Here is a 72,089-nt window from a genome sequence, read left to right on the forward strand (position 1 = left end):
AGATGCCACCAGAAAACTACTAGAGCTAATCAATGAATATGGTAAAGTTGCAGGATACAAAATTAATGCACAGAAATCTTTCTCATTCCTATACACCAACAATGAAAAATCTGAAAGAGAAATTAAGGAACACTCCCATTTACCATTGCAACAAAAAAAATAAAATACCTAGGAATATACCTACCTAAGGAGACAAAAGACCTGTATGCAGAAAACTATAAGACACTGATGAAAAAGTTAAAGATGATACCAACAGATGGAGAGATATACTATGTACTCGGATAGGAAGAAGCAATATTGTGAAAATGACTATACTACCCAAAGCAATCTACAGAGTCAATGCAATCCCTATCAAATTACCAATGGCATTTTTTACAGAACTAAAACAAAAAATCTTAAAATTTGTATGGAGACACAAACGACCCCAAATAGCCAAAGGAGTCTTGAGGGAAAAAAACAGACCTGGAGGAATCAGACTCCCTGACTTCAGACTATACTACAAAGCTACAGTAATCAAGATAATATGGTACTGGCACAAAAACAGAAACATAGATCAATGGAACAAGATAGAAAGCCCAGAGATAAACCCACACACCTATGGTCAATAAACTATGACAAAGGAGGCAAGGATATACAATTGAGAAAAGACTGTCTCTTTAATAAGTGGTGCTGAGAAAACTGGACAGCTACATGTAAAAGAATGAAATTAGATCACTCCCTAACAGCATACACAAAAATAAACTCAAAATGGATTAGAGACCTAAATGTAAGACCAGGCACTATAAAACTCTTAGAGGAAAACATAGGCAGAACACTCTTTGACATAAATCACAGCAATATCTTTTTTGATCCACCTCCTAGAGTAATGGAAATAAAAACAAAAAATAAACAAATGGGACCTAATGAAACTTAAAAGCTTTTGCACAGCAAAGGAATCCATAAACAAGACGAAAAGGCAACCCTCAGAATGGGAGAAAATATTTGCAAATGAATCAACGGACAAAGGATTAATCTCCAAAATATATAAACAGCTCATGCAGCTCAATATTAACAAAACAAACAGCCCAATCCAAAAATGGGCAGAAGACCTAAATAGACATTTCTCCAAAGAAGACATACAGATTGCCAAGAAACACATGAAAAGCTGCTCAACATCACTAATTATTAGAGAAATGCAAATCAAAGCTACAATGAGGTATCACCTCATACCAGTTAGAATGGGCATCATTGGAAAATCCAAACAACAAAAGCTGGAGAGGGTGTGAAGAAAAGGGAACCCTCTTGCACTGTTGGTGGGAATGTAAATTGATACAGCCACTATGGAGAATAGTATGGAGGTTCCTTAAAAAACAAAAAAATAGAATTATCATATGATCCAGCAATCCCACTACTGGGCATATACCCAGAGAAAACCATAATTCCAAAAGACACATGCCCCCCAGTGTTCATTGCAGCACTCTTTAGAATAGCCAGGTCATGGAAGCAACCTAAATGCCCGTCAACTGATGAATGGATAAAGAAGAAGTGGTACATATATACAATGGAATATTACTCTGCCATAAAAAGGAATGAAATTGGGTCATTTGTAGAGACATGGATGGACGTAGAGACTGTCATACAGAGTGAAGTAAGTCAGAAAGAGAAAAACAAATATCGTATATTAACGCATATATGTGGAACCTAGAAAAATGGTACAGATGAACCAGTTTGCAGGGCAGAAATTGAGACACAGATGTAGAGAGCAAATGTGTGGACACCAAGGGGGGAAAGCAGCAGTGGGGTGGGCGTGGTGATGTGATGAATTGGAAGATTGGGATTGACAAATGTACACTGATGTGTATAAAATTGATGACTAGTAAGGACCTGCTGTATAAAAAAATAAATTAAAAAATTAAAAAAAGAAAGAAGGGGCTTCCCTGGTGGCGCAGTGGTTGAGAGTCCGCCTGCCGATGCAGGGGACGTGCGTTCGTGCCCCGGTCTGGGAGGATCCCACATGCCGCGGAGCGGCTGGGCCCGTGAGCCATGGCCGCTGAGCCTGCGCGTCCGGAGCCTGTGCTCCACAGCGGGAGACGCCACAACAGTGAGAGGCCCACGTACAGCAACAAAAAAAAAAAAAAAAAAAAGAAAGAAGAAAGTATAGAGTGAAAATGAAACATACAATGAAACTACCTGTGCTGAAATTTGGGGGATTTTTAGGTCCTTAAAAAAAAAAAGTATTAATAATCACTGACTACATCTATGATAAAAGTGCTTATTTTGGTTTACTTAGATAATGCTGCAGCTGGTGGAAATGATAAACGTTTAAAGTGTTAACACTGTGAATGTATTGGATTTAAGATAATGAACATTTTACAAAAATAAAAAAAAGAAAGTATATAGTGAATAAACTTCTAATTGATTTATTTAGCAGAGAGATTGGGCCATCCAGATCTCCTCTTGCTCAGAGAAAATATCTTGTTTGTTCAGTCCTACCAGATATTGATATAACTGGTCTCAAATGATCCCCTATTGGTCCTTTTAATATTTACTCAGATTCAAGCAAAGCTTTAAAATGAAGGGGAAAACACGCATATTCCTGACAGCAGAGACAGAGAGTATTCTGGGGGAATGAATATAAGCCAGGCATCTGCATCTTTGAATTCTGCTGACCTCATCAATAATGTGGGTAAATGCCAGTGATGACCAGATCAAATGAATGCCACATTGCTACCATGCTTGAAAATTTCAAGGTTTATTCAATCTTTTCAGATTGGAGTACAGTGCTGTACAGTGTTCTGCTTTTTTTGCTTTTTATAAGCATTCCTTTAAAGAACAGTGAAATGACTATTGTTGCAACTCTTTTAATGGCTTTTTCCTGAGCAAATTATATTCTCAGAAATGTAAATATCAATCTCTTCTAAAGAACCTTTATCTTCCTTACTATGCAGTTGACTATCCCCTGAAAAGTTAATAAATAGAAAAGGAATAGCAGATGAGATATCATCATTAATCTACAAGGCATGGTTTCTTTTATTTACATGGCACCAAATATAGTATTGCATAGGCACCACAGGGCATGTTTCTTTTGCTATTCATATACATCAAGTGTTTTTGTTTTTTGTTGTTGTTGTTGTGGTGGTGGTGGTGGTGGTGATGTGTGTGTGTGTGTGTGTGTTGATGGTGGTGCTGGGAATGACTGTGATGTTTTAAAGTAATAGTAGAATCCAAAGAGCTTTGGATTTAGGACAAGATACTGTCCCAGTTTCTTTTCTCTTTTTAACACCATGTGATAGACATTCTTAAGGCAATGTTTTAGATGAGAATTATATTAGTACAACTAGAAGATCAGCCATTTTACAGTCAGTCATTTGAGGCAAAATAACAAATGAAATATCTTACATCAGTCCTAATTTATGAAGGTAAAAATGTTCTATACTCAGTAATGGATAGCTTAGAGGAAATGTTATTTTTAATAGTTCCAATATTTACCTAGAGTTTTTTCCCTTTTTGTCAAAACTTTTTGTCTCAAAAAACCTACAACTAAAATTTATGGAAAAATCTATGTACTGGCTATAATTGATATTGATTTTATTAATATTCAGTTGACATAGATATGTATCTCTTTTGGAAGTGTTCAGAAAACACAGTGACCAGAAAAAATGTCAAAGGGATAAAGATATTTTACTTTTCAAGGAATTTTTTAAAAATTATGAATTCCAAATTCTATCTACCCAAATTATTTTCCTCCCTAGATATCACAGATACTGAACTTTAGTTTTTATTCTGTTTGATTAAAGACAACTAGAATTCATATTTTACTTGATTTCCTCTTAATCTCCTTCATACTCATGGTTCCTAACCAAGAATGCACATTAGAATAAGTTTTAAAGGAAATACTCATGTCCTGCTTCCAATCCTAAAAGGATTCAGATTCATTAAGTTAGAAATAAGGTCACAAGTGACTCAAATTCATAATTATTGTTAAGAAGCACTGTCTTGATTTTAAACATTCTGGAATCACATACCCATTTGAAGAGCCAATGAAAAAAATAACTTCTTCCTAAAATAATGCACATAAACACAAACATATGGAAATGAAAATATACTTTCATAACATATACCCTAAGACGTTGTTTCACCAAGATATTAGACTTCCTCATTATGACTCTAACACCTAAAAGTGAGTACATTTTCTCCCTCTTCCTTTTATTCCACTCTGAACACTTTACTAGCCCTCCTGTCACACTCCCCAGACTGCTTTCCACTTGAAGATAGACAGTCTTTGGTTATGTTACATCTAGGTGCAAGTTTAGGCCAGAGTTTACAGAAATACTGGAAAGTAATACAAAAGCAAATAGCCTCAAATTTTGGAGTATAGAGAAGGATACTTCATACTACTGTTTATTGATTAAACACTACAGTGCCTGGGAAAAAGCAGGTAAGGGCACTCCCAGACAAATGTGAGAAAGTTGGGAAAAGATGAATAGTTAACGCCTTAATTACAGTAGTGTCTGGGATAAGTGCTAAGAATAAGGCAGATTCTTGGTGAATAGATGCTGAAAGAATGGGTGAATAAATGAATGAACAGCTGAAGAACTGACTGAAAAAAGCAGAAAGGAGAGACTGTTCATTCCCTTTCACTTCTGTGGCCTTAGTTTCCTCCTTTGCTACATGGGCGCATTAGAAGCTGTTCAGATTCTCTACCATCTCAGACAATTCCTGTATTCTTCGTATTACTCTGTGAGTGGAAGGGAGAAGACCTATTCCCTAGTGCAAGGCAGGTATCCAGACTGTAAATTAACGGCCCTCATGGCAAGAGAGGGAGTGTAGAGGGATGGTGCTATTTGGCAATGTATTATCATGTTAAGCTAAAAGCTGGCAGGTAAAGTAAGTAAGTATTTGCTACAAACTTTCTAACGTTGAGTAGCTTATGGAAGAAAATACTGCTTCAATGTGAAAATAAACAAAATTTATATTACCTCAACTTCTGGAATAAAGAGGCAGATTTATGTGCCTTCATGTGAAACACGGTCCAAAATCAATTATTTCTCGAAATAAGTAAGATTGAGGAGAGAATACCAAATGCTGTCATTATGTAATGTGTATACATGGAACATCTTTATAAAGACACATAAACTGGTAATCGTGGTTGCCTTCGAGGATGGGAAATGGGTGGCTAGTAGAAATTTTGAAAGGAAAATTTAATTTGCACTGAATTGGGATAATTTTTGAGTTTGTATAATGTGCATATATTGCCTATCTATAAAATATTCTTAAACTTTAAAGTACTACAAAATATAATATTAGTGAAGTTGCAAAAAAAAAAAAAAAAGCCTGAAAGTTTTAGTCACCAGTGGAATTATATTTTAAATGCTGTGATGCAGTCTGTTTAAATGTCCATAGCAGATGAAGAATATTTGGCCAAAAAAAATCAGTGGATACAGAGTGTATACTACCTCTCCTATTTTTCTGCTTTATCCACCATTATTTTTAAAATGTGACCAATAGGGCTTCCCTGGTGGCGCAGTGGTTGAGAGTCCGCCTGCCGATGCAGGGGACGCGGGTTCGTGCCCCGGTCTGGGAGGATCCCACATGCCGCGGAGCGGCTAGGCCCGTGAGCCATGGCTACTGGGCCTGCGCGTCCAGAGCCTGTGCTCCGCAACGGGAGAGGCCACAGCAGTGAGAAGCCCACGTAATGCAAAAAAAAAAAAAAAAAAAATGTGACCAATATAGTGGTAGGACAGTTAAATAAAAGCTTTTTAACTAGATGGCACTCAGTGGAGTTCTGCTTCATCCAACGTCATATATAGAACAGTTTCATAGAAATCATAATTTTTTACACTTCAGAGACAGTACCGACCCAGCAAGCAGTCATATGTACACACGGTTTCCTGGGAGACTATAAGTATTTTTCCAAGAATTCTGGGACTACATTAGAACACCATTTAACCATAATGCTATCTTTTTCCTTTGTCTCTAAAGTGGTAATAACTCTATTAATCAGTTTATTAATCCCTCTTGGAATGTGACGATTAATTATCATGAAATGCCTAAGTGCTGACAGAAGTGCAAGATGATCTAGTTCAGGTGGCACAAGAAAAGTCAATGAGAAAAACAAACATCATTTTTTAACTTTGTTTATTTGTAGCTTAAAATGTAATGCCATACAATTTTAACAATCACTTAAAAAAGGATTTATATTTGCAGAAAACAGAAGCAAAACAGAAAGATATGAAATAAAATGCCATCTTGCTTCAAGTTTTCAAATCAGTACTTAGAGTACTAATATACATCTATATACATTGCAAGTATATTTTACAAATATACCATGAGTAATCTTGAAACCGCAATCAATATCAAGTAGGTTTTTAGGCACACGCATAAAAAAATGCAGAATCTGCATAATTCTTGAGAGTGCTGAGTGACTCATTCTTAGATCATTTTCACACAATATTGTACACAAAATATACAGCCAGCACACACATGGTCCCCAGTCACCTCAGAACCTCACCTTTCATCCCAGCATTAGTGCCTTCTTATTCTTTGATACTATTGCTCTATACAGCTATTACATAAGAAAATATTTTGCAGTTTTCTTCAACTAATTGCCTAAGAAGGTATCAATGCTACCAAAATAAGTACAGCCTATCTACACAATATATTCATGGAAGTGTGCTGAGCGGCACCAACTTACAGAACTGGTCATTGGAACCCTGGGGGTTACCCTGAAGGCAAACTTATAAATTTTGAAGTATACCATTTTTGAGTTGCCCATACCATGACATCCAGAAATTATTAGAAACTGAGGTAACACCTGTGGTTTTTAGAGATAGGAATCCTTGAAAAAACCACCAAAGGTATTTTTGAAAATTCTGACCAACATGGACCTCAGTTATTGTACACTGTGTCTGTGGCTCTTTCTGTGCAAATGTAAACCAGAGAATCCAAAGGAATGCTCATGTTGAATTTACATACACTGCTAGGATTAAAGATCACAGCCATGGAGCACCTGAGATCGCCCTCTGATAAGCGAAGTCTGACGCTTCTCTTAGTAGAGCCAATGTTCATTGACAAAAATGAACCAAATAAAATCCCACTGATTTTTGCCCCCCAGCTACAAGTCAGATTCTGGCATATCTGGCATATCTGCCATCAAGTACCCTATTCCATATCGTCCATTGGGAGCAGTATCCAGAGTTGGTGATCCACTCTGTTTTCTATAAATATTTTTACCAAAATTTGGAGAGGACATCTCACTTGATATCTTTCCATGAATGAGGCTTGCATCATCTCCCTCTAAGTTTATAGGCTCCTTCAGAACCCTTCCTCTCTTATAGGTCACAGATGCTAAATTACCAGAACTATCGTCTATAAGGTTGCAGCGACGAATGATGAAGACAGTTGGGACGGGCAGTATTGCCAGGACCATCAGAGAGATACAGACAAACATTCCCCATGTTGGGTAGCTCAGAAATTCCTCTGATGCCTGTTAAAGCCAAAAAATAATTATTAATAATCTCTTTCTCTGCAGGGACATGACAATATATATATTTGTCTCAGGTTTATAAGAAAAGAATCTGGGCTAGTCTTATGATTTTGACTAATGAATTGCTGCAGAAGTGACAGTAAGCAACTTCCAGGGCAAAGCCTTAAAGGCCTTGCTATTTCTGCCTTTGTGTCTTAGAATGCTGCCCTGAGTCCATAATGCCTGTAAGAAACCAAGAATGAAAGCTCACATAGAGCCCAGCTCTCCAAGTTTAATCAACTGTATGAGTTAGCTCACACAAGACCCAAAGAAGAATCATCCAGCTCATCCACAGAACCGTACGAAATAATAAATCATCACTGCTTTCAGTCATTAAGTTTGGGGTCATGTGTTACTAAGCAATAGTTACCTGTTACATGTGCCACATTATCTTTCTAAAACCTGAAATTAAATTTTGAACTACATCTGGCCCCAAGGGTTTTGGTAAGGGATAACAGACTTATTTGCTTAGAATAGTCTTGAGTTTAGTTGTTATTATGTAGAATTACTGACCATAGAATAAAGGTCAGAGGTATCTGAAAAATAAGCATTCTGATTTTCTAACTGCTAATATGTACTTTAAGATTGCATTACTATGTAGCTAAAGCAACATGAGAATAGAAATTGAAATAGTCATGGCTAATATAAAACAGTTATAGCAAAACTTTACTTCAGTATTTACTTAAATTATGTATACATGGCTAATGCATAGTTTCATTGTTAGAGTATCTCAGATATAAGTTAGTAAATTTATACAGGAAAAAATATTTCTGGTGGTTTGATCAATATGTTTTCTAAAGTCAAAGGCCCAGTTGGTTCATCTATGGTGACATGAATAAAATTACTTTAATGAGGACCAAGTCAGTACTTCTCATGTACTAAAAAAGTCCACAACATATAAAAAAATCATACATATTTGGGGCCAAAAAAACATAAAAATCTCAAGATCCTCACATAAAAGCAACACCATTCATTTAACCGCAAACTATACTGTGAAAAAAGCAAAAACCTCTAAAATGACATTTTATGTATATTTTTATCTACCTTCCTTATTTTGCATTTTACCTTATCTTCAATCCATGCATTATAGCCAGGAGGACTTAATCCCATATTCACAATGCTAGCGATTAGCAGTGATAATAGCATTAGAGGAGAAATATATTTCCACATATAGTAGTAATATCTGTTGGGAGCAAAGCCCAGCATATCCTTTAGGTCTTCCATAAACCTAAATAGAACGAAGGAATCTAATTATTCCTCAAGTTAATATAGCTATATTAAAACATGGTAAATTAAATGTCCTTTAAAATATGCATTATATCCATGGTTTGACGGGGGTTAACCATGATACCCTATGACATTTTACACTGAGTCTAAAAGTCATATTGGAAGATGACTTATAAATTAAGAACATTTATAAAGTAAAATGGAACCAGCTTACTGTAATTTTCATTTGGAGAAAGTCCCTGTAAGTCAATTACTGGAAAGTCTCCTCCAACTGATGATTTCTACTCTATGAACACAATATTTGCAATACATTAAAATTTCCTTGTTTCTTTTTTTTAATTAGCCATATGTAGTATCATCCAATCCAGTTGGTGTTTATATTATCTGACCTCTCATTTCTTTTTGTAGTCTGTTTATTTCAACTGAAAGAAGGTCCATACATTGCAGTTTATGTATGTGTTTCTCAGACCATTTTTCATCTCTAAGTTCCTCATACATCTCTTCATCGTTTCCTCTGACTTTTTGTTGAATCAGCTGGTCACTCTGTCCCACAGTCTGTATTTGGCTGATTGCATTCCCACAGTTTTGCTTCACAAGAGCATTTGATCCTCCTATTTCCCATGAATTAACACGTAGACCTAGTAATGATTAGACTTACATGTTTTTTTTTTTTTTGAGTCAGGTTATTGAGGTACTTTTTACCTGAAGTAAAATTCAGCCTTTTTAATTGTATGATGTTAACACTGTCAGGAACATGTAGCCATTTCATACTAGTCTACATCCCTTAATGTTTATCTCGAGATAAATATTTACTGCCCAACCACCAGCCCTTGTATTAATGTTTCTACAGACTTCTTGGTTGTCTAAACCTAGTTCTCTCGTAGATTCTTCAAAAGGAGATTGTAGTAACTATATTTCCTAATTTCTTGCATGTTTCTAATTGTTTGTCTGTGGTCACTATACCTGAATGTCAGTTCAGCTGAATTTAAAATCTGTGGCTTACGTTTTTTCCTTGAGAATCATACATATATCTAACTACATAATATTGTTACAAAAATTTTGTTGACTATTAGATTTTTCTCTTATAAATAATCTTCTTTGCTTTGTTTTGTTTTGTATTACTTTTGCCTGGATGCCCTTTTTCTTTGTCTTGTAGTAACATCCTAGGCTATGTCCTCATGTTGGCCTTTATGTCTATTTCTCCAAGTATATTGTTTGCCCTTTCAACATTCAAATTATTTATTTCAGGCAAATTTCTTCAATTATAGTTTTTAGCATTTGCTCTGGCTACTGTTTTTAGAGGCCTTCATTGTACATATGCTGAATCATCTTTGCTTAACTACTGTGTTTATTTATTTCTCTTAAATCCTTTGTTATTTCTCCTTGATTTTCAAAAGCATCCCTCCTTTCTAGCTTCTAATTCTTCTGAAATTAGGCACTGTGCTTATCATTTTTGTTTTCTTTTTAATTTGATCTTCATTTCTTAAGTGTTTTTCTTTTATTTACAATTATTTCCTGAGTTCTATCACCTCTGTTTTCAAATCTTCCTTTTCTCTAATTATTATAATTCTCAATTTTAAAATAACTGATTTTTGCTCTTCTTTTGTGGCTTCTGTCATTTTTAAACATTTATTTCAACTCATTTTGAAGTATTGTTAGTTTTCCATCTATTTTGCATGTGTGCTTTTGTTGTCTGCAGAGATTTTACTCTGCTCCTTTCCTCTTTAAAAAAAAGAAAAAGAAAAACTTTTCTTAAGATTTGGCCACAGTTAAGTGAATTGAATTCTCCTGTGTGTTTTAGGAGGGAGGGATGGGCCTTTCTTCTCTATTTTTGCCAAGTAATCAAAAAAGACGGCCTCAGAATTTCTCAGTTCTGTTTTCCTCTGCTCTCCTCCTCATACTGACCTGGACTTTCTTTTCCACGGCCCCTACTACCTCTCTCCTACTCAACTCAGGTTTTGCTCCCACCACTTTTTCTTCAGTGAAGAGCTTTATCTTGGAAGAGAACTTTGGGTTATTCATTTCAAGAGTTTTTAGAGACCAGATTGCTCCAGCACTGATGATCTTATTGTATTTTGGTCCCTCTGCACTCCGAAAAACGTGGGCAAAGATTCTATAGAATTTCTCCCAGTTTAGCTCACTGTCTTCCGATTAGCCTGCTACACATTGCAGGGAGGACCTGGGGGTGACTGGAAAGCTGTCAGAAGCCCAGCTGCATATCCTCTTCCATCTCCCACACGGAAGTGATATCACACAGGTCCTGTGGCTGCCAGTGGTTTGCCCCAATCTTCCATATTTGAGGGTTCACAGGAATATCTTCTTGCCCGTGTTTATGGGTATTTAGTTCTGCTTTCTAGTCATTCTTTTTCTCTTTCATTTTTAAAAGGAGACTCAGGAAAATACAATCTATGCAGCCATCACTTTCAGCTTTACAGGATCCTCCTTCTCGTTTCCTCTCATTCATATTTCTTCCTAATCCCTAACTTGCTGTGCTCCAATATTTCTTTTTCTGGTTTTGAATTTACTGTCTCAAAAGTTTAGGTTTTGAAAGGCTTCTTTCTCTCAACTCTGTGTCTGGAAATGTAGGTAAACGTGGCAGAAGGCAGAGGAGAACTGAGCTCATGACACTGTTGAAGGTGAACAGGAAGAATATAAGGTTGCTACGACATTTAAAGGAGGGGAAAGTAAATAAATGAGAGCGTTTTAGACAGGAGAATTCTAATTCTGCTCGTAGGACAAAATATGAGCTTTAGAAACCAACAGACCTGGTTGCAAATCATAGCTCCATCATCTTTTAATGTATATCTTAGTCCTTCTGAGCTTAATTTCTGGCATTTTCAAAAAAGATAATACCTATCTTGGAGGATTATTGTTAGACTCATAGACAACATATGCAGAGCACACTACCTCACATACAGCAGAAATTTATAGATGCAAGTATTATTAGTAGTATTCTTCTTCCTGTTGTTATAATGATTATTATTTAGGAACTACTAAAAAGAAATATTTACTACTATGCGTATTGTAAATGATGAACTGTCTAAATGGAAATCTATATTATGGTCTTATTGATCCATAGATCAGTCCAATAACAATGTCAAATTCCAACACAGTGCAGGTTAGGAGTTGGGGGTAGCTTGGTAGAGTGTAGAAATACCTGGTTTTGAAATTAAAGTCCTGGCTCTGCAACTAACCTACTGTGTCCTCCTGTACAAGTAGGGCCAATTTTCCATCTAGGAAATATTAGTGGTGATATTAGTTACCACAGATTGTTATAATGACTAACATTAAATGCATGTCATACAGCTATTACTACTATTGCTATATAGTACATGATCATTAAATGTAAGTTCCCCTATCTTTCCTTGCCTGGAGCTTTTGCCAGTAATAAAAACATTCTTTAAGTTTTGTCGCAAAGCTCACTCAATACCAATAATGTTCTTTATGTTGTTTAAGAGGACTCTGGTCCTCAATGAACTTATTCCTGCTTCACAGAGACCTCTAATAAGCTTGATGGTCTTATTACCTTTAGTTAATCCATATATGTTAACTAAAGACAACAACTTTAAAAAATATTGGACAAGGCCTCCAGAAACTTTTTTTATTCTGAGACTACTCTAATGCTTCATTTCACGCCCAAGTATATATACTTTTCAAACCGAGCAGGTATATAATTCAGAGGTTTAAGCATCTCATGGAGTCATGACTCCACATAAATATGAAGTTTATGTACAGCAAATGCCATATATATCTTGGAGCGTCATATGTATATACCACTTCCCAAAATTGGCCTGCTACATAAAACATTGTGTAACATGACAAAATAAGGCATTTTATAGCATAACAAAATAAAATTCCTCTTGTAAAACAGGTTAGCAATGTAATTAGAAGTATAGTCTTTAGAGTTAAGCAAAAATGGCTATGAATCCCAGGTCTGCCTCTGTTCACGTGTCTGATGAGCAAGTCACTTAGTGTCTCACTAAACCTGCATTTTCTTATCTGTAACAATAGCTCAAAACAACTTAATAAGGTTCTTGGAACTTAGCCAATATGCTCTAAACCTTGGAAGTTCCTATCTGATAGCCAGAATTAAATCAAAGCTCCAAAATCCTAAACTACATTACCATCTACACTATTCTATCTAATCACCTAATAAGGGGATATACTTAGTTAAAATTATTGAATGAAGAGGAGCCTGCAAAAGATTTGATTTTTGTGGCAAGGAATTTTTCCCTCTAGTCACTTCCCTCCTCTTCTAAATGAGATGTGTATTAACAATTGGTCTTTCCAAAATAGAGATGAAAAATGAATGCATAAGAGAGAATATACTTACTTATCTATGCCATAAACAAAGGATACAGCAATATTCTCCAAAATGACTACAATTAGCAGAGGCAGGGTAGCAGAATAATCATCAAACATTGTAACAAAGTAATTTCCAGAGCGCTGCACAAACATCAGGCCAATACAAAATGCCAGAAGACAACAGATAACTGGACAAAAGGAATAAATAACAAAATTAAGCCCTACTCAGAGTCAAGTCTTTTAAACTTCATTATAAGTTATTATATGCAAACAATGATTTTGTTTCCACTTTTATAAGTTGTCAATGATACAAATAGGATACCTTTCCTGATACCATGGAATATAACATATTGGGAATTAGTTACCTGGATTTAGCCCCATATTTAATATGAATTCATTGTAAGACAGTAACTCAACTCATCTCCTCGAGTCTGTGGAAACGTGTTTACTAAACACAGATAACAAATGAGGCAAAACTGAGGATATATTAAAAGTATAAATCTCCATACCCTTCTTCTCATTATTAATAGCAAAGTGACCTTTCCAGGCAGCAAATGTTCGTGGATCATTTCTACTTTTAAGAATGTTTTATAGTTTTGGAAGCAATACTGAATTTTGAAACTAATAATGAGGTTAATGTAGCTTATAATAAGACTATGATAACATGTATTTTTCTATCTGATTGAAATATGGTTATTGTTAAAGCATAACTGAAAAAACTCTGATGAGACCTTGCCTGAGCAGCAATCCACGTCTCCGTCCTGATATTGCCCAAACAGATTAGTTTGGAATACAACTATGACAGGGTTGGGCAACCTGATTCTCCAGGTAACTAAGAAGGACCATAAAAGGAGTTTCTGCAGCAGTACTGAAGAAAGATGCAGAAACTTCTAACCAGCTACCCTTAATATAGAAACTTAGAATTCTGGAATCCATATAATATTCCCATATTTTTGTTAGACTCTTTATTCTCTCTTGCACGTTGGTAGAGAAACCCTCAAAAATAAAAGATGACTGTGTTCTCTTTCTCAAACAGCTTTTAGCAGAGGTGAGTAAAAGTGAAAGAAGTGGAGCAGGTAAGGGCAGTTCACAAGGGGAGAAAAGACATCCCGGGGGTTCCATCTGATGGGGGTTCCCTAAAAATCTCAATAAGTATGGGATAAATTAAGCCATTTCCTCCATCTCGTAAGCGCTATGCTAGTGGTATGAGTTACATCGTACATAAGTGAATATTATATATAAACATATCCTATAGAAAAGGAAAAGTAGCATTCACTTGGAGTCTAATGCATATTGAAATATTTGAATGCTTGTCACAGCAAATTGTACTCAAAGTCTCAGGATCCAAGTAACAGAGCTTGGATTTGAACCACAACCTGTGTCACTCTCACTCTCTCCTAATTACATTATAGTATAAGGTAGATAGGAAGAAAGTGTATTCCAAGTGGTAAAGACACTGAGAGTTTTGCTGACGATGTGAGAGGAACAGACAATTATTGCATCACTTAGCAACACTGTGGCTGCACTCTGGTCTGGCTGGCTTCCTCGCTGCTTCCTTTGTCTCTACTTGGCTATGTTTATGAACTCTATCCTCTGACCCTTGAGAAGACCCCTCCCCTTTCTAATTCAATTTCCATGCCTTTCGCTGACAGTTCCCTCATATATTTAGATGACCTCTGCTGCATCTTAATTCATAGAACAGGTAAAGTCCCTATCATGCTATCAGTATATTACATGGTACAAGTCTTATCTACCCACCTTGATTTTAATGATCAGTCCTATTCTTTTTAGAGGAGAGGCTCTCCTGTATCTCTGTATCTCTGTTGTAATTTCTCTTATATCCTTGATATCCCTCAAATGTGAGGACCATGCAACACACAACCAGTACTTTAATAACTACTTGTAGATTGGACTTTTAACAACCATCAATATTGATAAATTGTGTTATTGTCTTTTCTACCTAGATATATTAACTTCTATCAAGCTACAATTGCTCTTTTATATGAGAACTCAATTTAGGTTTATCAATTTCAGCTCTGCACTTTTGGAAAATCCAATGACCTGAACTACTATTTTTATAATTATCTGAGTTGAATACAAAATTATACATGAACATTCTGTGACTTTGTTCTAGAGCCAGTAATTCATGATAATGACATTATTACTAATAAAGAGTAATAGAATACATGATCACTAATAATTAATAGAATCTGTATTAAATATGTCATTTACATATTATATAAATAAATCCCTAAATAACATATACTAGTATTATTAATAAGTAGACATTAATAATAAACACTTTTCCTATTTCCATCTCCGATCTCTCACCAAGGGTAAAACAGCCCGCCACATCTGTTCAATGAAAAGTCAAATACATAAAAACTAACCAGTGAGAATTTCTTTCCTCACTTTGAATGTGTCCACAATGGGTGTGATGATCCCTTCAATGGTTCCGAACATGCTGCCAAGCCCTAGATTTACCAGCATGAGGAAGAACATCACTGACCAGAAGGGAGATGCAGGGAAATGTGTCATTGCTTCTGTAAAGGCAATAAAAGCTAAACCAGTCCCCTGAACAGCCTGTAAGATATACAAAACAGCCACGTTAATACAGAGCAATATGAAGTGCTGGCTATATACATCAGTTGCAAAGGGCAGGAGGACTCTGAATAATGCAGGGGAGTTACTGGAGATAAACATGCTGATACCATGTTGTCTCCTAAGAAACTGTGCCTCTAAACAAAATTCAAGGTGATCGTGTTATCTCATAAAAACAGCAGATAGACCAAAATTTTAAAAGAACTTTAAGAGTAAGTTAGTAATTAAATCTTTCCTTACAGAATTCAAGATTTTTATGTTAATGATGGCTTCATCCATAATTTCCTGCATGTGATTCTTTATGTTTAGTCTCAAGTACAGTTAGCTATCTTAAAGCAAGTGATTAACAGCCAATTTCTCCATTATATTTTCCTTTTTGCCAATGTAAAGAGAGGCAAGGCTATTGATTCATGTTCACCTATGTCGTGTTTATTAAAATGTATGACAGTGGCTAGAAAAAGGACTTAATCATGACTTATTGAACACAATTATTAAGATGGGCTAATATCATTCATGTGTCCAAACAACCATACAATATGTAAATGATAATTGTAATTCAAGTTTTGTATTAAATATTATACCAGGAAAGGTATCAGGCTAATTTCATTTTCTGGGATGAAAATCACCTAATTTATATCCATATTTTAAATTATTGTGGCTTAATCAGTGAAGCTGCTTTTCAAAGTAAAACAAACGTTTTTGATTTAAGAAAATGTGTTCTCTGAATTAAAGAATGTGAATTTTGAAACAGCATGATCTTCCACAGGCATTTTAAAGATCATTTTCCTAAAAGAAGTCTTCTGGATAATGCATATTTTAAGTTAATAAGAATTATTTTATCGCATAAACATAGCCTACTAACTTTATTTAGCTCATCTTCAATTTGACAGGAATTGAGATGAAGAGCAGGAAACTCTTCTTCTTTCACTTTTTGAATGATGTCATAAACTAAATGATAATCTTCTGCAGTAACAGCTGAAAAGTTGATATGATGGGGAATAATATCTTGACTAATGTTGCCCGTTTTCACAAGTTTGATGATCATTTCCAAATTTCTGAAAAGTAAAACAACATTAATGAACACATGGGTTTGGGAAGGAGATTTTTTAAATATAATTATGCCATCAAAAGCTAAAGGAAATTAACAACCATACTCTGCAATGCATTTCTCATTTATGACATTTGCTTTGAAGCCCAGAACTGCAAACACCACCAATGTTGCCAGGATAGAAGTAAAAAAATTGATGAAGGACACCAGGACGGCATCAAAGTGGCAGTTGTTGTCTCTCTTGTTGTAGCTTGAAAAGGCAATGACGCCACCAAATCCCAGACCTAAGGCAAAGAACACCTGAGCTGCAGCTTCTCTCCAGACCTTGGGCTCCAGCATTATTTCAAGCTGTTTAAAATTAAACAGAATATAAGTCAGCTGCAAGAAAATATTTCAGAATAATCTACAAGGAATCAGTTCTATTGTTTAAATATATCATAATGACACTTATGCACCAAAAGATTACTTAAAACAGGGGGATAGTCTGTTCTTAAGTAGAAAGAACAAATTTTTCATTTAGGAATAATATAAGGAATATGAATAAGAAAGGCTATAGACTATTGAAACTTTAGACAGATATGTTACTTAAATACACGGAGAAAATACTTATATTGGAATTTTTAAATATCTTTAAGACAAATCATCAAAGGAGTATTTGAGAGAGAAATGAACTATCTTCAGTTATTCTTATTTATATCTTTGTTTTCTTTCCAAAGCAAAATAAATCAGTTAGCCATAAAAGTTAAATAATTATTTAACAAATACCCTAAGTTTTGTGTTTTCTGGTGAAGTCTAACAGCCAAGCAGATAATAATTATAAGCTGGGTAGAGCTGAACTATTTGTACTTTGCATATTCAGATAGGTATTATTCATTCATTGAGTAGTTTCCTGAAAGCCTTTTCTTTGAAAACAGAAGAAATTCAACCATATCATCGCTAAGACCTTTTCAGATCCAAAGTTCTAAAGTTTGGAATCTGTGCTGAACATGTATTTCAAGAAACTGTGCTTCACTTCTTAAACAGTTATCACTGTATATAACCAAACCTTTTAAATGGAACTATTAATATTAGCCATACCTGGCACGGACCTCAATAAACAGTTAAGTCTGATTTCAGTAGCAGTAGTGTTTAAATTGGTATTTTATCTCTTTTCACCATTGCAGTGAAATTGCCTTTATTGGGAACAATGCCAAATATGGTTAAGAACATGAGTTACATAGACACTTTCAGAGCCTGATTCTGCCACTTAATAATCTAAAAATAGTGCAACCTAAGGCAGGTGGCCTGTCCACTCTGAGTTCAAGCTTTCTCAACTGAAAGATGAGAGTAACAAGACATGTACTACTGGGGCTTCCCTGGTGGCGCAGTGGTTGAGAGTCCGCCTGCCGATGCAGGGCACACGGGTTCGTGCCCCAGTCTGGGAAGATCCCACATGCCGCGGAGCGGCTGGGCCCGTGAGCCATGGCCGCTGAGCCTGCGCGTCCGGAGCCTGTGCTCCGCAACGGGAGAGGCCACAGCAGTGAGAGGCTCGCGTACCGCAAAAAAAAAAAAAAAAAAAAAAAAAAAAAAAAAAAAGACATGTACTACTTATCACATTGCCTGCCGCCCTCGAAGTCCTCAATAATTGCTAACACATGGACTATAGTGGCAGGCACACTGATAAGCACTTCATATGGATGATCTCATCTAATATTCACAACTCTCGATGAAATTGTGGCTAATATTATCTTCATCTTAGAAAAGTTAAGTAACCTGCCTCAGGTTACACAGTACTCCTGGGGTAGAGCTGACATATGAACACAGGTAGATTTCAAAATGCATAAGCTCTCAAACATTAGGATATGTTGTTCAATTAATTTTAGTGATTATTACTGAAACTTATGCAATGTTATCGTTAAACATAATCATGATTATATTTGTAATTTATTTTCAATTAACTAAAATATGCATACTCTTTATTGACTATCGCTGCTACATTACCGTTCTACGGTTGATACCCATCTAGTAAAATACACTCATTCAACTGTCTACCTCTACTTTGCCCACTAGATGGCAGACAACACCTAGGTAATAAAGACATTCTGATTATTTCCAATTCAGGAACTAAATCTCCATTCACTGGGAATATTTCGTGTGCTTAGGTACTTTCTCCCTTACATAAATAATGTAAATTAAAAAGTTATTGACAACTTTTTATCGTTATTAACTATCATCCTACAGTGGCCTAATACAGAATCTTATCAACAGTCCATGAAAAGTGAGCAGAAGAAATAATTAACTATATTTTAATAGTTATCTCCAGTTCTGGTTTAAAATATTAACAGTGCTGCAGTTTTAAATACGGGGACCATGTAAAAGCATCGTATCAAAGTATTTAGAGTCTAAAGTATCTATTTAAATTAAATATTTAGAATTATGTCACAAATAATTGCCAACACAGAGAGAGGTGATATTCCAGGAATTCACATCAAAGCTAGTTGTTCTTAACTCAGAGAACTTTTTTTTTGATATTGCAAATATAAATATGTTGGTCACTAAGTATGGCCCATCTGAGGCTGATTTAAATTATAATGTAGCTGAAATTCATAAATCTGAACTAATTATTCACTGAGGAGTTCCAACAACTCTAAATGATAAACAGAACTTTTGAACTATTCGAGAAAACCAGATCACAGTGTCAACATTTTTGCTACTCGAGAATGAACACCACGTTGGAAACAGATACACAAAGAACACAGCCTCTGTGACACAGTATCAAGGCAGCTGCCAGGAGTGACAATTCCAAGGATGCTAAAATCTTCTGCCCACATCTCTCAGCACCATGCTTGGCTGCACAGTCATCATTCAGACAACTTCCAATTTCTGAGCTAATTTTGAAATTGTGTTTTTATAACTCGTTGTCTGCCTATGATAGAGTTAGCAAACTAATGTGAAGTGTAAGTGTATAACCAAAATATATGTACACCTCAAACTTGATTTTTCCTGTCAAATCAGTATAACAAGTCCACAAGGATTGATTAATCAAGTCAGCTCTAAGTTAAACAACGGAGTCTAAGTTCCAAGCCTTTTAGGAAACCTAATGAGAATTTTCCTAAAATGCATACCCATTTATAAAGGTTACGGAACTTCCCAAATGCACTAATGTTAAGTACTATTCTAGAAAATACAAAAACCACAAAACGAAACAAAGTAAGAAACCTTGAATTTCTCTGAGACAGGATTTAGAGGGCAATAGGGTTCTTAACCTGGGTCCATGGATTTTAGGTGATCTGTCAACCTCCTGAGACACTAAGCAAATTAATATGTTCATTATTTGCTCTGGTAAGAAAATTCCATTATCAATTTTTTTTCAAAGGGGTCCATGTCAAAAGGTTAAGAACCACTGAAATAGAGGAGGAAGAGTAAAGACTGAAAAGTTCTAAAATGTACCAGTGTAAAAATGGGAAGTTAATTAATTATAATATAGGAATTTTTGAAGTTTAAATAGTGAAGCTCACTAATGGGGCCTTTAAAATCGGAGAGAGATGGATATAATTATAGATGCCCAAAAGCTCTGGTTTTACTAGGCTGGTTAACATAACAGCTGTAATTTAATAGTCTAGTGCACATAGGTTAGAACAATTATCCCTTAAATCTAACTGTGGGAACATTTTAACAATAAACATAAGGCTTTTGTGATCATAAGCCTTAACTAGAAATACAGTACATACCTCAGGGGTAAACATGTGACGGATGCCATCAATTGAACCATTTAAAAGGAGTGCTCTGATTAGGAAGCATATAAGTACCACATACGGAAACAGAGAACTAAAATACATGATCTGCAAAGTAAGAAAGATTAAAAAAAGGTGAGACATACTAACGACTACTTTCTTTTTCATAGTTAAGATTATGTGTTCTCTTCTATACCGTGAAAGTGACACTTTTTATAATATGATAGTACTTTTAATACCTTGCATAGCCGTCACATCAGAGTGGCTTAATAGCCTTGATTCAATGTGACTAGTTAAGATTCTATCTGAGATATAAAAAAAAAATAAGAAAATTTTCCTTATTTAACCCCCCTTTAAATAGTCCATAGGTATGGTGTAATTTGAATAGTGTTGATTCCTTACAGTTCACAAAACAAGCAATATTTAAGAGAAATGAATAGACCCTAACTCATTAACAAATTTCTACTTTATTGTTTGAGGTAGCAAAAAAAAAAAAAGTCCTTTTTTTTGTTTGTTTGTTTTTAATTAAGCAAAGTTCCATTATAATTCTATAAAGCTCCTGGAGTAGAGAGTGGTCCTGTTAAGGCTCCTACAGAACTTGAATAATAATGTGGAGATTTTACATTCTACTTCAGGAGTTTCATCATTAAAGTTGAGCAAATGTTTATCATAGAAAAGCAGTTGTCCTAACCAGACATGTACTGCCTCCTTGACATCTCCATGTGGCATCCAAAACTTTCCCGATTTTCCCCCAAAGCTGTCCCCACCCAACTCCATCTCCCACCACCCATCCATTTGCTAAAGTCAAACATCCAGAAGTAGTTCTGCATTATTTGTAATATTCTAGTTTCCAAGCTACCACTCAGGTTATCTCATTCCCTGCTTAACCCACTCCAGGGATCTCTAATGCAGTTGGAGTAAAAGGTGAATTTCTCCCTCTGTCCTGCAAAGCCTTAGACTAGGCTGCCTACCTGCCTGCCCCGCCACTCTTCCCCCAGCTGAGCTTCAGCGCCGAGGGAAACCAAGCTCTTTAGCTTCAGGGCCAGAGCAGGCTGTGCCCTCAGTCTGAGGTATTCATCTCCCTCATCTGTCCAAGACTCGCTCCTGTTTGTTATTTTACGTCTCATCTTCATTTTCTCAAGACTACCTAGAACACCCAGAATAAGGCGATGCCTTTTTCCCATCCAATATACCCCCATCTGCCCTCCTCTATGCCCCATGAACCTTCAATAATATTATTTTGTTTTGTCTTGACAGCATTTAACACTGTTGAAATTATCTTGTTTATTTGTTAATTTTCAGTCTCCCCTACTGGAATATAAGCTCTGTGAGGGCAAGGAGTTTTTCTCTCCTGTTCACTACCAAATCCCAAATACCTAACAGAGTTCCTAACACATAGTACGTATATAATACTTATCTGTGGAGGAAGGAATGAAGGAAGGGTAGGAAGAATGGAGAAAAAAACTGCCATAGCAGAGGATGACTCAGGCAGGTTAGAGATACTGAATCCTATAGTAACTGTAGACAAACAATAGGCAAGTCAACACAATAATTTGCCCCTCTTCTACCGTTCTGTATACCTTAAAATTATACTAAGCATTCTAAGAAAAAAATTAATATTACAAATAAAATCTCAGCATAATTAGAAACCCATATTTTTCTAAAAATAATTATATTTTAATTTAATTAGTTGTAAAGAAATATAATTTGATCATTTCAAAATGGTATATTTTTTTAATTTTTATTTGTAAAAATGGTATAATTTTTAAATTGCATCCATTCATCCACATTTCTTGATTTCTTTTTATCAGATCAGAATGCTTTTACATGGAGTACATTTTTTTCATTCTTTCTGCCTACTTTTAGCATTCTTTAAATTTGTGGGTCTACTATATATCTATTCAAGTAGCCTTGATCTCACTTGATTACAGCTATTCCTTTTATGATTCTTCACAAATCTTGGGGCTAACCAGAAGCATGGATTCACCTTTGCACAATTGCTTTTTCGTGTTTTGTTTTTTTTAACAGAACTCAAATCTGCTGCCTTATAAATGACTTAAAGGACTTCCATTAATGCATTTATTTTAAAAGTGAAAATGAAGGCTGCACACTAAAATAGTCTGGATAGTTTGATTATGATTTTTTCCAATAAATACAGTATACCCTCAGTATATTTTTAATATAATTTCAAATTAGAAGCTCAAGGAAGAAATGATTCTTCCTGTATGTGTGTTTGCCCAGGCTAAACAACTCTAACACACCTGAATATGGTTCTCTTCCCCACGTCCCATAACAACTGACCGAGTCCAATTGACTCCAAATGTCATCTGTCCCTTCGTTTTCATCCTCAGTGATGTGTCACTTTTCACTATTAGCTTCCTTCTCATTTTGCCTCTCGATTTTCCCTGCCAGCTCTCCTCTTCATCCCTGAAATTCATCACCCACACTGCTACCAGAAAGATCTTTCTAAGGATCTGATGATGTAATGAACTGCTAAAAATCTTCAAATATTTCACACTGTTTGTTAAGTAACAGCCAGTCATTTTACCAGTGTCCAGATACTTTAATACCTGCAATCAACTTACATTTCCAGCCTCATTTCCCACAAACTGCACAAATTGTATGTAAAAGTCACATGGGGTTACTCAGCAAATTTTGGGCTTTGCACATGCTGTTTTCCATGCCTCCAGTGTCCTCTCTCTGAAGATTCTGGTGAACTCTTCTTCAACTGTCAAACTCTAGCCCAAAAGTTACCTGCTTTGTGAAGCCTCCCCCAATTCCAGGTTAATTTCAGTGGCTGCCTCTTTGCTCTATACTCTCATGCACTTTTTATTTATACATCTTACTGCATTTATTCTGCTGTCATTATTTGTCTCACCCATTAAATTATGGGTTCCATGAAGATAAAGATGGTGGCCTATTAACCTTTGCACATTCTTATATACTCAAAAATATTGTACATTAAGAGAGAATTCATAGGAGGTTTTCCTTTCTGTACACATTCCCCCCCCCAAAAAAAAAACCTCACCTTTATTTTACAGTATTTTAAAAATTAGGTACTAATTATTTGATGAGACATTTCAAATTTCATTTATTAATTCAACACATATTTGAGTTCTTAATACTCATCTCGCTTCAGTGATAAGACTCTGATAATATAAGGATAGCTTCCTCCAAAAAGGAACAGGAAAATTTCATATTGGATGTAACATGGAGAAAAGTAACAGTCAAGATTTTAAACACTTAAAAACTTAAGTAGTAATAGGTAAGGTTCACACCTGAGTTTTTTTCTTTGAGCAGGTAAAGGACAAATATTTAATCATTAAATTCTGAGATTTAAAGATGTGTCTTAGGTCAGCATTTTACAGAGTTATCCATGTTGTGCTTTTAAACACAAATTCATTTTATTTAATCATATGGGTCTCATAATAATAAAATTGTCAGTTGAATAATATTATTGAAAATAGTTTAAATTCTACCTGACTATATGTATAATGCTACCTCAAATACTTTCTCCTTATTTTATTTTTTGCATTGCTACCTGATATTATTTTATGATTTGTTTTATTGTCTGCCTCTGACACTAGAATGGACATTCCATGAAGACAGGTATTTTGTCTGCTTTGTTCACCACTGTACCTCCTGAGTTAGATCAGTGCCTGGCACATAGTAGGTGCTCAATAAATACGTGTTCAGTGAGTAGATGAATGACCCTTAAGTATTTTTCTTAAGAACTTGGAAGTGAAACAATGAAATATGTTTCTTTGGCTGATTTGAAGACTCCCTGGGCCTTAAAAACTGACATACCTTTCACAGTAAGTACATTCAGTAAGAGACATAAGTTTATCAATCAAAATGTTGCATGAATATATTTTCATTCTACTCAACTATTAAAAAACAGAAAATATATGAAATCATTTAGTTGTTTTTCTCTCTTACATATTAAAATGTTTATTTTAAATGTACCTTCAGAAAGAGTCATTCTCTTTGAGGATTTCATAGCCTAGTTCTAACTCTGCCACTTATCAGTTGTTTAATTCTGGCCAATTATTTATTTTCCCTAAGCTTAACTTTGCAGTAAAATGGGGATAAGAACATGCAGATCATCTTGCTGCTAGAAAGATTAAACAAGCTAATGTATGCAGAGTACTTACTTAGCACAATAGTAGTACTAATGGCAAAGTAGTACTAGTAGAAAATATTAGAAGAAAGCCTAGAGCTTCTCATTTCTATCCTTCCCCTGGGGGCAGGCATCCCTTGCATAGAGGCTCTAACAAAGGGACATGCAACCATACCACCTCTGTTGGACCACCTCCAGTAGTGCTGAGCTCTCTACCACTGTGCAACTGATTTCATTGTTGCCAGGCTTGATTCCTGAGAGGTCTTCCTTTCCTTGAAGATTTACCACCATCCTGCCACTCTGCATAATTCCAAATATTTGATCATGGTCCTGTTCTCTGTGACCACACAGAATAAGGCTTATTCCTCTTTTTATTCAACTATTGGAAGACTGTGATCACAAAGCTGAGATGTCTATTTTCCATAACAAAGTAGAAAATAAAGATTTCAGTAAAATCCAGTATTACAAGTGTGGTTCAACTGGCATGTGCCTACCTGACCTAAAGGAGAATGACACTGTCATACTCCTGTCTTAATTCATGCAGTTTCAAATTAGCATTGTGTGTGTGTGTGTGTGTGTGTGTGTGTGTGTGTGTGTGTGTGTTTTGGCTAGGGATATCACAAGTTGACTTTTCTTTCAGCTGCTAAATTCTCTAAGTTTTTTTTTTCACATACTACCCTTAAACTTCATTAACCTTAAACCATATATCTCTATACTGCATTTGTGTGATCGTTTATTTGGAAGCTTTTTTGTTTGGCAGGCAAACAGAGCTTTACATTTATTCCTAATAAATTTCTTATATTTAGCTCATTGTCTCAGAATGAGGAATTGCCACAATTTAGACTTTCATAACTTTGTTGATATTACTTACAGCTTTCTCCCCATCTGTGCCTACTAAATTTTTTCTTCAAAGTCTGCTGAAAAGCTACCCTCTCCCTGAAGCCTTCTCGTTGAAATAATAAACTACATGTATTCTATAAATTGTATTAAATTTTTCCAGATAGTTATATTACACAACATAAGACAAACATCCCCAATGTTGTGATAAGAAAAGGATGAGTATTTCTTTAAATGATAAGACACATACTCAGACAAAGAAGAAATAAAATGTGGTGGTAAGACTTGACCGGAGGGATTTTTGGACTTCTCTGGCTGACCATAGTTGGTTCTCATTCTATCAAATGACATCACCTTAGGAAGCATATAAATGTGGTTAGATTTGACTTAGGAATCTAGTCCTTTATTTATAACTTGACTGTAATGGGGCTCTGACATAGTAGAAGACACACCAAACAGAACCAATTAATTGAACTTACTTAATCACAGACTACACTAACATTCACAGAATATGGTGTTATCTACCACATTCATTTCTACAAAGGAAAAATGGTATAGAAGTTCCATCAGGAAGGTAAATGTAAAATCAGCTGTGATTAACAAGTTTAAAAAAATTGTCAAACATTTCTAATTAAATATGAAGTAACAGGAAGCAAAGATGAATTAGAAAGACTTCTCCTAAAAGAGTTCACTTTTGGGTGGGAAAAAATATACCACAGTGAGAGATGTTATAGTGTTGCAATTTAAAAACATGGGCTTTAGATTTAGACAGAGCTGGGTTTGATCCAGATACTAGCATTTACTAACTGTGATTCTTTGGGCAAGTTACCTGTTTTCTCAAACTTGTTCTTTTATCTGTAAAGCAGGTCTAAGAGTAGCAATTACTTCTTAGAGTTTTTTTTTTTCTTTTTTTTAAGATTTAATTGAGATAAAGTATATATAACACTTATCACAGTGCCTAGAACTAAGTAAACAGGTAATAAATTTTGCCTTCTGTTATTGTTCTTGTTCTCATCATTATCAGAATCATCTCCATCATCATCATTCATTACCACTACTACTGCTGCTGCTACTACTACTGCTATTCCCACTCTTACTATATATGATGGTAAGTGGCAATATGTTAGCCTGGAAAGATATATGATCAGATCTATGCTTTGGAAAGAAAAAACAGTAGAGATGGGTTGTGAAAGGGCAGAGAGAAGATGAACCAAAATTAGTTCTTGCTATGGTCCAAACAAAAGAAGTAAAGAGCTTTAAAACAATGACAGTGATAATGGGGGAAAATGTAATATGCAAGCAAAATAGTGAATAATAATTACTTTCCTAATGCATCCTTTTAAAAAATTATCTGATTGACTTCCTGGGGTATCTAGAATTCGCTTACTGTCTTTCTCAAGCACAGCCTTATAAAATTTTCCATTTGCCCTGGCAGGCATGCCCTTTAGTCTTTTATATTACTCTGAGTTCCTTGTTGAGATATATCACAACTACCTAATGTTCATATCTTTAAGAAACACTCCACACTAGACTATTTTAAAATATTTTATGCAACTTTTCCCTAGAGCACCTATAGTAGAGAAAAATGAATGATATAACACAAATAAAATAAACAAATTCTTTATTCTACCACTTTTCCCAATTTCCATGATTGGAACTAATCAGAGAACTAAAAACATTAAGGTCAGCTGAATACCAGCAATAAGAAAGGACTTTTAAGTATTGACAAAAAAGCTCAAAACAGATCTTGATAAAATATGGAAAGATTATAAACCACTTTAGATTTCATTATAAAACACTTATATCTTTATTTATGTCCTTTCCTTGATTTAAATACATTTTTTAAAGCACCACTTTTTACCAATCTTTGATTAACTGCCGAGAGTAAAGTGCTACTTGCAGTTTGCCCACACAGATTTATAGTGGGTGGGGGAGATAGTTCCCAGGAATGGTGACAGGTGATTAGCAGAAGCAGGAGGGGCTCTAACATACTAACTTTTCCAGAAGACTGAATGCCTTTGATCATAGCCAAGCACACCACAACCCAGGCAGCCAGCAAGCAGACGGTCATCTTCCAGTTTAAGCCCCCACTTTCAGAAATGGAACTGGAAATATTCAGTGCTTCTCTGTACCAATAATAGGTAGTGGCAGAACTTTTTTCGCATTCTGGCTCTACGACTGTAGAAAGAAAGGTAACACAATCATTTCAGACTATAAAGAATCATGAGGCCATTTTCCCCCCAGTAAGCCTGTAAATCAATTCTTAACTTTTCCTAGAAAAGTACTACTATTCTACAGAAGCATTTAAATCCACAGTGAAACCTCAACTGTGCAAAAATATGATAAAGTCAACAGGCATGAATCCTCTTTGACATTTCTTATTACACATTTCTAAAATAGGAACATGTGAGATTTTTGTCAAGGTGATTTAAATGTATCAGGTTTATAGCCCCTTCTGCCCCCAGAATTATCTGATTGACTTCCTGGGGGCAGAGCTGTCAAAAATGCTAGCTTCTAGCCACGTGTGGCTTTTGAAATGGAGCTGGTTTAGAGTGACTGGTGCTGTAAATGTAAAGTACAAAGGGCTTTTAGAGACTTAGTATGAGAAAAACAGTGTAAATTATTACATAACTAATTTTTATATTAATTATATGTTGGAATGTTAATATTTTGGATATATTGGATTAACTAAAATATTTCACCTGTCCCTTTTTACTTTTTGTAAATATGGCTACTAGGACATCTTAGACTACATATGTGAGTTGCATTTTATAATTACTGGACAGCGCTAGGGAACTGTTCTTTATATTTCTAGGATATAAAAATAAATGATAAGAAAACCATAGAAAAACAACCCAAGACATAAAAACAATTCCTTCAATCTAAATTCTTTTTGTCCTCTTTTTTATTTTAATGAAAATGTAAGGCATCAATAAAGATGTACAGAATAAAATATTGTCAAAATTTACAATTGAAGGCTTATAATTGTTTACCCTAACATCATGGGGCACAGTAAAATTACTTGGAAAGAGCTAGATAAATTAAATGATGCCAAACATCTATCTTTCTGCATATGTCAAGGAAAGTTTGTTATAGTAGCAGTTTGAAAGATTTTTCCACATTATTTAAAAAAAAATCTTTAAAGCTCCTGCCTTTACCAACTGTATGATCTTTAGATACAAAAACACTACATGGTACATGTCTTACAAGTGTGTGAAGCATTTTTCACCAAAGGACACTGATCCCAGGGTAGAGGTTGCTGAAAAGACTGAGAAAAATAAAACAAACTCCAGCCAATGATGACATTGTAGTAGAGAGCCACAAAAAAGCATACCTGCAAAATAAAATAGTGTGATTACATTAAACCTCTCATGCCCCTTCCTTTGAAACGAGATGAAATGCATAAAACCCATTTAATACTTTAAAAAAAACCTCCTCATTTTATTTTTATTTGAAACACATTATCTTTTCTAAAATGATGACTCTCATAGACCTTAAGAACATGCATTAACAAGATTGAACTACATTTAAATTTACAGCTTGTTTTGTGTATTAGTGCAAGCTCCAGTAGTGTTTTTTTAAAACATGATTAAAGAGTAAAGAAATACACACTCAAAGGTTTCATTTAAATTCAAACTATATAATTACAAACCCTGTAAAAATTATAAGGCATATACCATACCAGGAAACTTACTACACAACTTGCAAATCCAATCCCTCCCAGTTTAGGGCTTATGTAATTCCACACACCAATGCTTCCTCGCCGAATTCTTTGACCCACAGAAAGTTCCAGGAAAAAAAGGGGAATACCTATTACCAGAAGCAGTATTAAATATGGCAAAAGATAGGCACCTACAGAAACAAGAACAAATAAAATAGATTATATTTTCAACAGTCACAGGAGAGAATACACTAATTCTGATTATCTCATGAAAGATGATATTTAAACTCCCATATAGTATAACTACAAAGGACTTTAAAGAAAATGCAATTTCATTACTTTAAGCTTTCTGGTATTTGAAACTTGAATTTGACTGCTATAAAGAGTTTCTGATAAAAAATAATTATGAAAAAAGTAAGGATATCAATGAATAGTTTTAGTTTCATCTTATTGAAACGGTAAACCAACTTTATTTTTTGTAAAAATAATTGCCTCCTTAAAATTAATTATTTTCTCAAATAGGTTTCACAAACTCCTGGAAATCTTATTCATATGACATTAATGAAGTCATTTATTAAATTTTATTCAAACTCATCTAAATCATGCATTTCAAATCTGATAAATCAAAATGAATGAGATGTTATGGTATTAAAACTGATTCTTCCTAACTAACAACAGGGAAGACGAAATGGCTGCTTAGACTGAAAGAGAAAAAAAAAAGGAAAAAGAACTTCTACCACAGACAAATGTCATTTTTCCTATATATATATATATATGTCATATAAAAAGTTCACTTCAGGAAACAAGTAATTTTTTGCTTTCCAAAATTCTGTTAAGGGGTAGGGAGGACTGACTAAACTAATAGCTATTGTAAAATATATGTGCTATTTACCTTGTAGTAAAGTTTTCATACTTAAAATATATATATATTATTTTACAGCTAAATTTCAATTTAAGACATATGATTAGTGACTTTAAAATATACTGAACAGTTTGACAATGTTAATATTAGACTCTGTTAATTGATAAAGTCAAATGTGAAACCTGTACTCATTTCTACATGAGAATTCATATGCAAATTATCCATTAAATGACTTCTAAAATGGACTTGCTACATTCAGATTTCCTGTCTGGAGTTTTGTCCAACCAGATACTGCCAAGTGGGTCATGTAATCGATGGTACTAATTCCCTTTTTAAAGTGGAGGCCATTTATTATATTTTCTCATTTTAAAAAAGTGTTTAATGGTATTGAATAGATTTTGGAAACTATTCAAATTGTTATGGTACCTATTCTGCTGAAGAACTAAATATTAATGATTTTATTTTCAAATCATTTCTCTCAGTATCTATATATCTCTGAAATAATTATTATATACAGGAATTTCTCAGGACTTCCCTGGTGGTCCAGTGGCTAAGACTCCACACTCCCAGTGCAGGGGGCCCTTATTTAATCCCTGGCCAGGGAACTAGATCCCATATGCCGCAATTAAGAGATTGAATGACAACTAAAGATCCCGCATGCCGCAACTAAGACCCAGCGCAGACAAATAAATAAATAAATAAATGTTTTTCTAAAAAAGAAATTGAAGTAAAAAAAAATTTCCCTTAACATGGTAGTTGGTAGAAAATCTCTACTCTCTTACAGCTGATTTTCAGTCTTTGAGACATGAGTTGATCTACAAAGAGGTATGCAATGTAAAGCATTGATGCATGAGATTATAAAACAGAATTATCAAAATTCAAATTCTAGAATGATTAATAACATTCAGGCACTAATGACCTGAACATGTTTCCTTAAGGACCGAAAGTGCATTTTATTTTATTTTTTATTTTTTTTTATTTATTTTTTTTTTTTGCGGTATGCGGGCCTCTCACTGTTGTGGCCACTCCCGTTGCAGAGCACAGGCTCCGGACGCGCAGGCTCAGCGGCCATGGCTCACGGGCCCAGCCGCTCCGCGGCATGTGGGATCTTCCCAGACCGGGGCACGAACCCGTGTCCCCTGCATCGGCAGGCGGACTCTCAACCACTGCGCCACCAGGGAAGCCCCGAAAGTGCATTTTAACACGTCTCAAATCCTGGGGTGTGAATTGGTTTATGTGTGTGTGAATGACTAGGAGAAAAAGAAAGAATGAATTAAGACTGGACTCACTGGGAGCGTTTCCTCAGTTATGTGTACATGACATACTATTAGATACCTGGCCTTTTCTTCTAACTCAAATTTCTCTAACACGAGCCTCCATAACAAAAGTAGTCATAGCTAAACTACAACTGGGAATTTACTATTTGCCAGGCACATTTCTATTCGTGTTACATGTAGTTACTCATTTATTCCTCACAAGAATCCAATGGGGCAAGTACCATTGTTTTCCTCATTGTACAGGTGTGGGAATTCAGCCAGAAGAAATAAGTTAACCTGTGAATGGTCACCTGGATAATGTGGGAAAGAGCCAGCCAGGCTTTATAGTCAAACTGACTTCAAAATTTGAGCTGGTAGCTTCTACATTGTAACACTTATTAAGCTTAACCATTGTGCTTTCAGTAATATCTTCAGACAAATCAACTTATATTGGTCTATTACTTTTTATCCTGTTATTCATAAAGTGCCTCAAATGATGAATAAGATTTAGGTAACCTGAGAATGTTTGACTAAACAGTCAAATACCCAGACAGCTCAATGCCATACTGCACGCTGAGTACTGCCTTTTGAACTCCAACAGCCATCTTGAAACGATAAAGCCCATTGGTGTTTTATAATGTCACTCTCTAGCATTTGTAATTAGAAGAGAGGAAACAATACTAGGAAGGGCATCTTGACTCTCTTTACATATGAAAGAAAGTAAAGAGGAGGAGCCATTTTTGCTAACAACTGATTACTGACTATGAAATCCTTTAGCGCTCTCCACCAAGACAAATACTGTATTAAATGGAAAGCAACCTGAGTTTTCAGCCAAGATAGCGGTCTTCCTTAATAGTATCGCCCGTTAGGCTCATAAGGTGAAAGGTCTGAAAATCAGAATTCATCTTCTACCAGTCTTGCAACTGGGATGATTTGTGAGAAACAGAAAGCAGGGTAGTACATAGCTGCTTGCAGCTGATGTAATAAATAATTCATCTGTGATGTTAAAGATTACCTAGAGGAGCTTGCCGTTTCAGTGGAGTGATGGGTAGTGCATCACCAACTTCATGTACTGATTCTTACCTCTCTGGCAGATTTGTCAGACAGGCTACTTTTCCCCAAACCTGTTGTTTTGTCCCTGGTTGAATTAACTAAGCAAGACCTTAAACATATTTTGTCACCATGACACCTTAGCTTTTTATCTATTAGTCACTGAAAAGAAACCATTTCACATATGAATGGTTTTATTATTTCATTTGATATATAGGTTGTAACTACATCAAAAATAAAATAAAACCATGTTTTTGTCCAGTCAGCAAAACTATCACAAACTGGAATCAAAGACCAAAATATTCAGTCTTTCCTTTATGTGCTGAAATGCTGCTTACAGAATATTTAGTGTTCAATCACACTTGTTTGAACAGCTTCCATATATGTATATGGTAAAGATAGTAATGGTAAAGAAAGTAAAGCTTAATATTAAAGTTATTTTAATAACCCAAATGTTAGTTAACTTAATGTTCAGTTTGACTTTGGTGTACTATTGAGCTTGTATCCTACATGAACAATGTATTCTTTTGTATATGGTTTTATTTTCTTGATTTTAAGACAATTTTCACTAAATAACACTTGGTAATTATATGCACAAATACAAAAAGCTAAATATCATGTTGATCTAGATAATATGTTTAAAATTAGGAATGCTAATTATCATCTTAAGGATGCTAATATCTAAGGATGAAGACTATCTGGCATTATATTAATTATCTGGTTAAATTCCTTCTACTAGGATATACAAAGTTCTGGTCAGCATTTGAAGACTATTCATTCTAAATTATATGAAATTTTTGCTTTTTTGAAGAGGGAAACAACTTAAAATTCAAAGTTAATAAATTGCAGACAGAAAATTCTCTCTTGTCTTGTTCACCAATATCGTCTCATATCAAAATTTTGAGGACTTTTCTCCAAAGTGAATAACTGATAGGCACAAGGGATGGAACACTGGTTAGAAAAGTTAGTAATTTAGAGATGTTAATAGCATCCACAGAAAGAATTTGAGAATTTATGACCTTAAGCAATCCTTGAGTGTTCATACCAAGCCATCTGCTCCTATGGAAACCTAGTCTGAAAACAGAGCTGAAATTACTTCCAGCAAAAGTGTCTCCCTAGTTTTACAGTGGAATTCATAGTTTCTAAAATAGTGAGACTACAGCAACAACAGGGGCTATTTGACATAATCAACGGCAATTTACTCAGCAATGTATCACTCAAAAAAAAGCAGAAAACAGAAACTTACCACCCCCATTCTTCTGACAGAGGTATGGGAATCTCCACACATTCCCTAATCCTACAGAAAATCCAACCTGGGCCAGGATGTATTGTAGTTTACTGTTCCAAGCTGGTCTTTCATCTTCGACTTCAGATCCTTCTTCAACATCTGTGTCTTTCTCTTCTTGGACGTCAACAATTAGTTCACTTTTCTTAAAGGCATCATCAGCTGAGTCTTCATTGGAAAGAAGGTCTTTGACAGACTCAATAACCTCATCGTCTAATTCTCTTTTTACCACCTTGCTATTCTTAGGCATTGGAAAGTGAGGGCAGTGGTATTTTTTTAAATTCCCTTTTGGTAAGTTTGTTAATTCTTTTTAAAAATATATTAGTTGAGAGGAATAAAAGATGGAGGAGGATATCAAAGAAATCTTTGATTCAAGGTGATAAAGTCTTATGGATCCTGGATCTCTATGTCCAATATTCTGCGGGTACCTGTAAAATTTTAAGTTGAAAAACAATAATATTTAATAAGGAAACATATTTAAAATACCAGAGACCCTTTCTTGTTAATTTTTAAGATGCAAACTCTTTCTACAGAGTGTAAAACATATGACTGTCCTTGACCTTTCAGAGCTTATTATTTACAGAAGTATAAGAATTATAAAGTACACAAGGGCTTCACACACATTTTCTTTTAGCTAACTTCTTCCTTCTTGCAAAAATCTACTTTGATCTCAGGTATACCCCACTGCATAATGTTTACTCGGTTCATTCGTAAGTAAGTAGAATTTTGAGACCCTTTTCCTTAATTCTTCCTTTTTCCCAATTCTTCCTTTTTCCCCTCTCTGACTAAAGTACATCCCTTATTTTATTGTTTATAGAATTATATACACAATTGCATGCCATCCCTGTAAATTTGTCTTATACAGAATTTCCTCTGTTGGCATATTCATCTATTTATTCATTTGATATTAAGGGAAAAGACATTAAGGGATATATTGGGGGAGGGGAAATTTCTCCTCTTTCCCCTGTTAGTTCTTTTGGTTGGTAATTAAAATGACATAAGACAGATTAACAGTAGAAAAAAAGTTTATTATTTTCATACAGAAAATCCACATAAATATGAAGAATTCCAAAGACAGCAAGGCAAGGTGAGATATATATATATATTATGCTGGACTAAGAAGGAGGTAGGGATCTGAGGCTTTAAGGGGAGGTAAAATAATTCAAAGGAAGATAAAAAGAGTTAATTTTTGGTAAACAAATGTTTGCTGGGTCATCCATCCAAAGACAATAGGACACAGAGAGAACTTTGATCAAATGGGCTTGGCTAGGTTCCTTCCTGTCTACCACAACTAATACTTGACTATAGTTATCTGTGGTGATAGCTCCTTCCTGGGACAGGCCTCCTATCTTTAATTCTTTTAGGCAGTAAGGGGGGAATTCAAAGGTTCTTCCTGAGTCTTTTGGGCTTTCATTTTTTCAGCTCAAAGTAATCTGCATGCTGGAGTGGCACATCTTGTGGCAACCTACCCTGAATCCCATCAGACACAAACATTAATGAAACGTACAATATCTGCTTTTAACGAGCTTATATCTACTATAGAGAAAGGTGTATCCCAAATAACTGCACTATGCTGCACAACATCCTTACAATAGGAGAGACCAGGAACATTGGATAAAAGTGAACTTAGAGTTGAGCATAAACGGAGTGGGCCACACCAAACATAAGGAAAAACATAAACAGATTCAGGAATTGGTAAAAATTTGTGATATTTGTGTGTACATTCCCTCAACTCAAGAACAACACTGCCATCACCTTGGCATTTTCCCCTTTCTCCATTTCTGTTTGCATTATATCTCATCTCCTTTCTCTATTCAGATACAGACCAAGTATGTGCACAAGGCATATCTATGAACCAATGAGACTATTCTTTTTTTAATTGAAGTAGAGCTGACTTACAATATTGTTTTAGTTTTAGGTGTACAGCACAGTGGTTTGCTTTGTTTTGTTTTTGCAGATTATATTCCATTGTAGGTTATTGTAAGATATTGGGTGTAATGCCCTGTGCTATACAGTAAATCCTGATTGCTTATCTATTTTATGTATAGTAGTTTGTATCTGTTAGTCCCATATGCCTAATTTGTCCCTCGCCTACTCCCCTTTGGTAACCATAAGTTTGTTTTCTATGTTTGTGAGTTTGTTTCTCTTCTGTATTCATTTGTATTATTTTTCAGATTCCACATATAAGTCATATCATTTGGTATTTGTCTTTCTCTGTCTGGCTTACTTCACTAAGCATAATATTCTCTAGGTCCATCCATGTTGCTGCAAATGGCAATATTTCATTGCTTTTTATAGCTGAGTAATATAGTGTGTGTGTGTGTGTGTGTGTGTGTGTGTGTGTATACCACATCTTCTTAAGCCAATTGTCTGTTGATGGGCACTTGGGTTTCTTCCATGTCTTGGCTATTGTAAATAGTACTGCTTTGAACATTGGGTTCATGTATCTTGTCAAAGTAGAGTTTTCCATTTTTCTAGATATATACCCAGGAGTAGAATTACTGGATCATATGTTAGCTCTATTTTTAGTTTTTTTAAGGAACGTCAATACTGTTTTCTACAGTGGCTGCACTAATTTACGTTCCCACCAACAGAGTACAAGGGTTCCCTTTTTTTCCACATCCTCTCCAGCATTTATTATTTGTAGACTTTTTGATAATAGCCATTCTGTCCAGTATGAAGTTGTCTATTTTTAAAAGTGATAAAACATATGAGAGCTTCTCCCCAAAATTGGATCAGGAAGCTTTAAAAATGATATCCCAAGAATTCTACCATTCATTGCTAGAAAAAAAATGGAATTCTTTGATGGAACTGCTGTTAAATTTACATTAAAAGTCAGAGAAACAGTCTGTCATACTTTATCTTATAATCTTAATGAAAAAGACAGGGTGCTGGGTAACACAATGAAAAGAAAAATTCTTTAACTTAACCATATAACTATTCATCATTTTTAGGTTTGTACGTGTTTTGTTGTTTCCAAAATTAAAATATATACTCTAAGAAAATACACTCATTAAGATCTGGTGAAGATTAACAGGAAGACTGTGAAGGAAATTCTGAAAGAGAAGCATTCCCAAAATATTCTGAATAACAGACACATCTCTAGAATAACTGAAAAACTTCTCATGGTGACTATTTTAAAGAGGCCAACAAGGGTTGGATACAGAAATAGTTTCATGAGGTTAGGGATTATGTATGTTTAATTTGTACTATTTCCGCCTAGAGCTCAGTAATTATTAGTTGAATAGATGAATAAATATAACCACTGGAAAACTGAAATAAGCTAATTTTCCAAATAGTTTTTGCTGGAAGAAAACAACCTGACATATAAGAAATTATGATTTGTGAGACATGAATTATCTAAAGGTCTACATTTTTTGGATCATCTAATGATAAACTGTTTGCATAATAACTTTACTGATACATGGATAAGACCATTTGTTTTAATCTGACAAGCTTGGAGTTATGCCATAGCTCTTTTACTTAGTTGTGTAACTTCTCATAGTTATATGACTCTTAACTTAGTTTCCTCAATTAACATTGGTCTGTTACTCCTTTTGCTTTTTTCCATGCAAATAGAAAGGTAAGGAATGTACTGAAGGTTAAAGATATTATTACAGTAAAATCACCCACCATTTCATGAAGAAAAAATTTAAAAGAGAGTGTTATTCACGAGCCTCCCTCAAATTAATTTTCTCAAAATTGTTGTATTTCTTCTACAGATTTCTAGTCTTTTCGGGAAAATAATTTAAAATAACATCTTTGGCCACTGTTGCATATTTTTTACATATCCAATGAATAATCATACATAGGATATCTTTTGGCATAGTTTAGTTTAAAAGTTCCTGTCAGACTACCCAAAGTTCACATTCTTATGAAAAAAAAATCAATGTCTAATGGAAACAAAATTTAAATGCAACTTTCTATTTTAAATGCCTAAAATATACTTAACTACATATACAGATTTATAATGCAATAATCTTAGGCAACCTGTATAAAATTTAAAACTGAAAAAGTGATGCTAAATATGTATTTGCCTGCATTTAGAGTTCCTCTTCTATTATAAGCAAAAAAAAAAGAAGTGATAGTACATTAATAATATCACAAGTAAAATAATTTACACTCTCTTATCTCACTTTGTTTCTCCCACCTCCTGCTCCTGTCTGGGATGGCTATAGGAAAATATTGGGTGGGGTTGCAGTTAACATTGAAGTTTCCACAATAACACGTAAGTCTTGGGGAAAAATGTATATCTCTTCTTCAATAGGCCATAAGCTCTACTTGGAGAATGACATTATCTTACCAATCTCACATTCTCAATGTTTAAATTCGTCTGTCAAATAAATGAACTGAAGTATGACAGAATAATATTGTATAATAACTACAAGTATTTTACATTATTACACGTTTGGTGGTTTTTTTGTTTTTTGCCTTTTACCCCAAGTCCCTATATTTACTGAGTCAGAGGCATATCTTTCTTATATAGCTGCTGCATATAGCCAAAAGATATAAATTGAGTTTCTGAGTGGATTTGTAAAAACCTAGTATATGAGACAATTTGAAAGCCAAGTTAATTTCAAATTTTCAAGACCCAACTTTTCTGAGAGAGAAATTTTTTAGGAATGCCAAAAGCTTGCCTGAAGAACTTAGCCCGTAAAAGTATGCCATAAACAAAGATTTAAACGTGTAATTGACTATTGCCAAAAGTATATTACTGTTACTACGAAGCAGGAATGTCCAGGGAGGATGTGAAGTAGTGGGTGATAAATTTTTCATATTCTACAGGTCACATGGGCTGTAGGATAGTCAGAATCAATTAACTGCACAGTCTCCGCCAAGTTATCACCATCCACTCCTGGGAGAGTCAACTTGGCGACAAGCTATCATATTGCTCTTCACCTGTACCTAGGAGTTGCATTAGCTGTCCTCATCACTAACTGATAAGGGCCTCCTGTCTACAACGGAGTAACAGGTGAGAGCAGGGGTCAAGAAAATACTGCCCATGAATCTAATACAACCCACGGTCTGATTTTATAAATAAAGCTTTATTGGAACATAGTCATGCCCACACATTTACGTATCTCCTATGGTTAATTTTGTGCTGCAACAACTGAATCACTTCATATGGATTGCAAAGCCTAAAATATTTACTATTGAAAAAATTTGACAACCACTGTTCCAGAGATTAAATCTGAGTTGAAGATGCAGAGTGCCCCAGATCACTCCATCTACGCTTCATTTGCACGGGCACTAATTGTTTTATTACACGGTGTGACGAGATAGAAATCTCCCCATTCAAAAGGAGATTATTTACTAAGTAACTATGAGATTATGAGTAATTATGAGATTAATTGCTAAGAATGAAAAAGTTTTACATAGAAACAGGGAGATGGAGGGGTAGTAGTTGAGAGGGAAACAAAAGCAAAAGATAAATGTAGAATATATATCAGGAAACAGAATAGAATAAAACCCAAAATACTAAAAGATAAAATAGCAGACTTTTGCTAAGACTTGTATTATCTAATAATAATAATACTACTAATAATAATGTAGAACGGTCAACACTGAGAAATTACTAGTCTAGAGATTCCTAGGGATTTCAAGCAGAAGTAGAAAGGAGAAATAAGCCCAGGATATTCAATCACCTCTATAAAAACTAAGAGAAAAAAATACTTGATCTTCAATTTTTATACTCAAGTACTTTGTATTGCAATTATAAATGTCACAGGGAAATATTCTCATCCATAAGAGATCTGACGAGCCCTAATGGGGAGAAAGAGGGACAGGCTACATGATCATGAAATTTAGCCAATCGAGACAGAGACCCATGTTAAACGACAGAAGTGAACATTAATTTAAACAAGGAAATAAGGTTCAAAATCTATAAGAATTATGTTGAGGAGAAAAATATAAATTAAAATCCAAAAATAACCTAACAAAATCAGGAATTTAAACGGGAGAAAGAAAGAAAGGTATGAGAACATCCTCATCTTTCATAACAGAAAGATGAGGATTAAACGGTAATGAGGATTAAATTGACAGTATCAATTTAGGATACTGTCTAAATATGAAACTCATAGTCCAAAAAAGGATAGTGACCCCACTTCTTCATGTTTTTGTATAATCCTTCTTATTTACTTTTAATGAGATCTTGTAGTAATTAATATTTATTGCTGTGAAAAGACGTGTTGGTGCCAAACATTTATTTTTTTATTTTTTTGGCTGCATTGGGTCTTCATTGCTGCGCGCAGGCTTTCTCTAGTTGTGGTGAGCAGGGGCTACTCTTTGTTGCAGTGCACTGGCTTCTCAATGCAGTGGCTTCTCTTGTTGTGGAGCATGGGTTCTAGGAAGGCCATGGTGCCAAACATTTATATCTAGGTTCTAGAGACAGACTGAGTTCAAATCCAAACTCTATCACTTATGGTTTTATGACCTTGGCTAAATTACTTACTTATCTAATAATAAAGTGCTTGGATAAACACAAACACATTGAGAGTACTCAATATATGTTTTCTTTTATTACTGTGATTATCGCCCTCTTATGTTTGTATTATATTACTTCATTCAATTAAGGATAATGTGAGTCCAGAGCCAATGCTACATGTTTCAGGTGTCTTAACACCACTTTTTTTATAAAACCAGTTTTCTATCTCTGCGTAATAAATTACCTCAAAATTTAATAGCTTAAAAAACAAAAACTGTATTTGCTCATAATTTTGTGGATTAGCAATTTGAGCTAGGCTTAGATGGTCAGTTGTTTTGCTTCTCTTGACTTGGGTCACTTCTGCTCTGCAGTCACCTGTCAACTCGAGTGGAGGAGGATGATCTAAGAGGGTCTCAGATCACATTCTGGCAGGGACAGCCTATCAGCCAGAGCACTTTGGTCCTCCTACATGTAGCCTCTCCAAAATGCTAGCTCCAGCTTGTTCACATTATAAGCTTAGAGTTCCAACTCTAGCCAAAAGGGGTAAGCCCAACACACAAGTGCTAGTAAAGCCTGTTTGTGTCACATTTGCTGATGTCTCACTGACCAAAGCAAGTCACACAGCTAAGTCCAGATGACTCAAGAGTAAATAAACTCCATGTTTTGATGGAAGGAACAACAAAATCAATTTGCTAAAGGTATGAGTAGAGGGAAGAGAGAAATAATGCCACCATTTTTTAGAATAATCTGCATTTGTCCAGTTAGATTTCCTCTCCCTGGATTTTGAAACTTGAGGAGAAGAACAAAGAGATCGAAAAGTTGGTATCTCATTTAATTCCAAAGGCATTATGCTCAGGCTGTAACTACTACCATAGTCATGGATCCTGAACCCAGTTTTCAGAACTGTTTTCATTCTTGCCCTTTTCCATCTTATTGCCAAGCACCCCATTGTTTCTTTGAGTCCTTGCAACCCTGCCAATATTCCTTTTTTTTCCCCTCATAGCCAGCATCAGTTTCTGCAGCTTGCAAAGAACCTTATTATACACCTATTATAAATGTAAACAATACACCTATTATAAATATAAAACAATTGGTGTCTTCCCATTTATCTATTCTATATAGGGACTTACATACATTAAAAATGTTGAAAATGTTACATTAGTTAAATTTAGACTTATCTTTATATTTTTCTCATTCTCCCATTTTTGTATTGCTTTAATATCTTCATGTATAACTTTTCAGCAAAAAAATATCTATTTTAAACACTTAAAGCTAGATCCCAAACCTTTTAAAATCAACATAATACAATTTTAACTTGTGGTTCTCAAACCTAACCATTTTTAATGTGTTTTTCCTTTCTTAAGATTGTTTCATTGCCACTCCACATAAATTTTGAAATCAGCTTGTCAATTTCTGCCCCAAAAAAACAGCCTGTTGGAATTTTGAATGGGATTACATTGATTCTATAGACCCATTTGAGGAGCCCTCACATCTTAAAAAATTGAGTTTTCCAATCTATGAACTTGGTATATCTTTCCATTTATTTGTATCTGCTTTAATTTCTCTCCAGAAAAAAAAAGTGATTTTTTAATACAAGCTTTATATCCTGCAACAATGCTAAATCAAGTTATTTTTTAAAGATTCCTTAGGATTTTTATATAGACAATATGTCATTGGTATATAAAGATAGTTTAGCTTTCTCTAATTGTTTGCCTTTAATTCCTTTTTCTTGAGTTATTTTCTGGCTAGGACATCCACCAAAATTTTGAACAGAAGTGTTAAGAGCAGACTTCTTCATCTATGCCCCAATGTTAGTGGGGAAGTACTCAATATTTTACTGTTAGGTACAATGTTAGTTATGGATTTTTTCATCAGGTACTTTTATCTGTTTAGAAGTTTCTTTTATTCCTAGTTCAGTGATTTGTTTTTGAATCATGAATACATGTTGAATTTTGTCACATAATTTCCTGCTTTTATTAAGATAATCACATAACTTCTTAATCTATTAATATAGAGTATTATATTGATTGGTTTTGTATCTTTTATTATGGGATAAACCCCACTTACTCTAGATGTATTACCCTTTTAATATATCACTGAATTTATTTGCTAATATTTTGGTAAGGATTTTTTTCAACTATATTCATGGGAACATGGATCTGTAAAATTTTTTTTCTTATATTTTACTTCTCTGGTTTTGGTGGACTCCTTAATAGAGTTCTGAAATGGCCTCTCTTTTATTTTCTGAGAGACTATATGTAGGATTGGTTTTATTTCTTCCAAAAATGTTTGGCAGCATTCACCAATAAAGCCATCTGGGCCTGGAGTTTTCTTTTATGGAATATTTTTAATTAAAAATTCAATTTATTTTATTGATATACAGCTACTTAGGTTTTCTTTTTCTTGCTGTGTTAGTTTTGGTAAGTTGTGCTTTTCAAGGAATTTATGTCATCTAAATTGTCAAATTTATTGGCATAAAGTGATTCATAATAGTCCCTAGTGTTTTTTAACACCTGCAGGATTTTTAGTCTTATCTCATTTTTTATCCCTGTTATTGGTAATAGGTGTTTTCTCTGCTTTTTTCTTAATTATTCTTGCTAAAAATTTCACTATAGAGTTAACTCAAAATAGAAATAATTCACTATAGAATTAACAGAGTTCTTACTCCATCTTTCCAGACTTTTAAACTATTATTGTTACAACATCTCTTGAAATTATGTTATATTAGACATTAATAAATGTTTCCAGTGAAAATATGCAAAACCCTAAAATAGCAGGCAGGCACTTGCATCTTAGATATGAGAGATGACTCAAACAGACATGCCTGTGCTGGCTAATTACTGGCATTTTCCACAATCTTAATATTCTATAATAAAGAACTAGAACAACAGTAAATTATCTCCCTGACTTGGACAAGTTCAAATTTTACTGAATAAAGTTTTCTTTAGATATGAACCAATTCTGAACATTGAATCTGAAATTCATTGTGAATTCAAATGAAATATATTTTTTCATATTCTAATGTATAAGGTAAAAAGTAAAGACTATTTGAACAAAAATAAAATGTTGAACCATATTGAAATACCCAAGAAAAAAAAGGCACATGTTAAGAAGTTTGTAGTTATGAAATAATCGCCATAGAAAAAGACAAAATTTGGTAACATAATGAAATAATGATTTTAACAAATAATACAAAAAATTTTCAACCATATAGAATTCCACCTAAGCATTTATTTTGCAACTTATATCTCTTTATATAAAATGTCTGCATTAAGCAAAAAGATAACAAAAAAAAAATCACAGAATCAATCAAAAGGAGGAGAACATTTTTACAAGTGAAATACAAAGTCACAACTTACACTTGGTAACATACGTTTTGCCCAAAAATGTGGACTATGACACGTCTATAAGAATGGCTAAAATAAATAAATAGATAAATAAATAAATAAATAATGACACCAAAAGTTGGTGAGGCTGTGAAGAAACTAGATCAATCATATAATGCTGATAGAAATGTAAAATAGTATAGCCACTCTAAAAAATAGTTGGCAGTTACTTTTAACACTAATAATAGAGTTACCATTGTGACCATCATTTTGCACTCCTAGGCATATATCCCAGAGAAATAAAAACTTATTTTCTAGCAGAAACTTGTACATAAATGTTCATAAAAGCTTTATTCATAATAGCCCCAAACTGAAAACTACCCAAACGTCCCTCAACGGGTGAATGGTTAAACAAGCTGGAGTATGTCCATATCATGCAATATCAGCCATAAAAAGGAAAGAACTATTGATACATGCAACAACCTGGATAAACTTTAAGGGAATGATGCTAAATGGGGGAGAGAAAGCCACTTTGAAAAGGATACATATTTCATGATTCCATTTATATTACATTTGTGAAATTAGATAATGACATAGATGAACCACAGAACAGTGGTTGCTAGGAGTTATGGTACAGAAGGACAGGTGGGTGTGCTATAAAAAGGTAGCACAGGGGAATCTTGTGAAATGGTTACCATTTAGTATCTTCACTGTGATAAGGGTTGCATGAGGCTATACATGTGATAAAATTGCAAAGAACAATACATACGTACACACACATACAGAAAAAATGACTGCATAGTCTGGAAAAGCTCTATGAATTGTACCAATATCAATATTCTGGTTTTGATATTGTACTGTATTTTTATATAAGATTATAAAGTGGGGGAGGCTAAGTGAAGGTTACACAGGACCTCCCTTTGCACCTTGTTGTGAGCTTGCAATTATTTCAAAGTTAATTATAATTATACAGCAATTCCCAGAAATTGAAATGTATTTTTGTTGACTTCTATAAACCAAGGACAGATCTTAACTTTTATTTAACTAAGTCTTTCAAAAGGCCTTTTAAACATTTTAAAAATACACAAAAAGTCTTTTAAACATTTAAAATTTTATTGAGAACACCTCAGATTTAGGCACTGTATTCATTTCCTGAGGGTGCTGTAACAAATACAAATTTAGTGGCTTGAAACAACAGAAATCTGATCTTTCAAAGCTCTGGAAGCCAGAGATTCGAAATCTGTTTCAGTGAACCAAAATCAAGGTGTTGTCAGGTCTGCAGTCCCTCAGGAGGCCCTAGGGGAAAGTCTGTTCTTTGCCTCTTCTAGCTTCTGGGGCTGCCGGTGTTCCTTCATTCATAGCCACATCACTCCAGTCCATACCTCCGTAGTCACATTGCCTCCTCCTCTTCTATGTGTGTCTAATCTCCTCTGCCTCTTTCATATAAGGACATCTGAGATGGCATGGCATATAGGGCCCATCTGGACATTCTAGGATAACCTCTTCATCTGAAGATAATTTCTGCAACAAGTCTTCTTCCAACTAAGGTAACAGTCACAAGTGCCAGGAATTAAGAGGTAGACAGATCTTCATTAGCCTCCTGCAGGCACATTCTATTGTATTACACTTATTTATATATTTGTATTATCATGCCTTATGGAAAAAATGAATTTGAAAGCATTCAACATGTTTCATTGTCATCATCATAGAATGTATGATGTCAAGAGATCAAATATGATCTCTCTTAGATATTTCCTATAATAGATAGCAAACACAAATGTTAACAATTCTTCCCAATGCTGTATTATCCCTGTTACTCATCTCATTAATAAGATGGAGTCTATTTCCCCTTCTTGTAATTCTGGGCTGGCCTTGAACTTCCTTTGACCATTAGAATGCAGAAGTGACACTATGCAAATGTCACTAGGCCTCAGGAAGCCTGGCAGTTTCTGCTTTGACTCTTTTGGAAGCCAGACACAATATAAAAAATGTCCACCTGCCCTGTTAGAAATCCCACACGGAAAGTGAGAAAGAGACTCTATCAGCCACCAATTGTACCAGCCATCTGAGCTAAACCCACAGGCACAAGAACAAAGATGTTGACATTCTAGCCCCAGTTGAATAGCCAGCTAATATCAACTAGAAATATCAACTAGAACAGATGAAGCACCTAGCTGAGCCCAACCAAGACAGAGGATAATGAAAAATAATAAATCATTATTGTTTAAAGTCACTACAATCCCAGGAAGGTAACAGAGGGTGAATGTTTCAATATAACATTGTTTCAAACCTACTAAAAAAAAAAAACAAAAAACGGATAGTTTGTTATGTAGCATATGTACTAACTGCCAATGGGGGAGATAAATTGAATAGTCCCTGAATTTAACTGAAAGTAAAAATACTTAATTAAATTTGAAATATTGTCCAAGGAACCATTCACAGTGAGACTAGACCTGTGTAAAAAAAGGTGTGGTTTAAGTTTTCAAATCCATGCAGTGATTTTCTTTTAACCACAAGATAAATATTAGCCTTGAAAGACACGTTTAGTTACCCTAATGTAAAGCTCCATAAGGTCGATCTTATGCTTTTGTATATCATTTTATATATCAGAAACGAAACAAGGATTATAAGAAAACCTGCAGACATCAAAATGACCATAAGGAAATACTAGCAAAAACTCTACACACGTAAATCTTGACAACTTAGTTGAAATAGGCTAATTCCTTGAAAAACATAAACTACCACAACTTACCCAACATAAAACAGGCCATTTAATATCCATATAACTATTTAGAAACATGAATGCATTATTTTAAAACTCTCACAAAAATAATCTTCAGGCCCAGATGGTTTCACTGAAGAATCCCACCTAACATTTAAGAAACAATTAACACCAACTCTGCACAATCTCTTCCACACAATAGATGATGATACAACACTTCGCAATTCATTTTATTAAGTCAGTATTACTCTGAATCCAAAACCATACAAAGATAGTACCAGAATAAAACAAACAAAAAACTATATATCCTTCATGAATAAAGACAAAAACTTCCTTAACACAATATTAGAAAACAGAATTCAGTGCTATATAATAAGAATTGTACCCCATGACCAAGTGAGTCTTATTCTAGGTACACAGGCTTGTTCAATATTCAAAAACTAATAATGGAATATTTTCCCTGAAGCTCAGGAACAAGACAAGAATGTCCATTTGCATACTTTTATTCAGTGTAGTACTGGAAGTTCTAGCCAGTGCAATAAGGCAAGAAAAGGAAATATAAGGCATATAGATTGGAAAGGAAGAAAGAAAATTTTCCACATGTGCAGACATCCTGATTGCCTATCTTGAAAATACCAAGGAATCTACAAAATATGAACAGTACTTTTGTATTGAATACTTCAACTGATGAAAGAAATCTAAGATCTAAATATATGGACAGATAGACCATGTTCACGGACTGACAGACTCAACACAGTAAATATGTCAATTCTCCCTAAATTGGTATACAGGTTTAAGGCAATTCCTATAAAATCCCAGCAAAAATTTTTGTAGATATAGATTAGATTATTCTAAATTTATATAAAACGTCAAAAAACTAAAACAGCTACAACAATTTCAAAATGGAAGAATGAAGTAGGAGGAATCTTTCTACCTTATTTGAAGACATATAGCTACAGTGATAAAGACTGTGAGGTTGACAGGACAGACAAATAGATCAATGAAACAGAAGAGAGTACCCATAAGTAGGCCCACACAAATACATCCAACTGATTTTTGACAAAGGTGCAAAAGCAATTTCAGTAGAGAAAGGATAGCCCTTTCAACAAATAGCTCTGGAACAATTGGGCATTCCCAAGCAAATATAGCCTGGACCTAAATTTCATACCTTATACAAAAACAGCTCAAAATGAATCACGGACTTAAATGTAAGACATCAAACTATAAACCTTTTAAAAAGAAATCATCAGAAAAAATTTTGAGATCTAGAGCTAAGCAAAGAATTCTTAGACATGAAACCAAAAGCAGAATCCATCAAAGCAAAAATTGGTAAAATGGACTTCAAAATTTAAAAATTCGCTCTGTGAAAGAACCTATTAAGTGGATGAAAAAAATAAGCTAAAGACTGGGAGAAAACATTTGCAGACCACAACCCCAAGGGAAAAAAAAACAGTATTTAGGATCTATAAGAACTCATAAAAGTCATCAATTAAAAATAATTTAGAAAATGGACAAAGGACATAAAGGGACATTTCACTGAATATGATGTCTGGATGGCAAATGAGCACATGAAATGAAGTTTGACATTATCAGCCATTAGCAATGATAACTAAAACTACAATGCGATGTCACTACATACTTATTGGGATGGCTAAAATAGAAAGACAACCAAATTCTGGCAAGGATATGGAGAAAACTGGATCATTCATACATTGCTGGTGAGAATGTAAAATGGTACAGCTCTCCAGAAAACAAAACATGCAACTACCATATAATCCAGCAATTGCCCTCCTGGGCATTTATGCTGTAGAAATGAAAATTTAGGTTCCGTAAAACCTGTAAACAAGTTTCTATAGCAGCTTTATTCATAACAACCCTAAACTAGAAAGAACTCAGGTGTCATTCAATGGGTGAATGGTTAAACAGACTCTGGTAAATCCATACCGTGGAGTACTACTCAGAAATAAAAACAAACCACTAATACACACAACATCTTAGATGAATCTACAGACAATTATGCTGGGTGGAAAAAGCCAATTCCAAAAGGTTGCACATTATATGATTCTACTTACATAACATTCTTGAAAAGACAAAACAACAAACATGAATAATAGGTTAGTGGTCACCATGATTTAAGGAGAGGTTGGGGACAGGACTGAAGTGGTTGTGCTTATGAAAGGGCCACACAGGGATCCTTAGAGTGATGGAACTCTGTAACTTTGCTTTATCAATGTCAATATTCTGATTATGATGTCATAGTATTGATTTGCAAAAGGTTACACTTGCAGAAAACTGCATAGAAGGCATGCAAGAACTCTGTGTTATTTCTTATAATTGTATATTATTTTATATAATTATTTCTTAACAACTACATATGAATCTAAAACATCTCAATTTTTTTTAAAAACCTTAGTCAACTCACTAAAAAATGTGCATTTTTATGCTGATATAACCAGTTAATTTTAGTGAATCCACTAAATCTCATCTGCTGCTCTAATACAATTTTATTACTAAGAATATTGAATGTAGGAAACTTTCCTATAAATTCAGAAACTACAAAAATCATGGACGCAAAATATCCATTGACTTTTATACCTTACTCATTTGATGGCATCTGATGCCTGGCTACTGTTCTCCCAAGAATACTTTTTGTATGCTTCTGTTTTCACTTTAGAATATGTTTAAATTTATATTTAGAATAAATAATACAGTGATATGGTGGGTATAGAGTGAAAAATATCTTCCCACTCTTTTTCCCCATCACATCTAACCCCACCCCTATCTCTCTGTAAGTCACCAAAGTCCTCCACAGATATTTGGTATATATTCAAGCTAATATGTATGTTCAGGCTAATATGTGTTTTCTTTCCACCTTCCCAACCTTTTTCTATTTACACCACTGTTACTATATACTATATGATGCATAATTCTGCATCTTGGTTTTTCACTTTAAAAATCTTTAAAACCTTTTGCTCTCAATACGATAGTTTATTGTGTTTTTTAAAATGACCGTATGGGTATGTCACACATTACTGTGTTTTTTAAAATGATTGTATGACTATGTCATATATCGGTCATTTCTGACAGTTTGCTTCAGTGTTCAAGCAACTCACTTTGTATATCTGACATTTACATATCTGTAGAATAAATTCCTAGAAGCGGAGCTGCTTGATCAAAAGTTATGTGCTTTTATAATTTTGGTAAATATTGACAAATGACCCTTTATAAAAGCTGTCTCAATTTGTACTACCACAAGCAAAGTATGAAAGTGCCTGGTTCCCTCTGCCTTCTTCAATACAGTGAGTAATATTTTTTTTAACATCTTTATTGGAGTATAATTGCTTTACAATGTCGTGTTAGTTGCTGCTGTATAACAAAGTGAACCAGCTATATGTATACATATATCCCCATATCCCCTCCCTCTTGCGTCTCCCTCCCACCCTCCCTATTCCACCCCTCTAGGTGGACACAAAGCACTGAGCTGATCTCCCTGTGCTATGCAGCTGCTTCCCACTAGCTATCTATTTTATATTTGGTAGTGTATATATGTCCATGCCACTCTCTCACTTCGTCCCAGCTTACCCTTCCCCCTCCCCGTGTCCTCAAGTCTATTCTCTACGTCGTCTGCGTCCTTATCAGTGAGTAATATGTGAAAGGATACCTTAGCGCGTCAATCACAAGGAAATAAACTGAACTTCGAGACTGAAAACAGCTCTATCCTATATCAAGTGGTACCGTGCATTTAATGCCACCCTGTAGCCCAGTCTCTAAGGCTTGCTGTTCACCAAGAAATATGAGACAATCATTACTGGTCAAAGTTAATGTATAAGCAGATAAATTTGTTTATTAAAAAAATTATTTACTCAATACATCCAGAAGAGTAGTTAGGACTTGTTTTAAGTTATAGGGCAAACTGGAAATAAATCTAAAGATGCCTGCTATGTAACCTTGAATGTTTTCACGCATCAGACTACACCCATGGATTTTTGTTAATAATGCAGTCTGCTCAGAAACTATTTTAAAATCGACTCTGCATAGGAATATATTATTACAGCCAATCATGCATATGTATGCAGTAATAAAGGGGTTAACACACTCTCCAAAAGAAGTTGAGAAGTAAATTGAGAAGTAAAAGCTTTCCGTGCTTTTGATCACCAACAGTCTCTTTCAGGTCTATCATTCTAAGTCAATGATTTTTTAATTACCTGGATGATAACCCCAGAGTTCAAAGGAATGCAAACTTCTTACCAATTAAAACGAAAGTTTTATGTCATGACAGGACAAGCATATTTTCTAACATGTACAAAATAAAATTTGAACTGTGATCACTGGGTAAACTAATGCTTATCAAGTTTAGGTTTTAGTGATTATTCTAACTTATTTTAAAATTTCAACAACTGACAACTAAGCATCTCACCTGATTATTGGTATCTCAAACAGCTATTATCCAATTTAAAAATTCTTTACTATTTGCTATGGTTTGAATGTTTGTGTCCTCCCCCATCCCATATATGTTGAAATTCTAACCCCAATGTGATGGTATTAGAAGTTGAGGCTTTTGGGGGTTAATATGAGATGCTAGAGAACTAACTAGCCCCTTCGACCACGTGAGAACACAGTGAGAAAGCATCCTCTATGAACCAGGAAGCAGGCTCCCACTAGACACGGAATCTGCTGGCACCTTGATCTTGGACCAGCCTCCAGAAGTGTGAGAAATACATTTCTGTTCATTATAAGCCACCCAGTTTATGGTAATTTGTTATAGCAGCCTGAAGTAGACTGAGATAGTATTTCTTATTTACTTTATTAATTGGATAACAGAGCACTTATTTCCTAAAAAAAATATGTAAATATCTTTCTTAACGCCATTAAAATACAATATCTTGAGTTACATATATTGGAATATAAAGTAATTCTTGAATCAAATATATAACGTGCAATCAGAAAAAGAAAACTTGTCAACAAATGATGACATTCTCTTCCTTTCACAACAACATTAATTCCTATCTTTCTGCAAAAAAAGAATACACTGAATGTTCTTTTCATTTGGAGGAAAATGGTCAATGAATTCAGTAATATATTGATAATATATTTTAAGCTAACAAATATACATGGATCGTTGGTTATGTAAGACACAAAGCCCACTCATTTTCGCAAAAATAAAATAGACAATTTTGATGGTTGAATACTCCGAATTTAACGAGAGAAATACACACACTCTCCGGTCCATCATCAAGTATTTATTAAATACCTACTACAAGTCAAATCCAATACTAGGCGTTGAAGACAGAAGCAGGAGTGTATCTCAGCACCATTCTTGCAGAACTGAGGCTGGGTGGGGTAAGGAGCTCTTCACGGGGTTGTTCGTCAGAGAATGATATTTCTTAAAGCAAACACATTGTTCCCTGTGTTTCGGGAAAGCAACCAGGCAATGACAGGTATAAAACAGCTTTAAAAACGGGGAGACGAGAAGCCCAAATGTAGCACAGAACGCAAACGCTTCGGTCTTCTTGTGTTTCTGGGCAGTGGACCAAACAAACGGTGCAGACTGAGACCGGCTCTACCTTTAAGACCTGTAGGGGAAACGGCCGGCCTAGGGGAAACGGTCGCAGTCTCATTTGCATAAGCACCCAAACACTGCTGACGTCACCACGCCCGAATGCGGACCCCGCCCCTTCTTACTCCACTGTTTCCCCGCTAGGGAAGAGAATGGAGAGCGGAAAGGAGAGCTCAGCACCGGAGAGCGCGAACCTGTGGGCTTCTCTCTCAGCGAACGGGCGGCAAACGCCGCTTTTCCGCTCAACGGAAAAGCATTCCAGCCACTGCGGCCTCTGAGACCGGGTAGGTCATAACTGTCCCCAGGACAGCTCGAGCGTTTTTGACCCATTCGTATTTATAAGGCGCGTTACTAACTGAAAGTCTACCCCTATCCTCAAAACGGTCCTCTGCCCGGGCCACGCACAAACGAGCCGAGTTCATGAAACGTAGAAACGGTCTCCCATCCTCTCCTTAAAACCCCGGCGCCAACACCCTCACCGCCACATCCTCAAATCCCTGGACGCGCAGAAACACGCAGGCTGTGCTTTCTCCGGGAGCCGCGTGCCTTGTGCAGGAGAAAGGCCCACTTCAGGACCATTTAACGCAGGATACCTCAGGCAAAAGGGAACTGCGGTCACGTGACAACACACCGCCTTGGGCAGTCGCCTTCGGCAGTTGCAAAAGCAACCAGAAGCGAACGAGGAATGAGGTTGGCTCCTCTCCCCGCCCCACCCTCACCTGCACGAGGATCAGCTTCCAACTCACCGAGAGCCCTGGAAGCGTCTCGCTCCGTCCTGACCCTGGCAACTTTCCGACTTGCCTCAGGCGGACCCCGCCCTTCGGCCAACCCTGACTGGACTTGGAAACGACTAGTCTTTCGGGGATGCTGTGGTCACGACAGGAAGGAAGAAGGATGGTGGCACGTTTCGACCCATGTGCTTCCCGTTACACACCGCTTCTAGGCCCCCCGATTGTGCACAGGTGCAGGACGCAGAGCCCGAAGGGTCGCCCGCAGAGCCCAGCATCGCCCTCCTGGGGCTCTGGAGCCGCCCTACCTCCCCTCACCCCCGGACACAGCCTGAGCCCTTCCCGGGATCCATGCATCAATTCCGCTCCCTTCCCCGGCCCCGAGCTCCAGGGTGCCTCACGGTGAGCCCCACCCTACCTACACCGTGTCCTTAGCGGTAGGAGCGTGTCCTCACCGTCAGGGTGTCTTGGCCGGCGCCTCTTGCTGTGTCCACGTCCCGACAGTAGCAGCAGTGGCCAAGGGGTCGGGTCCAGGTGACTGACCGAGGCCGCGGGGAGCTGTCTGCAGAGAAGCAGCTGCTGAGGGCGGGCGGGCCCTGGGGCAGGGTGGAGGGGGTCTCTGCCCCGCGGGCTGGCAGGGGACTACTCCTGAGCGCCTGTGTGTCCGCCAGGCGAAGAGCACGAGATGCAGGCGCGCGGGTGCGTGCGCGCGCGGGTGTGTGTCAGTGTGTGAGTGAGGGTGTGACGGAGGCGCCCACGTGCCCGGCCCGCCAGAGCTGCGGCCGCCGACAGGCTGCGGGGGAGGGGGGAGGCTGCGGGCGCCTGGGCGACGCGAGCCAGGTCTCCAGGCCCGGCGCCGCACCTCCCCGCCCTGCCGCCCCTTGACGCAGAGGCCGCTGCGGCTGCCTCGCTGCGTCCTCCCTGCGCTCCCGGCGGGGGACGGGAGGGACTCCGGGAAGCCGGCTCCAGAGCAAAGCAAAACAAATTCCTCCGTGCCATCCCGTATTCCCCCAACCTACGCAACCGAAACGATGGGCACCACTTGCCCGCCCCCACCACTGCCACCCCGCCTTTGTCCCAGCCGGGATAACAATAGAAATGGTCCTACCTCACACCCTTTGAATATTCTCCGAACGTCGGGGACCGGACTAGAAGCAGTGAATGACCCAAAGAACCCTCTTCCCTAGCTTTCTCTCCCAGCCTGCCATTTACATCACTCGTAAAAGAAAGCACTCTGGGCATTTGCTTCTCCATCAAACGATGGCCTGATAGTGCTCAGTGATTCTGGCCAAATTATGAAAGGCTCTTTTAAGGAACCAGTCCTCACCCTATGCTGGTCCCTTAGCATCCCACTCGTCTCCAAGGGGTCTTATTACAAAATGAAACCTGACTCACCTCTTGGAGCAATGAAGACATACTCATTAAGCCACGTGGAGAATTCCTAAAATATACATCACGGAGCACAGAAGCTTAGCCTACTTTTGAAAATGGCTGAATCTTCCCCCAAACAGGGCATATGCTCTACAGATTAAATTTAATGTCCTTGAAACTTTAAAAGAAATGCAAAATGAACGTAAAATATATGATAGCGGAAAGGTTTAGTGACTTGGTGAAGGATATTTTCACTTCTAGATGATTGATATTACCATTAAAAGAATACCTTTGTGCACTTTTAGGCCTTCCAACAATCCCTCAGATTTTGACGGTTTGTATCCAATTAAGACTGAATTAAATAATAAGGCCATTGCAGACAGGTTTTTCATGCAGTGAAAAATCTCCTGGAAAGAAATCACAAGACTTAAATTTCAGGTCAGAACATTGCTACTAATCCCCAGCTTTTAATGCAGCCAAGAGAGCTTTTTCTCAGTCTCTTCCAAACCCACCTTTAAGAAAAATTTTTTAAAGAAAAAAGAAAAGAAAAAATTAAATTAGATTTGATCCTCTGGATGCCCTTCTTCTGGCATGGGTAAATAAATACTCTGATAGATGCCCCACAGGAAAAGCTAAAAACAGTTACAATAAAAGTCTTACAGAACATCTTGTCTAATTTGCTTCTACTTCACATATTGGTGACAGGCAAATATTTATGTTAAGATATATCATTTTATATATATTGAAATTGAGACATAGTACAAATAATACCAATAACAACTGAGAAGAATTTAAGAAAATAAGTAGAGCTCTGTCCTCCATAATCAGGATTAGGTTTATCTGTGGGAAACAAAGTTTTCTGTAAGCTTGCAGGAATTGATTATAGTAGTACCAGGAAGGCCTTCTGGCCTACCAGTATTCCCCCCTCACACTTTTTCACTGATGCTTGACACCTGTCTCAAATGAAAGTACAAAGGTACAAGTGACAAATTATTTGTGGAGTAATGCCCTCAAAAATGATCGATACAATTTATGTCTTGATGCCAATGAGGGAAAATAAGAGAAAGTAGCTACTGAGCATCCCCCTAAGCACCTGGGGCTTTAAAATAGTTTATTTAATCTTCTCAATTAATTAATGATGTGATTTTCCTAAGTTAGAGATTAGATAGAGGTGATACCCAGAAAAAAAACAAATGCGGGACTTCCCTGGTGGTGCAGTGGTTAAGAATCCGCCTGCTGATGCAGGGGACATGGGTTCAAGCCCTGGTCCGGGAAGATCCCATATGACACAGAGCAACTAAGTCCATGTGCCACAACTACCGAGCCCGCCTACCACAAATACTGAAGCCCGCACGCCTAGTACCGGTGCTCCACAACAAGAGAAGCCACTGCAATGAGAAGCCAGCACACCGCAACGAAGAGTAGCCTCCACTCGACACAACTAGAGAAAGTCCGTGTGCAGCAACAAAGACGCAGTGCAACCAAAAATAAATAAATAAGTAAAAATTAAATTAAATTAAGTTAAAAATTTTAAAAAAAAGGGAAAAGGAAAAAAATTGCAAAGAGTCACACAGTGACGTTCAATGGCAGAATGGAGATTTAAACCCAAATCCGGCAGGCTTTTTTTTTTTTTCTATGCATTTTTGTAAGCCTTTAATGGATGTATAGATTTTAACAGAAGGAAAGTGTAGAATTACCACCAGGACTAGGTACCTTAGAAGGTAAGAAGTGGAGTAGGGTTGCAAAGGTCCTAAAAGGAGATCCTGGGTACTTCCAGTCATAGAGGTGAACAGTACCATTTAAAAATTTTAACAGCAAAATCTTTCAAAGATTGACTGTTCAACAGCTAACATCTTTTAGCTAGCAATTACTGAGTGCTTTCTCTGTCACACAGTAGGAAAATGGCCACCATGTGGTGGTGTTGGTGCAGCGGGAGGAGGCAGCACACACAAGGGAAGAGCAGAACTTGGAAGAAGATTTCTCCCTACAGGTAAAGGTAGACCCATCCTTATGCCCACTCTGTACTGACGTGTACTTACATATCAACAAGTATTGATGTGATGCTGAGTATGTGCCTTTGCAATGTGTGGAATAATCCATATGCTTGATTTTTCTTAATGCTTACACCAACCCTATGAGGTAGGTACACTGCAGAAGAAAAACCTGAGGCTTTGGTTGTCTAAATTCACACAGTCAGGAGGCATCTGTTAGATACAGTAAATAAATACCTGCCTGTATCTAAATCACCTTCTGAATTTGACACCTACTTTTAAGCAATCAACATTATACTTCTCATTAAAAAAAAAAAGTAATAGAAGGTCTGAAAGAGAAAGTAAATGAGTATTCCCTTAAGTGTGTGTGGGGTGTGTGTGGTGGGAGGAATCTTGACTTGCCAAGACTTTCTACCATAGTATTTTTTAAAACCAAATCCCTCAAAATGACAATATTATGCAAAAACTCCCAGAGTTCAGAAAAACAATTCAAAGATTCTTTTAAAAAGTTTTAAAAGCATGATACTAAAGGAAAATATTGAAATCATTTCACATCATGAGATAATATTAATTCATGTTCAAAATTCTGCCTTTTGGCACTTCTGCATTCCAATTAACATAGGAACAATTGTTTAATTAATTGTTTAATTAAAATTTTAATAATTTAGAAGTCTTTCCAGTTCAAAGGATCCCGTGCATTGTCTGGCCATTGATGAGTAGGATCTTAATAGCAACTCAAACCAATAAGCCTTTTTATGGCTTAACTAAGGATGTAAGAGGTGTCCCACAAGACAGTGCAAAGGATGCAGCTCTCACAGTGATCCAGAAATTTCACTCCCAAGGATAGTCTGAAAAAGTAAAGGTCTTCATTGTACGAGTGGAAACAACAATTCAAAGGAAAATATTGAAATCAATTCACATGATGAGATTATATTAATTCATTTTCCTATTGTTGGGGAGGAAGAAATTTTTCTCTACCCTTCTAGGTTCTTCTGGCTGGTCTAATAATTAAATTGACATGAGATAGATTAACAAGAGAAAATCGAACAAATTTTAATAACATGTATACATGAGAGAGACCCAGGAAAACTTAGTAACTTACCAAAATGGCCCAAGCCCTCACCTTAAATACCATCCTCAGTTAAAGACAAAAGAGGATGTTGAGGATGCTGAGAGTCATTATGGTAGGTGACCAGGAAAAGCACAGTAAACAAGGGTGATGCATATTTAAGTCATTGTCTTCTCCACTGATAAGAGTTTCTAGAGATTTGGTCATCTTCCTCTTCCATAGACAGAGTGGGAGACACACATACAAATGGAGATGTCCCTTATAAATGTAAATATTTCCTACAAAAGGGCAACTCCTAGTGGTTTTCAGAGCCCTTTCCATGTCTGCTATTTCTCAGGGGGAAAAAAAAATTTTTTTAAACAGCTTAAATTCACTAATATGACAAAGAGACCTGTTTTCGGGTGGCAAATTCTGCTTCCCGACACCATAATATTCAGCATATTGTGGAGATTCTATTTTTCATTCCAATAAAAATTTTTATTATATCACCCTCCATACCAAATGTTATTTGATATATAGTCTCAAAATGTTTCTAAAATAAAGTCTGTGCAATCCCAAAATACCTAATGAATATTCTGTTGACCCTATATATTCATGACTGATGAAGGACTGAGAGGTAAAAGCAAGGCAATTAACCAGGTTGTCTGATCTCTGTATAGGCAGACGATGGGTTAACTGAATAGATAGATATCAAAGCAATCAAATCAAATTTTTAAACAATTGACTAAGATAGCGAAGCATTCAAAACAGTAGACAAGGATCAAATTTGCTAGTGTTTCTGCATTTTGTAGATAAAGCCATAATGGCTCTGATACGTGAAAATACGAACAAAAGTGATAACATTTTTAAATTTTTTGGCTGAGCCACACAGCATGCGGTATCTTAGTTCCCACGTCCCCTGCAGTGGAAGTGCCCAGTCTTAACCACTGGACCGCCAGGGAAGTTCCTTAAGTTACTTTTTATTTTTTATTTTTTTTTTTGCGGTACGCGGGCCTCTCACTGTTGTGGCCTCTCCCGTTGCGGAGCACAGGCTCCGGACGCGCAGGCCCAGTGGCCATGGCTCAGGGGCCGAGCCGCTCCACGGCATGTGGGATCTTCCCGGACCGGGGCACGAACCCGTGTCCCCTGCATTGGCAGGCGGACTCTCAACCACTGCGCCACCAGGGAAGCCCCCCTTAAGTTACTTTTTAATTATAAATTTCTTTTATATAATAATAAATTATACTTCTAAAATACTTTATATATGTGGACAAAGAACATCACCTGCCATTTTAGTAAACAAAGAATATTGCCTGCTAATACAATAAACAACATATGTTACCCACTGTCAAGCCATCAGCCACTGCAGCAGCTCCCCAAGTGGTGCACCGTGAGGGGAATTCAGGATGGAGAAAAATTGGAAACATTCTGTGCTAGATACTAGCTCTAGTAGTTAAGATACACATCTAAGGAATAATTTCAATGATCCCAGACTCTTGCATCCTCCCATACTTAGAAAAGCACTAAAATCATTCACTTGAGATGTCTGTATTTTGTGATTAGCAGTAATCTTTTGATGTTTGACTACATGGTTTTTTTTCAGCAAAAACTCCTATATATCCTGGCTCCTCCCTTACCCCTTTGAAACAGATCTTCAGTGCTATCTGAGAGGTGTCTCCCAGGCTATAGTGCTCTGTATGGTCCCCGAATAAAACATAACTAACAATTTTTACGTTGTGCATTTTTCTTCAGTTGACATATATGTCAGGTACTGTGCCCAGGCATTAATCTGGGTCTAAAGCTATGTAGAGACGTAAAAACAAAATGTTTTATAGTATTTGTTTTGCATGTCATGCCTTTTCTGCTTTTTCTTTGATTCATTTCAAAATCTCATTACCGATTTATTCAAGTTCCATAGACTCCATAATCTAATCTAAATTCTAAATTATTATTTTAATACAACAATGATACCTACTCATTGAATAAATGTCAAAATATGAACCTGTACATGGTAAGAAGTTAAAAAGTTAAAGTCCCTGTGTTTAAGTTTCTTTGCCTTTCTGTCAACTCTACAAGCTAATATTTAATAGTTAAATATTGTTAACTATTTTATATGTATTCTTACAAAATTTCCTTTCCTTCTCTCGCTCTCTTCCTCTCTCTATATATATGTCTATATATACATATAATATACAAATATATAGTTTTGTTTGTTTTTATTAGTGTTGTTGTTTTATAAAATGTTACAAATGACTGCTTTTCTCATTGAAACATAACCAGAAAGACTCAAGAAAACTAGGTTGATACTGGGGTTCTATTAAATTAAGATGATAGTTAAGTACTTAGGGCACCTATAGGCCTTCTAGGATGCAATCAGTGGTTCTCTTTTATAAAAGTAAATGCCTACAGTTTTCTTCTGAAATCTTAGCAACCCCTTATCCATCTTCTTTATAAATGTTGATGGCTTTAGGGTTCTGTCCTTGGTCCTTGTATCTTTTTTCTTTCCATACTCTCCCTGGATGATTTCATTCACCTACATTTTCTTACATGTTTGATTCAAATAATGGTGATATTAAAATATTTAATTTTATGTAAGTAATAATCTATAATTGGCATTAACCAAAGGAAATTGATCATAGAGAGAGCCAGGGTTCCATGAAGGGAGCAAGGGTGACTGAAGTAGCAGAAAGGAGGCACTTGGAGGACTCAGGGCACAAGTATTTCTCCAGAAGTAAAAAATATTTCAATTTTCCTTCAACTGATACAGCTGAATAATGTGGGATAAGTGAAAATTATTCTGTACATTGAAGTGGTTTTTTGGACATATACTATTTGTTATGTTAAAGCAATTCCTTTTCATTACCAATTTACTAAGTTTTTGAATCATGAATTATTTCATTCAACAAATATTTATTGAGCACATACTAAATAGTAGGCAGAGTTCTAGGTGCTTGAAATACATCAGTAACCAAAACAGACAAAGATTTCTGCTGTCATAGAATTTATACTTTAGTGGGATTGGATGAAGGAAGGCAAACAATTCACAATAAACATAATAAATAATTAAATCATATGGTATGTTAGAAAGTAAGTGCTATATAATAAAAGAGAGAATCTAAACCAGGCTAAGTGAGTTCAGAGGGTCAGGAGAAGGAGAGTGGATTTCAGTTTTAAGTAGAGTGGTCAGATAGGCCTCACTGGAGATTTCTGGAGCAAGCACTTGAAGGACTTGCAGGCGTTCGCATTGTGAATGTTGGGAGGTGGGTGTGTTCCAGGCAGAGGAGTAGGTCAGTGAAAAGACACTAAGAGAAGTTCAACTGGCATGTTTGAGGAAAAGAGAAGAGACCCAGATATATCAAATGCCTGTATTACTTTATAAAGTCAAGCTTATGTTTTTTAAACTTTAAATTGTTATATAAAATTTATACTCATAGATTTTCTGTTGTTTATCCATGCTTGCATTCCTGGAATAAATTTTTTCTTGACTATGATATAATATTATTCTCTGTATAAATTGATGGATCCAACTTTTTCATATTTTATTTAGAGTTTTTAAAAAATCTAAATACATAAAAAAATTAATCTGTGATTTGTTTATATTCCCCTCAAAAAATTGTTTCTCAAGGTTATTCTAGCATCATAAAATGATCCATAGTTTACACTCCTATTCTTGTCTCTCAAATACTCTTTTATAAGATAGAAACTGTTTACTACTTGCCTGGGACATTGAGAAAAATAGGAATGGGATGGCAGATAGAGATACTTTATTATTAATTCAATCTTTCTGTTTGTCTATTTAAGTTAACTCTTTCTTTTGTTGACACTATATGCATTTTAAATTTTTTTCCAATTGTATAGAGAAATTATTGGCATATATCTCTGTATAAGTTTAAGGCATACAGCATGATGGTGTCATTTACATATATTATGAAATGATTACCACAATAGGTTCAGCTAACTTCCATCTTCTCATATAGATAACAATAAAAAGAAAAGAAAGAAGAAAAGAGAAAAAGAAAAGAATTCTCCTTGTGATGAGCACTCTTAGGATTTACTCTCCTAACAACTTTTCTATATCTCATACAGCAGTGTTAGGTGTAGTCATCATGTTGTACATTACATTCCCTAGTGCTTATTTGTCTTCTAACTCCAAGTTTGTACCTTGCGACCACCTTCCTCCAACTCCCTGCAGCACACTTGCCTCTGATAAGCACAAGTCTGATCTCTTTTTCCATGTGTTGGGTTTTGTTTTTTGTTTTTAGATCCCATATACAAGTGAGGTCATACAGTCTCTCTCTGTCTGATTTATTGCACTTAGCATAATGCCTTCAAGGTCTATCCATGTTGTTGCAAATGGCAAAATTTCAGTTTTTTATGGTTGAGTAATATAGCATCATATATTACTCAACCATAATTAATATGCTTTGACTTCTTTTATGTGCTTACTACAGGATTTTCCCATGGGGTTACCATGAGGTTTACATAAAATATCTTAAACTTTTAATGCCCTGTTTTAAAATGATAACAACTTAACTTCAGTAGAATTTGTACACTTTACACTTTTAGTTGGTTTCCTCTTCACATTTTAGGTTATTGCTGTTACAATTAACTTTTTTTTATTGTTTTTTAATTGTGTAACTAATAACAGGTTATTGTATTTATGGTTATTTTTGCCACACTCATTTTTTTTTTAAATGAGAGTTGTGAGTTATGCATCACAGTGTCTGTACAGCTTACTGTTTCAGGACCTGAATCAGGCCTGAGGTTGCATTGAATTCCCTGGTCCAGTGAGGCCACCGGTTTTGCTCTGCAGAAGTGGGAAGCCACAGGCTGTGTCCTCTTTCAAGCACCACTATATGTAGGGCTATCGAATGGGCTATATGGCTTCCCTGGTTGGACAGGCTGAAGGCTACAGTCAGAGATGAGTGGGGCTATGAATTAGATGGCCTGCTGAGGCACAGTTGGAGAAGCGTCTCTAAAACTGGTAATGCTCTTTGTTGTCTGTAGTCAAGCCAACCCACCTCCCAAGTTCCCTGGCCAAACAGGGCCACTAGCATCGTTCCCCAAACTGTCAACTCTGTCTGCTCCTCTCTTGTCTTGAGCACTGCTGGGCTTCACAGCTTTCAAGTGTTTTCACCAGCCTTTCTCTCAGATGGGGCCAGAAGATACTTTTCACAGTGGGTGAGGCTGTTTCTTGGCCCCCTTGCCTGGGTAAGAGTGGGAGGGCCACTGCAGGCTACACAATTCCCTAAACAGTTTCTCCAGTTAAGAGGGGCCAGAAGCTACCCTCAGCTTTGGCTACGAATGAATCCCCCGCGTATGCGTGCACTGAAAGCCTCCACGTCTAGCACTGCCTTTCCTTTTGGGGTAATTAGCTTTGTCCAGCCACCTCTTGGCTTGAGTGCCGCTGGGACACACAGCTTTCAGGAGTTGTCACCAGTCCTTTTGGTCAGATGGGACTGGGAAGCGCTCTCCAGAGGGGATGGGATTATGACTCAGCACCTTACCTGTGTGCGGGCAAACCAGGTTCTGGGTCTGACTAAAACTCCTTGTTTGAGGATCCAAATCAGGTAGATCTGCACCCCACTGAGTTCCTCCAGAGCATGCCCCTGATTAGTTCTGCAGATGAGCAAAGCCACTGGTTGGAATTACTACTTGGGCACTGCAGGTATGAATTCAGTCTGCCAAGATCCCCGTGATGGTTTTTGCAAGCCTTCTTTGTCAGTGTCAGATTCCCAGCAACTGAGCCCTGCAAATTCTTAGTGTGAGGTCAGAGTAGGGGCTCCTGCAAAGTGACCCACAATGGGGAGTGGGGGAGCTGCTTGTACCTCCTGGATTCTCTTCTTCCACTGGATGAACCAGTGGCTCAGGGGAGACCTCTCTGTGTGATGCTGTGCTGTCCTGGGGGAGGGGAAATGCAGTCAACATGTAGCTGCTTCTGTAGGGGAAATGCAGTCAACATGTAGCTGCTTCTGTTACCCTTCTAATGCAGTCTGTCTTGGTCTCTGGGGGTGGGGGGTTACTTCAGTCTCACTCTCTTACCCTAGGATTCTTTCAGTGGTGTCTTGTTCTTGAATAGATGTTAGTTGTTCTTCTTGTGAGGGTAAGTGAAGTCAGGAATGACATGTTGCCATCTCAGTGTCATCATTCTCCTAAGTTAACTGTTTCTTATTGAGTAAATTTTGATAATTCATTTCTTTTAAATTATTCATTTTTCTAATTTTTTAGTGTGTTGCAATAAGTTTGTTAGTATTATTTTTAATTTAAAATTTTAGATTATACTTGTAGATATAAGTACTTCTCCATAATATTGTCTATTTGAACCTGTTCTCTCCCTTTTCTAATCAGTTTTGCTAAACATTTGCCTACTAGTCCTTTCAAAGAATCAACTTTTGATATTGTTGGCGATGTACTTTTTGCTTTTCTGTGAATTTTCTTTTCCCACATTATTTATATATTTCTTCTACTTGTTTTTTTCTAGCTTTTGGGTTTGAACAACTATGATTATATCTTAGTTTGTAAATTGCTTCAAGATTATAATTTACTCTATAAGTACAGCTGTAGTTGCAAACTACTAACAACCTCAGTCTCAAGCAATATAGCAGGTAGAGAGTCCCAAGCTCACAGGGAATTCCAAGAAGCTGCATTAGATGTGTGACCTTCTGAGAGTTGTGACTTCCATTTTACTCTGTCTTCCAAATTACATACATGTCCCTCTTATTGACAAACTCTAAGAATCTACAAGGAAGGAGATTCTTGGAAATGCAGTTCTCACCCTTACAAGGAAGCAGTCATGATAGCATATTGAAAATAGCCAATCCAGCACATAGCATTCCTATCCATAATTGAATTTTTATGAGTTCCTTTGTGTATGTGTGATATTTTCGTTAGGTGGTATTATTATGGTTACACTGATTTTACAAAAGGAATTGGGAAGATCTTATATTTTACTAAATTTTTGGCTAGTATGAATATATATCTCCTTGGACATATCTCTTCTTTAAAAGATTGAAATGAATTAGCTTGTAAAGCCATCCGGGCCCAATAATCTTTCAGAGGTAATTCTTTCACATTATTTCCAAGAGCTTTTAAAACTTCTTCCTGCCTAGGTTTTCTTTTTTTTTTTTTTTGCTGTACGCGGGCCTCTCACTGCTGTGACCTCTCCCGTTGCGGAGCACAGGCTCTGGACGCGCAGGCTCAGCGGCCATGGCTCACGGGCCCAGCCACTCTGCGGCATGTGGGGTCTTCCCGGACCAGGGCACAACCCGTGTCCCCTGCATCGACAGGCGGACTCTCAACCACTGCGCCACCAGGGAAGCCCTAGGTTTTCTTCATCTTTATTTGCTTTGGAAAAAAATTTTTTTCAGAGACTATTTTTTATTTTAACCAAATTTTAAACCAGGGTTGTGTATACTAAAGCTGTATTTATAGAATACTTTAAAAATCTGTTTTCTAGCTATGCTTGTAATAAACAGCCTTGCTGCACAACTAACCATCCAATAATCTCAGTTGCTCACAACAGCCTTTATTTCTCACTCATATTACACTTCAGCAGTTGCAGTTTGCTCCAGTCTACTTGACTCTGTTTGACTTTGTTCCATGTGTCTTCTCATTCTGGGACCTTGCCTTAAGGAGCAAACCTTAAATGGAACACACCTATTCTCTTAGAAAAAGGGAAGACAGGAGGCCAAAGCAATTGAAAATACAACTTCTGTTTAGATGTGGTGTGTGTCACATCATTTACTTTTCATTGTCCAAAACAAATCAGACCCAGGTGCGGTTCTTATTGATCTGAAGATCTGGAGGAGGAGAGGTGGGAACCCAACCTTCCACACACGCCCACAACACAAATCCAATGTATAATGGTGGAATAGGAACAAGACAACTATAATAAACAATGCCATTCAGAGCAGTCAGTCACCCAAAGCACTCCTGAAATCTCACTGAGCTAACTTGTAATGTGTTCCTGTGCTCAGTGAGGTAATGTTAGTTAGAGGCCATAGTTCTCCTTAAAAGTAATGCCCTTGCCATTTGTTCTCCATGGCTTCTGAGTCCCCCAACTCTTTAATTAATGTTTAGTTTTTCAATATCACCCTTGGCCACATATGAAATGGAAATTTTGGTGCCTAAAATAGTTTGTCAGTTTAATCAGACTGGTGGTACTTAAAAAATTATTTGCTTCCAATCCACTCTATGTATTAATAGGCACATGCACAATTCTTTTCAAGACATGCCTTTCTCTTTAGATTTAATCATAGGTACTTTGAGCTTATCAGATACGTGTGAGATTATGCCTTTGGTCTCTTTCCCCACAGATATGTTGTCCAACTTAAAGGATCTGAGGGGGGACTGGCAAATTAATTAAATCTGAGTTTAAAACAAAAGATGTGGTGGCCTTGCCCTCACTTTGTTCACTGAAGTTGCTCGAAACATTTTTCTGTTTTGTTTTGTTTTATTGCTCCCATTTACCAATTAGAGAAGGGAAAACACTATATCTCTAAATCCTGCAAGTTCTGGAATTTCTGAGCTTTTTTTCTTTTCTTTTCTTTTTTTTTTTTTTGTCTCTTCTTGAAAATGAGCCAGTTTTCTCCTAACTCATCTCCTCCTTGGCACACACCTTATAAAATGCAGCTAATACCAACAAACCCATACTAATAACATTCTATTTAAAAAAACCCTTTCCCAGAACCACAGGTTCATTAGATTCAGTATCTGTTTTTTAAATGATTTCAGGTGACAGTTTTATCAAATATTTCACCACTGTATAATGTCGGTTGCCATTTTCCAGTCTCTACTAACGTTTTACTGTTCATCCACTATCTGATCCCAAGCCAATGCCGTATGTGTTAGTTTTTTGTTGCTGTTGTTGATGGTGGTTTTTTTTAAATGACAGAACCCAGTTGTATCAACTTCCCTATTAGTTAGACTTGTGTCATAACAAGCATGTTTCATGTAGCTTCTCATTCCGGAAGCCAGACTGAAGGAGCAGATCCTATGCAGAACATGCACATTTTCAAAACAAAGGGAAAGGGCAAGAATATGAATCAAACCAAACAATCATATTTAAAACTGTTGTTCAGACATGGAGAATGGTTTACTTTGTGAAAGACCCAGCTCTTAAACTTATTTATATATTCTACTGATTTTTTTCTATTTCTTAATTTGCTAAACTTGGTTTCAACTCTGTTATAGTCTTCTGCATGTATCGATTTGCTTTGTATTTCTAGCTTTTTAGATTAATGCTCAATTAATATTTCCCCCTTTTTTGAATAAGAAAAAGACCTCACTAGTTACAAATTGATGCTGTATTCAGCCTCTGTCCTATTGTTGCTCCTCAGTAGAGATTTTCCCCAGTTGCTCCTCAGCTTTCTGAAAGTTGCTGTCTGTTTTCTGTATGACTTCCAGTCCAGCTGCTTTCAAATTTATACTGTTTCACAGTGTTAAAAAAAAAAGAGAGAGTGATAAGCTCTATCCCTGTTCATTGAGGACTTTACTCCTTGCTCTACAAATTAGAGTGCATTTAAGATGTTCTAAAACGGTATACCTTTATTATTTTGAAGTGATACAACATTTTTAAAGAGAGAATATTCTTTATGTCTCCCTTCATTATATCTAGTTAAAATTCTTGAGTTTTTTTTAAAAAATCTTTCTTTAGTTTCAGTTCATATCCAGAAACTCCCTCTTTGAGATTCCCTTTGATAATTGCAGTGGGATTCAAAAAGGAGGAGTTAATTGCCTGTGTTCACATCATTATCTACCCAGGATTCTTCCCTTGAGGATACTCTATGCATGGATAGTATATGGCAGGATTTGAGCTATATGTAATATATTGATGTTTTTGGGAGGCAGAATCTTCACTGGTGGGGTTGGGTCATACAAATATGCAGTGTTGGAAGTGAAAGAAGTTAAAAAATGTAAAGAGAACACTCTAATGTTGCAGCGAAATTGGAAGTATCAGAATTAGCTCATTTAAAAAATATATAATTTAAATATATGTACATATTAAATTCATGAAATTCCACTGAAAGGGCCTAGAAGCAAAGACACACATAGCAATGAGCACATCTAGAAATAAAGTCTCAGTTTCTAAATATCATTCTGCACTGAAAAGAATCAGTGTTTCTGAAATGGCTAAACCTAGGTCTGAGACAAAGAAAATACAAGATGAGCTTGGAAATATCTTGTGCCAGAAGTGATCAAAAAGAGATAGGGACATAGCAAAAGGAAATAGCTATCTTGAAAGGCTTCCAACTTGCTAAATATGGGGAATTTCAAACTTGAAAATTAAGAATGACAGTAATGTAGTAATATAACAGTAAATAGAATAAGAATACATATGTCCATACTCATAATAAATAAAGCAATAACTATGAAAGAAGAAAAAGATCTTATAGTAAAAAGCCAAATACTGAATGTACATGGAATGGGGGTTTATAAAATTACCATCTTGCAAATAGCAGAGTAGTAATTAATTTGAGTAAGATAATCTATGGTTTCTAAAACTAGTAGTTAAATTTTTTTCCAGTACTTGTTATGAAAAATTTCAAACATACAGAAAAGTTTCAGGAATTTTCTAGTGAATGCTTATATACTCACCATTTAGATTCAACCATTAACATTTTACTACCCTTGTTTTATCACAGACCAACACCTTTCCACCATTCTACTTGGCATAAATCCATCTTATTTTATTGAAGCATTTCAAAACAAATTTTATACATCCACACATTTTACCCCTAAACACTTCAGCATACATATAATTCATTGGAATTCAATGTATATTTATAGTTCTTTTTTTTCTTTTGAGGTAAAATTTACATAAAATAAAATTAACAAGTCTTAGATATATCATTTGATGAGTTTTGAAACAATTGTGTAACCCAACCACCTGCCAAGATACAAAACATTACCAGAAAACATCACTCCAGAAAATTGCCTCTTCCCAGTAATACCTATATCACCCCTCCAAGGCAACCATTGTTCTTATTTTCTCCAGCATACATCAATTTTTACTTCTCTAAAACTTTATACGAATTAAATCATACAGTAGTACTCTTTCATCAAGACTTCTTTCACTCAGAGTAATACTTTTAAAATTCATCCATATTAGAGTAGTTTATTTCTTTTTATTACTGAAGAGTATTCTTTTGTATGAATATAAGTATACAATCATTATCCATACTCCTACTGATGGATACTTAGGCTATTTCTAGTTTTGACTATTATGAATACATTTTCTATAAACATTCTTTCCCACTTATTTTTATTGACATGTCTTTTCATTTCTCTTGGGTTAATTTTTAGGAATAGAATTTCTGCACCATATAGTAGGCATATACTTAGTTTTATAGGAAACTGAATAACATTTTTCAAAGGGGTCTGGTGTCGAAGTCTGTGCTCTTAACTACTGTGCTGTACAGTTGAAATGGGACTTGCAGGAAAAATAGGATTTTCCAAATAGAAAATTGAGGGAAAGATATTTCCGATAAAGAAAGCAAAGCATACACTCGTGAAGTTTATTCATGAGAGGAAATTGAGGCATGTATTTGATGAGATTTCGCAGGTAATTAAGTTATGTCCTGGAGATCTGCTTGATCACGATGGTAAAGATTTATGGCTTAATGCCATAAAAGATGGTAACTCATAGGAGTTTGGGGAGGGAGGAAGTAATCATTCATCCATTCATTGATTCATTCTCTACAGTAAGCATTTGCTGAATACTAAGCATGTTCAAACACCTCAGTGGTCTTTGTGTTTTGAGAAGATGTGCTAAAGTTTTGAGACAGCACGATGTCAGGAAAGGAAAGAACATCTTCGAGAAACACTGAAAAGACAATTCCAAAGGATTTTTTAGTTAATTGAATTTAGCTTCCTGAAAGAGAGTAAGAACTTAACAGTAGTCAAAGCCTGAATAGTTGGGAAATTTCTATTGCTTTTAACCACAATACAGAAGTTAAAAGACAATCAACTTAGGGCTACGAAGCTGGAGGCAGATGTTTTTGAAGACACACCTTCTAGGGAACCCAGTACGTCTGTTATAATACCAAGTACAAAGTTCTAAATGTAACAGAATTTGTGTTCTTGGCTTTTACATAGAAAAGACCTTAAACTACTCTGTAACAAACATAGGGCTATTTTAATTCTAAGTTGGTATGCCACGTTTTAATTATATTTATAAGTTCTGTCAAATAATTTCTTAGAATAGTTTTGTTTGTTATAGGAAATATAGTCAAGAAGTTCAGATTTCCTTTGAAAGTAACAATATTTAGGGATTTAAACATTGATTTCAGGGCTTTTGAAATTTAATAATGCATACATATTGGTGCTTTTTTGGACTTAAGCCAAACTAATTTGCAGAACTTAAAGTTAGAGGGAGATATAATAACGTATCTTTCAAGGGAAAGCAGTGTACAATCATATTTAATAATATGTTACTATAATGTTATGCCAATAAAGCATTTAGAGATATGTGTAAAACACGAGAATTCAGAGTGAATCAGAAGAGAATCTACAGTCTTAGAAAAGCCCTACCAGCAATCTTTCTCTTCCATTACTTTCATACAACCTTACCTTGAGTCTAATTGTCACATTGTAATCTCTTAGTTATTTGCACATGCTTCTCTTGTGAGTAATATTTGAGCATTATATTTCCAGCCCAGCTAAGTAGATTTTTATATTAAATTAAGTTCTGCTTTTTTTTTTTATCATTTAGATTCTCTTTATATTTGATAACACTGGGGACCACCATTTAATGGTCCCTCTCCACCTCCCTGCACAGCTCTGTCAATTTCTGATTATGAAAGGTATGATAAAAGTCACAATGTGAAATAATAGCATGACAGGAATAAATTGGAGGTCCTAGGGAGATTCAATTGGAAGATAGTGCTAATTCAAGAATAAAGTGATGGGCACTGAATAAGTCAGTTACTGTCACAAAAATGATGTAAAACCAAATCATTCCCAAGCTCAATGGCTTAAAACTATGATTACTATCCTCGTCACATATCTATAGAGTGGTCAGGAATTACCTTATCTAAACTGGCCTGGCTCTATTGGTTCTAAGCTTCATTCAGGGCTGCTCCACATGTCTCTCACCTTCCTTGGACCATTATCTTCCAAGCCATGTTCTTTTCATGGCAAAAGGGCCAACAGAAACTTGATGCCTATTAAGGACAGAATTAGAGCTGGCACATTATCACAACTGCCCACATTCTATCAGTCAAAGCAAGTCACTTGGCCAAGTCCCATATAATGAGGCAGGGATGTTTATTTCTCCCATAATGTTGGGGAAAGGACTAAATATCATGAACAATAATCTATAAAACCCAAGCACTTAAGCAATCTAAAATATTTTCTGTAACTAGACTTCTCTTTTTTTGAGTTTCACACCTATACATTTCCATAACTAGCTGTCCCCCAGGTACCTCAACTTCTCAGTCTTTGACAATTCCAGTCTTGCCCAATGGCATGTTTTAAGTACCTTTTATGTGCAGGCACAGCCTCACCCAGTCCCTGAGTCATCAATAATGAAGAAGGCAATTTATTAGTCATTCCATTTATATTAAGTCTTGCTGTAGAAAGTGAATATCATTGTGCCTGGGCTGGGACTATAGGCTTGCTGAGCATTGACCTTGTTTTCTCCAAAAATGTTTGTAGGGAGGTGGGTAGCTTTTAAACTAGGATTCTGTATCAATTTTCCTAAGTTTCAGAAAAGAGGTAGCAATAAGTTATTATAAAGGATGCATTGTGTAGAATGGACATTTTAACAAAATTAATTTCAATCCATGAACATAGAATACCTTTTTATTTATTTATTCCTTCTTCAATTTCTTTCATCAATGTCTCATAGTTTTCAGTGTACAGACCTTTCACTTCTTTGATTATGTTTATTCTTAAGTGTTTTATTATTTTTGATGCTGTTGTAAATGGGATTTTTTTTAAATTTCTTTTTTGGATAGTTTGTTGATAGTATGATGAACGCAACTGATTTTTGTATATTAATTTTGTATCCTGCAATGTTACTAAATTCATTTATTAGTTCTAATATATTTTTGGTGGAATCTTTAGGGTTTTCTACATAAGATCATTTCATCTGAAAACAGAGACAGCTGAACTTCATCCTTTCTCATTTGGATGTTTTTTTATTTATTTTTCTTGCCTGATTGCTTTGACCTGAACTTCCAGTACCATATTGAATAGGAGTGGTAAAAGAAGGCATCTTTGCTTTCTTACCTTAGATAAAAAGACTCCTCTTTTTACCATTAAATATGATGTGAGCTGTTGGTTTGTCATATATGGTCTTTATTATGTTGAGGTATATTTCTTCTGTACCTAATTTAATGAGAGTTTTTATTATGAATGATGTCAAATTTTGTCAAATGCTTTTTCTGCATCTATTGAGATAATTGTATGATTTTTATTCTTCATTCTGTTAATGTAGTGTATCACATTTATTGATTTGGTATTTTGAAACATCCTTGCATCTTAGGGATAAATCAGTCTTAATTATGATGTATAATATTTTTAAAGGTACCATTCGATTCAATTTGCTAGTATTTTGTTGAGAGTTTTTGCATCTACGTTCAGGGTCTCAAGAAAGCTGGAAATATATATAAATATATATAATATATATATATATGTATACATATGTATAAATGTATACATATGTATAAATATATACATATGTATACATTTGTATAAATGTATATATATATACACATATATATACATTTCTATACAACCGACCAACATAAATGAAATTAAAAGTCAATGAAAAATAAAGAATACATTGTTAGTACAATGTCAAGGAAAGAAACCATTCTCATTCTCATTCATTTAATCAGTAAATATATATTGAGAACCTAGCTTGTGCTAGGCACTTTTCTAAATTCTAGACTTCAGAGGGCTGAGAAAGAAGCATTTAGACAAGAAGTGGACCTTGAATCTGGGAACAAAAGGAAAAACAAATGATAGTGTCAGTAGTAAAATAATTATTTGTTTTGATTTTTCAACTGTAACACATCTGCTCTGGAGCAAGCTATATATTATTCCATATCCAAGTCCACAACATCTAAGTGCAGATTAGAAAAAAGTAATATCTATCTAAAATATCAAATTCTTGCTCATCTTTGCATATTAAGGATTTATTTGATTATTTTAATTGATGGTAATAAAATGTTCCTATATACTTTAACTTAGAATATTGGTGTTTTATAATATGCTCAATGCATAGTTGAAATGTCTATGTATTAAATCATAAGTAAATCTTGCTTTATCTTTCCATTTTTAAAGTCAAAAGTTATCTCTGATTGCTTTAGAAATAACTGAATTGAAAGGTACAACCAATTGTGTTTTACAGGAAAACTATACTGTTCAGATAAAAAGTAAATATAGGGCCTCCCTGGTGGCGCAGTGGTTGAGAGTCCGCCTGCCGATGCAGGGGATACGGGTTCG

The 72,089-nt window shown here is 35.8% G+C and overlaps 2 protein-coding genes and 1 long non-coding RNA gene across 3 annotated transcripts in view; 1 reads left to right on the forward strand and 2 right to left on the reverse strand.

Moving 5' to 3' along the window:
- Nucleotides 1-7,093: 7,093 nt before the first annotated feature.
- SLC6A15 (solute carrier family 6 member 15) lies at nucleotides 7,094-33,719 on the reverse strand (the record flags this gene model as incomplete). The annotated part of the gene is made up of 11 exons (XM_079714794.1): nucleotides 7,094-7,465; nucleotides 8,570-8,732; nucleotides 13,065-13,224; nucleotides 15,427-15,619; nucleotides 16,500-16,692; nucleotides 16,792-17,033; nucleotides 20,396-20,506; nucleotides 27,352-27,533; nucleotides 28,563-28,689; nucleotides 29,050-29,207; nucleotides 33,431-33,719. 11 exons carry the CDS (start codon nucleotides 33,717-33,719, stop codon nucleotides 7,094-7,096), a joined length of 2,190 nt encoding a protein of 729 aa, XP_079570920.1.
- A 17,498-nt stretch (nucleotides 33,720-51,217) lies between these two features.
- Nucleotides 51,218-52,866, reverse strand: LOC307059857. The gene is made up of 3 exons (XR_013811141.1): nucleotides 52,682-52,866; nucleotides 52,245-52,365; nucleotides 51,218-51,324 (listed from the first exon to the last, which is right to left on the reverse strand). It is a non-coding gene; the product is annotated as an uncharacterized lncRNA (long non-coding RNA).
- Nucleotides 51,665-72,089, forward strand: part of LRRIQ1 (leucine rich repeats and IQ motif containing 1) — a gene marked incomplete at its 3' end in the record, with an annotated part of 287,926 nt that continues 267,501 nt past the window's right edge. The window contains exon 1 of the mRNA XM_079714084.1: nucleotides 51,665-51,782. The remainder of the gene's footprint in view (nucleotides 51,783-72,089) is intronic.

Source organism: Hyperoodon ampullatus (genome assembly GCF_949752795.1).
Source record: "Hyperoodon ampullatus genome assembly, chromosome: 11".
Taxonomy (NCBI): Eukaryota; Metazoa; Chordata; class Mammalia; order Artiodactyla; family Ziphiidae; genus Hyperoodon; species Hyperoodon ampullatus.